Below are 72,089 nucleotides of genomic sequence, written 5' to 3' on the forward strand. Positions count from 1 at the left end.
AGCAATGTTGACTGTTGCGACACTGGGCGTGGCTTCATTATTCAGCGGATAATAGTGCTTTTTAACAAATGTTTCTTGACGAATCAGATTAATTCATCTAATATACCTGAAAGTACAATATTAATTAATTGTCATCATTTTCCTATATTAGCATTTTTACTGGTAATGGTTTTGAAATGATAGGAACATGCACTGTTCAAAAAGTCTTAAAATGTTGTTTTGGCTCAATTTCTTTGTTAGATTACTGTGTTGAACTAAGGCAGGTCAATTAAAGTAACATGATCCTATAGATTCCATGTACATTTAGTACTGTAAAGTAGACAAATTTATTGTTCTCACAAGTAGTTCTCAAACATTGATTTAAGTTGGTCTTCTGAAGGATGTAATAATGCAATTGGTCTGCTTAAGGTACAGTGTATAATATAGACATGCATATTTTATTCTGAATTTGTATTATGTCAATCATTAGAAATATATGGATCTTAATTAAAAAACATTGTTTTCATTAGAATTTAAGATATGTATAATAGGCATATATTCTTCATGCTTTTCCATAGTTAAGTCCTTTTTTACAGGGTCTCTGCTAGAATCATGTGGACCCCAGTATAACAAATCTATGGAAAGAGAGAAAATCTCAGCTCAAGGGTCAACATGTCTTTATTCCAAGAAAGGTAAATTGATAATTTTTTCTGCTAAAATACTCTTTTATAAATTATAATATCAATGCAAAAGAGTGAACAAACAATGAACCTAACAACATTTTGAAAATGAAAGTGCAATAACAGTTAATAATTATGATCAATCGAATGAATGTTAATAATCCAATCAAAGTCCTTGTTGTATATCATTTTTGCTAGGGCTGTGTATTGAGCAAAAAAAAAAAAAAGAAAGACATTTTTTAATGCGATATGCAATATATTGAATTCTTTAACAATTCTGTCAAAAAAGTCTTATAAATCATTATGCATGAATTTTATAAAAATATGATTGTTTTTTACTCATTTTTTATTTTTTGTCTCACCGTCTTTAAAAATTACACTTCAAATTCAAACTTTTCTTGACTGTAAAATCAACATGTTTAGTAAAGTTGTCTGTATTTTTATGATTTTGTAATAATCATTTAAGATGTGCTACCTCCTTAATGATTATATCATTTTTATCAGTTTTAATTCAAAACAGTTACCGGTAAATATAATCTTTGGTGATTGAAATTCCCAAGTTTTTCACAGAATTACATAAAAAAACTGCCTGCCCAAAATGTATTGGAATTAAGTTATTTTTAGCTCACCTGAGCCAAAGGCTCAAGTGAGCTTTTCTGATCAAAATTTGTCCGTTGTCTGTCGTCGTTGTCGTCTTTGTCGTTGTTGTTGTTGTAAACTTTTCACATTTTCATCTTCTTCTCAAGAACCACTGGGCCAATTTCAACCAAACTTGCCACAAAGCATCCTTGGGTAAAGGGGATTCAAGTTTGTTCAAATGAAGGGCCACACTCTCTTTCAAGAGGAGATAATTAAGAATTAGTGAAAATTTAGTGGTATCTTTTAAAAATCTTCTTCTCAAGAACCACTGGGCTGTAAAAGTTGAAACTTGAGTGAGACCTTCATTACATAGTGTAGATTCAAGTTTGTTCAAATCATGACCCCCTGGGGTAGGGTGGAGCCACAATGGGGGATCAAAGTTTTACATAGGAATATATACATTTGTAGGAATAAATCTTTAAAAATCTTCTCCTCAAGAACAACAAAGCCATGATTAGTCATATTGATATGGAATCATCCTCAGGTAGTGTAGATTCAAGTTTGTTCAAATCATGACCCCCAGGGGTAGGATGGGGCCACAAGGGGGGATCAAAGTTTTACATAGGAATATATAGAAAAAATCTTTAAAAATCTTTTTCTCAGGAATAGCAAAGCCACATATGGAATTATCCTCAGGTAGTGCAGATTCAAGTTTGTTCAAATCATGACCCCCAGGGTAGGGTGGGGCCACAATGGAGGATCAAAGTTTTACATAGAAATATGTAGGACAAATCTTGAAATTGTTTTTCTTAAAAACAACAAAGCCACAATTAGTCATAATTTATATGGAAGCATCCTCAGGTAGTGTAGATTCAAGTTTGTACAAAATCATGACCCCTGGGGGGGGGGGAAGGGGCACAATGGGGGATCAAAATTTTACATAGGAATTTATAGAAAAAAAATCTTTAAAAACCTTTCTCTCAAGAACAACAAAGCCACAATTAGTCATATTGATATGGAATCATTCTCAGGTAGTGTAGATAAAATTTTGTACAAATCATGACCCCCAGGGGTAGGGTGGGGCCACAATGGGGGATCAAAATTTTACATAGAAATATGTAGAAAAAAATCTTGAAAAATCTTCTTCTCAAGAACAACAAAGTCACAATTAGTCATATTGATGTGGATTCATCTTCAGGTAGTGAAGATTCAAGTTTGTATCAAATCATGACCCCTCGGGGTAGGGTGGGGCCACAAGGGGCGATCAAAGTTTTACATAGGAATATACAGGAAAAAAAAATTGAAAAATCTTCTTCTCAAGAAAAGCAAAGCCTTGTTAAGTCATATTGATATGGAAGCATTCTCAGATAATGTAGATTTAAATTTGTTCAAATCATGACCCCCAGGGTTAGGGTGGTGCCACAATTGAGGATCAAAGTTTTACATAGGAATACATAGGAAAAAACTTGAAAAATCTTCTTCTCAAGAGCAGCAAAGTCATGTTTTGTCATACTGATATGGAAGCTTCCTCAGGTAGTGTAGATTCAAGTTTTTTCAAATCATGACCCCTGGGGGTAGGGTGGGGCCACAATGGGGGATCACAGTTTTACATAAGAATATATAGGGAAAAAAAACTTGAAAAATCTTCTTCTCAGGAACAGCAAAGCCATGTTTTGTCATATTGATATGGAAGCTTGCTCAGGTAGTGTAGATTCAAGTTTGTTCAAATCATGACCCGTGGGGGTAGGGTGGGACCACAATGGGGGATCACAGTTTTACATAAGAATATATAGGGGAAAAAACTTGAAAAATCTTCTTCTCAGGAACAGCAAAGCCATGTTTTGTCATATTGATATGGAAGCTTGCTCAGGTAGTGTAGATTCAAGTTTGTTCAAATCATGACCCATGGGGGTAGGGTGGGGCCACAATGGGGGATCATAGTTTTCCATAGGAATATATAGGGGAAAAAACTTGAAAAATCTTCTTCTCAGGAATAGCAAAGCCATGTTTTGTCATATTGATATGGAAGCATCTTCAGGTAGTGTAGATTCAAGTTTGTTCAAATCATAAACCACAGGGGTAGGGTGGGGCCACAATGTGGGATCAAATTTTTACATAGGAATATATAGGAAAAAATCTTTTCATCAACAGAAAAGCCATGTTTAGTCATATTGATATGGAAGCATCCTCAGGTAGTGTAGATTCAAGTTTGTTCAAATGATGGGGGGGGGGGGGGGTAGGGAGGGTCCACAATGGGGGATCAAATTTTTAACAAGGGAATATATAGGAAAAAAATCTTTAAAAATCTTCTGCTCAAGAACAGTAAAGCCATTTGTTATATTGATATGGAAGCATCCTCAGGTAGTTCAAAATCCAAGCCCCCTCCCCTTTAAACTTTTCAATACTGAAGTGATTTATGCTTTTTCCTAGCCAATGTGCTCAGGTGAGCGTTGTGGCCCATGGGCCTCTTGTTTTTGATATGATATATTCATTAATCTAGATATGTATCGATATACAGGTAAACTTCAGTATCTCGAACACCGGTATGTCGAATACCACGGATATCTCGAAGTGAATCAACGGTCCCGGCCGTTTTTATTATATTTATGATTTTAAAAAACCCCGGTATCTCGAACACGGAAATCTCAAATACCTCACTTATCTCGAAGTAGATTTACGGTCCCAAGTGCTATAAACACATGCGTTATCTCGAAGTCCAACAAATTCTCGCTCCGCTGAATTCACACCTTAGTACACAATAATCCCATTATGCTAATTTTACGGTCTGTTGAACGTATCCATTAGGTCTAGCACAGGCTTCATGGGACCATTGCTGATAATCACACCTTATTAGTCCCAAGCTGTTGTTTTTGGTAGTTAAATTTAATTACGCAGGCCAGGTGATTTGGAGGTGTTAATAAAATGCACTCTCAGAGATACTTTGACACGATAATGAAACAGCGGCTTGGGGACGATTACTGTACTAGAAATTTAAATTATCGAAAATACACACTTATACACATCATTACATATCAAAGTATACACTGAACACATCAAAGTGATATTGAACTCAAGAAATTAAACAATTAAAGACATTATTTTGAGTATAAAAGTCAGTACCAAAAATCAAATCTTCAGTAAATATCATGTCCGATAAGGCAGTCTAACGAAGGACCCGGTAGCCAACCAGGGGGGATAGTTAGATTATCTGACCGTGGTGTAAAAAGAAAACTTAAAGTTCATACAATCGAAACAAAGTTTGCTTTTGTTTATTCATATTGGCAATTTCAATAAATTATTGTAGAACGATAATTCCTGTTGTTACATTTAGGCATGTGGGTATATGTACATATCCTGTTAAAGTCTTTGTGTATCACATTATATCATGATATACTTCAGACAAATTAGTACACCCATAGTTTTGAATATAATTCATACATTGATTTCATTTGCCACAATGGTCTCTTTAATATTGCAATAATGCATTTGGTCTTCCTAATGCATGTATAATGCAGGTACTGTATATACTCTATGTCCAGCTTATAGGTGAGTCATAAAAAGATTAGTATTTTGAAACCAGGTTAAAACATCAGAGCATTGATTTGAAATTGTCAATTGATTCTGGCAAAAAGTTGTACCGATTTATAAGCGGGTTAATAGCAAATCCCTCCAAAATAACCTCAAAAAATACAACTGACTTATAGGTGGACCACCTTATAGGCAAGTATATATACGGTATAGTTTTTGTTGAATTTTGCTAACAGCAAAACACTATATGAATAATGAATTTTGGAAAAAAAAGATTATTAAGTTTAATGATGCATGTATGTAGTATAGAAATATTGTTCATATGCCTGTACATGGTACAAATATGCATTTTACAGAGTGTACATATGCCAGAATCATATGGACTGCAGACTGGCCCTGGTGATTCCGTTAAGAAAAAAGAGGAAAAATCAGTGCTTGTGCTCATTGGTCATTGGACAAAGGTAAATAGATTTATTTCATGAAACTAAACATGTAAATTACTAGGATATTAAAATATCACAATTAAAATACATGTACTGATTTATATATATATGGATATCAGTTGGTCTCCTTGATGGAGTTAAATGCATTTGTTATCCCTTTTAAGTGGATCATATAAATATTATGCAGTTTATTTAGAAGCTCTTTATTATCTGCACTGTTTACTTTTACAGGGTGTATGCCAGAATTTTTTCAAGAACAGTCTGAATCTGACATGGAAAAAATGAAGAAAAACAGCCTTCCTGTTTATAAATCTACATTCTGACAAAGGGTAATTTTGTTTAGTTCAATTAGAAGTGCACATTTAATTTCAGTTGCTTTCCTTAATGATATATTATAGCATTTTTATTCCCTTATGAACAATATGTATACTTGTAAAGCATGTATCACAAAATCTTCTGCAAACAAAGTTTTGGGTGTATAGTGTTTGTTGTTTAACATCCCTCTTGAGAATTTTTCACTCATATGGAGATGCCACCACTTGTCGGTGGAGAGCTGCAAATTTTTATCCTATACTCAGCACTTACGGCCATTGAGCATTGAGAGATCTTTATCGAGCCAGCACCTACTGTGACATGGGACCTTGGTTAATACCTCTGTCTCATCTGAAGAACGGGTCTCCACGTCCCACAGTGGGATTCAAACTCGCGATGTAAGGATCAGCTTCTTTCTCGGCGACTCTAGAGTAGACGCTCTAACCACTGCATCTGCTCTACTTTGGCAACTTTGGGTGTATGTAAGCATAGGAATCATCATGTCCATCTGTCTGTTCATGTGTTTGGCCACTTTTATGATTAGTTTTTTTGTTCCAATTCTGGCTGAGATAAATTGATTTAAGTCATCTAAATACAAACAAATTAAGGGAAATTACTATGGTATTGGAATGAACATTTTGGAATACTGTCTAATTGTTCCATTGTAGTTGGTTTCTTTAATGTTGAAATAATGCATCTGGTCTTCCTAATGCATGGCATACACTGTATGCATGTGTAATGTTAAAGTTGGCTGAATGTAAAACAGTTCTTGCGTTATGACAAAAGTAAATAGATTTAGTTCATGTAACTAAACATGTAAATTATTAGGGTATTAAAATCTCAAGTTTTGAATACTGATTTACATGTGGAGAGTAGTTGGTCTCCTTAATGCAGTAATAATACATTTGGTCTCCCTTATGCATACTGTATATTATATAAATTTAATGACTGACATGTACGAGGGTTGATCCAAAAGTTCATGGAATTTCTTCATATTTTATTTTTTTATTAGTGAAAGTGGTTGAATACTGATTTACATGTGGATAGTAGTTGGTCTCCTTAATGCAGTAATAATACGTTTGGTCTTCCTTATGCATACTGTATATTACATAAATTTAATGACTGACATGTACGAGGGTTAATCCAAATACTCATGGAATTTCTTCATATTTTATTTTTTTATTGGTGAAAGTGGTTGAATACTGATTTACATATGGATAGTGGTTGGTCTCCTTAATGCAGTAATAATACATTTGGTCTCCCTTATGCATACTGTATATTATATAAATTTAATGACTGACATGTACGAGGATTGATCTGAAAGTTCATGGAATTTCTTATTTTATTTATTTATTAGTGAAAGTGGTTGAAAATTATAAGAATATAGACACTTGTTGAATTTTTTTAATAAAAAAATATTTTAAATATTAATGATAGTAACTCTATCATGGCAGTTGCCATAGCAAAGGATATGTTTTAAAATGCAGGGGAGACATTTACTCGTTCATTATCATTTTAATTCTTAATACGTGATATAAGAAAAAAACCTGCACTAAGTGGCAAATAAAATGAGAATTTTGTCATTATTACGATTGCTTGACCACTAATATACCTGTCTGTGAGAGTTTTACTGATTTAACTTGATATTTAGATTATTAGTTGATGATTTCTTGTTCATCTTTTAATTGTTAGAAAACGTCGCATTTCAGTCAAGTTATAAGTTTTGTTAAAATCTTAGGAACACTCTGACTTAAAGGGGTATACTACTGATACAGGCTGGAGAAAAATGCATTTAGCAACTGATTTTCCAGTGGCGTGAGAAATTTAAGAACAATAGAACTTCCATGGAGGTTAATTAAGGTGTGGCTGCTTTTGGAGGGTCTGTTTTTCTCGTAGACAAATTAAGCGTTGATGGATGTTGACCGCTGACGTACTGTGCTTGACTTTGCTACTGAAATTGACACATCATATGGAAAGATGGGGAGTATTTTTGAAATATGAGTGTAATATAAAGATAAGTCGATTGGTGGATACCCAGGCTTTTCTTGAGAGAAAAAAGGAGAAAAAGGCAGAATATTCTGTAGAATTACTTAGTTGAATTGAACATGAGGGTGAGATGCTCCTATAACATGACATGACATACTTAACTTGACGTTACATCGAAGTCTCCCCCGGATTTTACAACTATCAGTGTTCAGAAAGCTCATGTGACCTTATTGGTAATTAGAACGTGGTGAAATTTTCCAGTATTGTTGCATAATGACTCTATATTATAAATATGCCTATTGTTTGCTTTCATCAAATCACAATAAAATTTTAGAAATAATTAAATTCCATGAACTTTTGGATCAACCCTCGTATTAGAAAAAAGATGGATCTAAGATTGAACAGGTTATAATTCACCTGAGTCATTTAAATTACTTATTGCTATCTGTTCTTGTTCAGTCATCATGTGTCAAGTATTGTCTGTAAACTATTGAACATTTTCAGCTTCTTTTCTGGAACCAGTTTCAACTAATTTCTCGGTTGAAGTACTGTATAGGGGATTAATTTCAGGGGTTGTAATGTTCATGTTTTTCTCTCCTCTGACACGAGCGAGGTTTGTTGAATTCGCGGAATCGGTATATAACTAAGGTTACATGTACCTCCCTTCAATGTCTATATCCATTTAATCAAGTGCATAGCTAGAAGGCATTAATCAGCGTTATGTATTCACTTCACGAACAACAGGGTAGATTTATATATACATCAGCAAGTTCAATAGTTATTTGAATGATTTTTTAAAACCAAAATGTCGATAAAAACATGATAATGCAGGTAACAAATACACGTCGTAACATAGTTAGGTACGGGTATTCAAAACCCATGACCCTAGTGTTTTGATTGATGAAACATGTAGCGTTGGCTATTAAAACAGTTTTTTTTTTTTTTTTACAAATACAGGTTATTATCTGCTGGGTGATCTAAATTAATGTCAAGCGTGATAATAAAAATAATTGAATGACAAGTACGATTCGTAATTACTAAAATGACCATGCACTGCACGTATATTTACCTATCGTAGTCTATTCTCAAATTTCCAAATATAACATGTAGGTTATTGAAAACTTATTCACTGTTTCTTGAATTCACGGATTTATTCACACCGTGAATATAGCGAATATTAACACCACGAGTTATTTTCCCCCTATACAGTATACAGACTTAATATAGAAATGATTTTTTCAACTTTCTCAATCTATTATGAATTTAAAAATGTAAATATAAGCATTTAATTGTAAATATTAAACATTTAGCATCTCATAACCAGAGTTGGAAATTACTGACTGCCCGAGGCAGTCTGTTTTTCAGGTAGGCAGGGACAAACTTTAGATTAACCTCGGTGGTCGGGGTCATTTAAACAGGTAGTTCCTGTTTTCCTTTTTTTTTCAGGGTATAGTAAGTCTATAGAAATTAAGTAAAATATAGTATATCAAAGGAACACTTCTAGCTAAAAATATGAGATGACTTATAGGACCAATATTGGTTTCAGTCTTTAGAGAAAGCTTACCGATATATGTTCCGGTCACTGACTTTAGGTCACATGTGTGTAGTTTCTTGTTTCTCATGTATTGCTTTAGTTCTACATTAATGGTAATCTAACAACCAAGCTTTATGATAAACGTGATGACTTTAACTTTTCAATCGTCAACTTCCCTTACTTATTCAGCAATATACCTTCATCACCTGCATACGGGGCTTATATCTCTCAGTTGATTCGATACGCAAGAGCATCCTCTATGTATGAACAATTTTTAAAAGGAGGTAAGTTATTGACAAACAAATTGCTGAAACAAGAATATCAGCAGTCTTGTTTAAAGTCATCATTTTGTAAGTTCTATGGTCGATACAATGACCTTGTCAGAAATACAATTTATCATTAAGTAAAATGCTGACTGATGTTTTTCGTACTCATTGTTAGGCCATTATTTACACACTGAATTGTGTATGGATTTTTCTATTGTTTCCCAGTCGTGACAAGGAGCACACAGCGGGTGTGACTGGTCTACAGGGGATGCTCACTCCTCCATGGCACCTGATCCCACCTCTGATGTTTTGGAGGTCCGTATTTGCTCTCCTCCTATTTTGTATTTTTTGATGGGCTTTTGAGCTTGAATACTGATTGTTATCTCGATATATTTCATTCTACTCAACTGTGTGTTCATGTGATCCTACCTCAGTATTTACAGAATGATACATCCTTTGTTTGAGGGTCATTCTTGATGTCTGACTGAGTAATGGCAATGGGACATAAAACCTTAACTGACCTTACCACATTCTTTTCTGATCTGAAAACCCTCATGCATTTTTAGCATAACATATCGCCAATGCTCACATTTTTCCCGAGGAATGAACTGCATCTACTCTGCATAGAACAGTATCTCTCCCACTGGCACAACAGTACTATTATACGTCATTATGTTCTTGAAAGGCAAACACAGCAATTATTGCTCGGCATGATTTTTTTTCATGACACCTGCAGTATCGAGTAACACAAAGTGAATGATTCATGTCCTCGAACAAAGTGTGCTTACAATGAGGTTTAGTTCCGGTTGATTGCGTTTAGTTAAAGAGAATTTATGACCTGCATTTCCATAGATGTCTTTTATATCAACACCAAACATGCATTTAAGGAAGAAAATATATTAAGTAAAATGCAAAAGCCTGTATTAAAAAATCAAAAGACAAGTGCACTTAAGCAATGCTTAAAGCTGAACACGACTCGTAAATAGGTATACGCCATTTTCGATATTATATCTACGATATCAACACCAAGGTATACTCTTCGCATTCGTTACACCTGACTGCTTTATTGTCACGGGTATCAGCGTGGAATGGCGACCCGTGTTCATGCTAGTAATCTTGCAATACCTTGTTTACATTTTATTGCAGTTACATGTATCTTTGTTTGTTTGTATACTGCACTGACCTGTACAACTATTGTAAGTTTCTTTGGTATCTTACTTTCCTGCATTAGACGAAGTATTAGTTATTTTTGTCGCTACCGAGTGCTGTATGGTATACGTCCGTCTACACCTGTGTCAACCGATTACACTGAACAGTGACTAAGTCAGGCCCTTTATATAGGGGTCCTGAGATATAGCGAGAGTCCGATCGAAAATGGCAGACACATTCTTTTTACGAAGCGTGTTCAGCTTTAATGGGCCCTTTTTCAGTGCCATATTACTTTAGAATGTATTACCAAATTGTTCTCTTTTGGTAATAGTTAAACACAAGTGGACATTTCTAATTAAAATCACATTAAAACATCACCTAAATCAGCATGGATTTGAAACAAATGAAGTTTTTTAAATGCCTATAGATACCCCAAATCCGGAAAAGTCATACCGAACCTATTTTGAGTTTCGTTTATTTAAATCAAGGGGAGGAGACATTTAATTCAGACACTTGAACAATCTGATGGTGGATCATTGACAGGCGCGTTTGCCGAATGATACTTCTTGTGCTATTTTACCCGAGAAAAAAATCGAATGAAGTTGTATAGATACCTGTATCTGTATCCATAGTGATCAAACTAAAAAATTTGCATGCTTGCATTTGAAATAATACAATAAGTATTAACATTAGTTCCTTTAAATTTTAAAATGAAAAAAAAGTGTATTTAGGTGGCTTTCAATACCGGTACCATTGTCTTGCATGAATGTTAAAAATGTTTGACACTTTTATTTATGATGACATTTTAACGACACTTAACTCTCCTAACCATCCCGTGTTCCTAAAACCAAATACATACAAACTTCTCTATGCGGCTTGACTTCGATATAATGATACAGAACGTGGTTATGTTTTACAGTGAGCATCTTTGAGGAATGTTTACCTGGGTAGAACTCACGTGACTACCAGTATTTTAAATAATTTATTCCACGGGTGGGTTCAACATAGGTCATACAGGTAAATAGCTCTTGCTTGTTATAGGAAAAACATTGAACATTTCATACATTTTTAATATTTTAAGTACAAGCCTAATCATGTACAAATTTCCTACTTTCACACAAGTTTTATATTAAATGTATAATGCATTTTTTTTCAATCGCACAAGTTTGTACAATGTTAGGTTGACAATAAACAAAAGCTTTGAAATGATTGACCGTCCTTGATTTACTATAGAAAATCACGAATGTCGACTGACCCCTACCACATTGTATGGCTTTGCTCTTTGTATATTCATGAATTTCAGCGATAAAATTTGTTGAATCTTATGGTTTAGATATCAATTAATGATCTGAGATGGAAAATTATGCTTAATTTAATTCTTCATTTTTTCACATTTTACCGGGGCCCATAAGTGCACTCGTTCTTTAGTGTTTATACAGGTAAAAAGTTTGAAAAAATAAAAATGTGCCAACAAATGGTTTCGAACCAGAACACTAAAAATGTTCATGGTAAGAGTCTGCGGTCTATTGTTCTGGGCTATGCTGACTATGAGGAAATTTGTAATAAATATAAACCAGTATGATAGAAATAGGTTTTCACGTTTTTTGTAGTTTTTTTTCTATGAATTTCTACCCTAGGCACCTCTAAAAGAACCTTGTTTTAAATAATTGCTTACTAGATCAAAATCTATCAAAATTTCATAATTTAATTTAGGGGCAGGCAAAGGGTGATTTTATTGCATCTATTGGGTATAATTTTCTTATCAGAAAATTGTAGAGATATGCAAGGTTAATTAATGACAACATTTATTTTTCCTTTTTGCCTAATACTTTTATGATTTTCACTAATAAATTGATTATTGAAAAAAGCCTTTAATATGACTGCTGATTTTATCTCCATCTGTTAATTTTCAACACCTTTTCTCATGATTATAGTAGATAGAGAACAGATTATGATTTCTAACATTTACTTTTACAGATCATTTTCTTGAGATAGGTGGAACCAACAGTCAAATACAGACACTTTTAAGAAAAGTAAAAATCTGGCTCAGCTAAAAAAAAAAAAAAAAAAAAAAAATCATTTACAGTTTTAACAATTAGTAATTTTACCTTAATTAACTGGAAAAATCTTATTTGACGAAATACAGGTCAAGAATGAAGAGTTTAAAGCCTAGTTGGGATTTTTGTCAATCATTACAGGTAATCTGCAGTCCCTCTCGAGAATTTTACACTCATATGGAGATGCCACCACTTGCCAGTGGAAAGCTGCAAATTCTGTCCTATACTCTGCACTCATGGCCATTGAGCAGTGAGGGGTCTTTTTCATGCCAGCACCTACTGTGACACGGGACCTTGGTTTATAAGGTCTCATCCGAAGGACTGGTCTCCATGTTCCACAGTGGGATTCAAACCTGCGACATAAGGATCAACTCCTTACTTCGCGACTCTAGAGCAGACGCTCTAACCATGGCGCCACGCTTGTGACTAGCTCAGTTTTAAAGAAATCATTCAAGATATTTTTTATCAAACTTAATATGCTGATACATATATAATTTATTTAGTAAGACCTATTCAACTATTTCAAAAACTTTTTACCTTTCCTGTGACCTTGACCTCACTTTCCTTCAATTTGCATTTTGCATGGTTTTAAAACCATTTAAAATATTGATATTTAAGGCTATGCATCTATACATAATTTGGTGAGAATTTATCATCTATATCCATTTTTTTTAGATTTCAATTTCGATTTTAAAGAAACTTTTCAAGATATTCTCATCAAACTTCATACACTAACACAAAATTTCATGTTGCATTACTATACACTTGGCGGGCATACATGTCTTATGGACATATTTCTAGTGTATTGCTATTTCTGTTGTTTGTTTACTTCTGGTCAGTAAGTGCCCACTAGGGGCAAGCCCCAGTCCTGTTTTCTTTTCCAGGGTTGCAACAGTGCCCCCTAGAAAAACAAGTTGCACCATCCAATCAAATGGTGTTTTGTGCTGCTTTATGCCAATGAAATTAAGGCTGGACAGCATATGTATCATATTCTGACCAATGGGGTTGCCGTATTTTCAAAAAATTAGGATAGACTTACCACTTCAGCATTCCTTTCATCACTGAAGTGATATACATGGTCAAAAATTAAATAACTTTCATTTTTGTGTCAACTGCAGAGCAGAACGACACTTAGAGATCACTTTACCTGGTGTCTGTCTGTCCGTCTGTCACACCTTATATCTCAAAATTTTGAGAGGCAGGGTTTTGATAATTAGCATTTATATATGTTTTTGAGCTCATGATACTATACTTTGAAACTGTATGAAATTCAGTTACCACACAAACTTATATTTAAATACATGAAAATGCATTGGGATCAGTATTCCACAATGAATCGTGTTGACTGACAAAGTGACAATTAAAGTAAAGACAGTCTGAAATTCCTTTCCTCCGAGGATTGTTGGAAGCACCTACATGTGTATTAATAAAATGATAAATAGTTATTCCTCATAATTTCAATTAAATTATTCATTTGAGGACTGGGGAACCATATTTTCTTTGATTGCCAGATTCTCTTTTAAATACTTTTGGATCCTTTTTTTCCTTGCAGGCAAATGCATGAACCTCCATGCTAATATTAAATTAATAGCTGACCACTCTTAGATTTATTTACCTCTTTAATGACGATACCTAGCAGGTGACATATACATTCCTTGAAACACTCTAGTTCCTATTTGATTTTCACTAATATAAAGATTATTGAAAAAAAGACTAAGGTGCTCTATAGTGATCAGTCTATTCATTCATCTGTCTGTCAAATACACATATCCCTTGTTCAGAATACAGGTGACTCTAAATACTTCAAACTTTATATTTTTTAATTAGATACATGTAGCTGCTTTGGAACATCTGAAAGGTCTATTACATTATCACTAGTTTTACTAGTTTTCTTCATGTAAGTTGAATATATTTTAAATTTTTAAATTTTTATTTTTTCCAGGTAAGAAAGAAATTCAGGATTTCTTAAATTGCCCTTGGAGTTCTTGGATTGCATCAAACTGCTAAAAGACCTCAACAAAAACAGCGTCTTGAAAATAAAAATGAAAATATTCAGTGAAAAAAAAATGATGAAAGAGCCACTAAAAATCTTCAAGCCTTTGAGCTGAAATCTGGAAGTCAATCTGTGGACTTTACTAGTAAGTCATAATTACTAAGTCATCATTTGTGTATAATAAATACACTAAACTGTAAACACTTGTTAAAATGTGTATAATTTTTAGATATAATTTGTATCTCATAGACTTCAATAGTTTCATGTAATTTAAGTAATAATGAAAATTTCCTGTTGTCTAGCTAGATTAGAAACTATTATTGTCCAATTTTGGATATTGTGAAATAATTCATCTAGTATGCATACATGTGTGTACACTTTAAGTGATTTTTCTACACCAAATTTAGGTCCGAATATCGGCCCTTTCCCCTGTCAAAAGTTACCAAGTTTTTCCCAATTTAAATTGCTTTTTTCCCAAAATAAAACCATGATGAAGAATAAAGACAATCATTGACAAATTTCAAAGATTTAAAAAAAATAAGAAAGTTATAAAATTTAATGTACATGTAGAACTGTGTCTAATTTGTTATTTTATCAGCAATAAATTGAATAAATGATTTTAAAATTACTTATATATGTCATTTTACCTGTAAATTAAAGTTAACTACAATCTTATTGATTTTTCCCAAGTTGGCACAGATATCGATGATTTTTCCCAATTGTAAAGGCCCAGGCCCCTTTTAAAAAATGTAAAAAAATCACTGACTTACGTGTTAATTAATTGTTATAGCAAATTCAATCGATCATTAAGTTGAATGTTGACTAATGTTTTTCATCAAAATTGTTTACACTGAATTGTTTGTGGATTTTTCCATTTGCCCAATCATGTCAAGGAGCACATGGCAGGAAATGCTTTCTCCTCCATTGCACCTGGTGTTTTTAGAGGTCTGTGTTTGCTCTGCTCTAATTATGTATTGTTTCAATGGACTTTAAAGCTTGATCACTGTTGGTAATCTTCATATTTCATATACTATTAGAGTACTTGAAGAAAACTGTAAAGATTTAACATACAGTATAATGCATGTATATTGCACTTTAAGTACAGTGTATGTGGTTAAGAAATGTTAAATCGTCTCATAGTGCATTGAATTTGTTGAAAATTAGAAAATGTGTTGAATTTTTTTTTGAAATAATGTTAGATTGCAGATTTTTTTAAATCATGCAAGTAAGAAATTGCTAAATATTTTTTAGCTTTTCTGGACAGTCTAGATGAGTTCTTACTATATACCTAGCATTGTCATCCCAGTTAAAATTTAAGGAACAAGGTTCATTCCTAAGCTCTACCTGGACAAACTTGCATGGATTAAAGCACATTAACAGATTTACTTCAAATGCTTGACCTGATCTACATTTTCCTCATGTGTTTTTTTGTTTTTGTTTGTTTGTTGTTTAACATCCCTCTCAAGAATTTTTCATCCATATGGAGATGCCACTACTTGCTGGTGGAGAGCTGCAAAATTTGACCTATACTTTGCACTCAGGGCCTTGAGCAGTAAGGGATCTTTTTTGTGCCCACATCAACTGCTAGGCGGGACCTCGGTTTATATGGTCTAATCTGAAGGACTGGTCCCCACATCCCCAGTGGATTTGAACCTGAGACTTAAGGATTAAATCCTTACTCGCGACTTTAGATTACAAACTCTATCCTTTGCGCCACATGGGGGACTCCACAAGATTAAGTGTTTTGAGCAGTCCTATTCTCATGTAATTATAAACTCTATGTTGAGCAAACCTGCAAAGATGATGTATGTACATGTAAATGTTTCAGGGTACCAATCCATGATTTGACTTAGATTTTCTGGATTAATGACCAGTTTTTTAGAGAAGGTTCATTCAAAGTAACAATATACTCTTTGGTGATCAGTAAACATAGATGATGTATCCTGCTTCTGATGCTGGATGTAACATACATTTTCAGGGTTATTGAGCAGTTAAATCTAACCCAGACCAACTTGCATAGATTTTGGATCCAGGTGATATACATTACCAGAGTGTTTGTTGAGTGAGACTTTGCCTTACTAGTAGATAACATTTATAGAAGTGAGCTTTGTATTCTTTGATTAGGTATGTTTTTTCTTTGCTCGGAATATATATGTACCATCAGTGCCAACTACCATACATTTTATATAATAGATGTAGCTGTTGTTCAACTGAATATGATAAAACTGTGGATGAAAATAATTTGATTTTTGTACCTTTGAATGTATTGAATTAATTTGTAAAAGCTGTTATGATACAATGTTTGATATTTTATAAAAGTTTTTAGCATATGCAATCAATAAATGTATCAACATTTTTATTTTATTATACTTTTTACCCTGCAAACTTCTTAAAAACAGAATAGTAATGATCCATTTAACTGATACTAGGTTAGTGTCACATTGTACTGGTATATCATGTATACTGAACTGTAAATAAGAAACATCTAAATAGGTAAAATCACAGCATGAATCATTGGATTATGTAAGAAGTGCACTATCTTGTGCTTTGGTATGGTATTAATAATAAATGTTAAACTATCATTTTTTTTTTCAAATTAACAAAGGATATGCTTGAGTGACTGTATTTTGACTAGCAGTAAAAATAAAATGATTTTTAAGCATTTGAATTATTTTGATTCATGGTCTCTGCAAGTTTAATGATAGCAAATATGTATATTGAACATGGCATCCACATACTGCTATACGGGATGGGGCATAACTTTTACTGAATCTTAATCACAACCTTGAAATTTTATGTAGTACATGTACTCTTGGTTTCAACTGGTCAAATGTATTCTTAAATCAGAAAGAATTTAAACAAATATAGGCATAGGTCAGAACTTTATCAATTAGTTGGAAAGCGAATGCACTCAGTGACTATGGTTTAAAAGAAGCTGGGTATAAATAGCAGGAAAAACTACTTGATGTCCACTGTGAACTTTGTGTCCTCAACAAAACAATATGTAGTATACTATACTTGGTCTAAAGAATAATCTGTGTCTGCATTCACTTTTAGGTTAAACTGTTTTGGGCATTGATAGTTTGTTTAACGTCCCTCTGGAGAATTTTTCACTCATATGGAGATGCCAACACTTGCTGATGGAGAGCTGCAAATGACCTATGCTCGGCACTCAGGGCCAATGGGCAGTGAGGGATCTTTTTCATGCCAGCATCTACTGCGACACTGGACCTCTGTTTGTACGAAGGACAGGTCTCTACGTCCCACAGTGGGATTCAAACATGTGACAAAAGGATCAACTAACTCCACGACTCTAGAGCATAGGCTCTTTCCACTGCACCACGTGGGCGACAGCATTGAGAGTTAAATGTGGATATCAGAACAAGCTACTCTGGGCTTATACTCTCTATATATTGATTGATTGTATGTTGTTTTACATTCCTCTCAAGATTTTTTCACTCATATGGAGACACCACCACATGCCGGTGGAGATCTGCAAATTTTGTCCTATACTCGGCACCTACGGCCATTGAGCATCGAGGGATTTTTTTCGTGCCAGCACCTACTGCGACACAGGACCTCGATTTATTCGGTCTCATCTGAAGGACAGGTCTCCCCATCCCACAGTGGGATTTGAACCTGCGACGTAAGGATCAACTCCTTACTTCGCTACTCTAGAGCAGATGCTCTAACCACTGCGCCAATGGGGCAACTACTCTCTATTTAAGTCACTTGTGCAATGACTTTAGTTTAATTCAAAGTTTTGTACTGATCATGTTGAGTCACATTAGTCACATTTCTGCTGACCTTGACTAATGACCATCTGCAACTATTCTGGTTGGAAACAATATTTTAATTAATGCATAATAAGTGAAATTACTATGAAAGAAAAATGGTCTACTTAAACCACAAGTTATATTTATAAAAAATATACACTGGTCTCCTTAAGTCATATGAGAGAAACATAAAATATTAAGGAGACCATTTTTTTCATATATTTTTAGGAGGCATTTATTATGAAAAAATAAAGCAAGAGTCGACTAAATGGTGTTCTATAGATCTTTGATCTGGTATTTCTTTTTAGAAAAAAGCAAATTTAAAAAATCTGTATATTGTCTCCTTAAGCCATATATAATGGTCTGGTCTCCCTAGTCCTTAAATCAGAGTTATATATATATATATATATATATATTTATATATAAATATATATATAAAATATGTATATGGGTGTGCGTTTGTATATTTATGTTCTTAAGTGTTTTCTTCAAAACGTTACATTAATTAAATTGTCCTTCATATACGTGGTCGTTTTTGAATATGTATTGGGAAGAGCACGTTGTAAACGCCTTTGTTTTTATATTGAAGCCTTGCAATCCTAAAATAAATTTAACTAATGCGAACATTTCACGACTTAAATTTTGGAAGCACGTTTTAAGTCTTATACCTATTATGTGAAATACGTGACAATCGTCCGTTTTAGTTGTAATTTTCTTCACTTAGAATTTATAGCAAAAGAAGATAAGTGTATTTGGCGTGTGATCTGTAGGAATAAAATGTAGGAAATATTTATAGTTTAAGTATCATAATTTGGTCGGTTGACCACATCTTGACAGACTTTACAAAGTTACACACATAGAAAAATGTTTCATTGGCATTAAAATACCTTTTAGAATTGTGATATTTAAATCAGCTTATATTAAAATAGGCTTATCGTTTCTGAGAGTAGAGGGGCAGCCCGAAAAATATTGACACCTTACTTAAATAAAATTTAACAAGCAAAACCCCAAGCAACAAAGGATGTTTGTGAAACCCTTATGCCCCCCCCCCCCCCATAATTTGAATTTTTCTACGTCCAAAGGGCAAAACTCCGTCAAGAATTCATCGAACGTACCAAAAACAGAACTTGACCTAGATATTCCTATGAGAAAGCTGTATACCAAATATTTCATTATGTGCAACCTATGCAAAGAAAATGAACGGAAACTGTTGGTGGACAGACCGACTGACAGACAGCAGCAAAGCAATATGCCCTCCCTTCTTCGATTGATTGATTGTATGTAGTTTGACGTCCCATTCGAGAATTTTTCACTCATATAGAGACGTCACCATATACCGGTGAAGGGCTTCAAATTTTGACCTTTACTCGGCACTGAGGGCCATTGAGCAGTGAGGGTTCTTTATCGTGCCAACGTCTGCCGTGACACGGGCCTCGGTTTTTAATGTCTTATCCGAATGATCCGCAATATTCACTTCAAAGTGCCGAGCGCATGGCGAAGGAACTTGCTACCCATTTTTTATCGACTTAGGTCAGTCGCGGCCGAGATTCGAACTCACGACCTCCCAATCACGGAGCGAGCGCTCTACCGACTGAGCTACCGTGAACGTAACGGTTTCTCCTTTCTTCGAAGGGGGGCATAAAAAAGGAAAATTGTCCAAACTCGAACCAAAAACCTTAATTCCCAAGTGCTTTGGACTAGTGACGCATATACTAGTGAGCTATCGTCGAGACACAAACGATATGGATTTTATAACAAGGCAGCACCGCATCTACACGGTGGGAATTTTTTGCAAAAAAGTTAATTTGTCTGGGTTTTCTCTCCATGCTTTACAAATGGTTGCTCGTTTCTTTGAATTAAAATATACACAAATAGCGTTTTAAAATTATGGAGAGATGCCCCAGAAATAGAAAAACTTTAGGAAAACGTTCTTAAAAATATAACATTTTGTCCCAAATGATTCATATAGCCGATTTTCAAGTTCTTTTTGTAGCAATCAAAACACGATAACGAGAAAATAGTAACCTTTTCTATTTCACTGGAACCCGATACATCTAAGGAATGCTAAAATTTCATGTGACATCAATGAAATTTTCACTTTTCAAATGCAACCAGATTCCTGCTGAATGCCAGTCAAATGCACCCTCTTTGTTTGAGACGAGTTTGCATTTGAAAATTTAAACGCATTTTAAATTGAATACAATACAATAAAGTGCTACCTATTTTTTATCGACTTCGGTTAGTCGCAGCAGTGATTCGAACACACGACCTTCTGATCTATCGACTGAGCTACAATTTGTCTGTGAAGATGTGATACTGTATCTGTTAAGTAAAATATTCAATCATGAAATTTTACCTGTGAATTAAATTGAGAATATACACAAGTTAAACAAACAGAAATTACAAAAGCAAAAGAAAGAAAAAAAAAAAAGAAAATTCAAAGGGGAGGGGTGCCGGTGCTTTCTCCGCTTTTGGTTCTTGAGAAGATTTTTCAAAATTTTCTTTATATATTCCTATGTAAAACTGCATATTTGGACTTGTACTTAGCACCTATGGCCTTTCCTTTTTCCAGGCCGCACCTACTGCGACACGGGACCTCGGTTTATACAGTCTTACCCAAATGACCTGTCTACACGTCCCGCAGTGGGATTCGAACCCACGACGTAAGGATCAATTCCTTACTCTGCAAGTATAGAACAAACTCTCCAACCTCTGCGCAACGCCGGCGACTATGTCAAATTGAATTCGCAGATTACTCAGTGGGAATTTTCCTGTTAATACTCGTCTCTTACGAAATCTCCCAGTACGACAGAACTAGACTGAAGCTAGCAGCCAATAACAGCAGCCATTAAGCCCGTAGAAGCTAGCAGCCAACAAGTTTGGCTTTCCAGAAAGCCTGAAATGTCATCTCTTTGGCTTCATTAATGTCACAGAATAAACAGTGGAATGTTATATTATTTTCTCAGCTATTACAGGCAGTAGTATCGCTTTTGAAAAAATGGGGGGGGGGGGTGAAGGACAAAAAAAAAAAAAAAAAAAAAAATCGACGATTTATCTGAACAATCTTTGACAAGGGAAAAAAGGGGCTATCCAAACTCAACATTTTCATTTCTTGGAAGGGAAGGAGGGATAACAACTTTTCCGACAAACGTATTTTAAATTATAATACATTCTCATTTGATGATTTGACGTACCATACTGCAACAAAAGGTGGAAGAGGGGTCAAGGGTGCGCCTCTTCAATGTTTGGTGCTATGTGCCTGTATTATTTTACCTGTTGTAAATATGCTTTATTCAGTTTAAATATATTTTGTATAATGTCTGAAAAAAATTCTAACCACTGAATCAAGCACGTTTCAAGGCTATTAGAAATTTAAAACAAAAACCGATTTATTTGCCGATTCAGATTTTAATTAACAGACACAGGTTTGTTTGTTTTTTTTAATCAGTCGAACTATGGAAACATGAGGTTATTCAAGTTCAAAATCGGTGAAAAATTTAATTAATAACATATATCATGTTTAGTTACACCCAATCTCGTATTTTTATTTTTTAGCTCAGATACGCCATATATAGCTTTAACAATTATTCCGAAAGAGAAGATGGATAAAAACTTAGCGTTCCTTTTGACTTTAGATCTTAGCCGCCTACTACGGCAGCAAAGAAGTTTTAAAGCGCCAACTTAAATTAATCTGAATCTGAATTAATTCTCAAGACTTTCCTTATTTTCCTCAATCGTATCCTCTGAAGTGACTTGGCCATCGAGCCACTGGGATTTGATTGATTATCGAGCCACTTTGAATATCAAGGGAAAAATTGAGACACTCATCATGCCCCTCTGCTGCCCATGCAGATTCATGTTCTATCGCTATATTATGTATAATATAAGTACATGTACATGTATACGCTCCTGGGAAAAAATCATGCATAGAAAGCATAGAAAGGTAATAAAATTAAAACGTTACCATTTAAAATTAAGTATTAACACACCGAAAAGAACCCTAATCTACCAACATTGATTTTATATGCTGTTCCATGAGACACACATTTAAAATTTAAAGTTTTGGCTTTATTTCAAGAATACGAGGAATGATTTTTTTTTTTTACCTTTTCTCGTTGACAAAAAAAGCAAATTAGAATTGCATAAAGAAAATTATAACAGTTGCTTTCTTTATTAATTCTTAAATTCTGGGCCAGGTAAAGAAAACTATTTATACTTTTCTTATACTTTTTTACAGGGGTAAATTTAAATAAAAAAGAATAAAGTGCACACATCCGAGAATTAAAATACTCATATAATGATTCTTTATGATCTTTATTCCAATGCCTGCAGCACTGAGTTACTTAAACCAGAGACATTTATGTTTCTGCCTAAATTGTGCTTTTAGGTAAAATTTCTTTTCTTCGAAATTTATTTATTTATTTTGAATAAGTTCTGTTTTATTTTTCATATATATATATATAGGGCATTAATTATCGATTGACTAAAGTGCACATAAAAGTAAAGTTTTTGCCATTGTATATATGCATTTAATGTGAGTTGTTATTTATATGTTTTCACTGTTTTCTTTCGTCAGTAAATCTTGGATCCACGCCTTGGCTTATACATTCAATATGCCATGTTTTGTGTATATTGATCCCTGCGCGCTGACCATCGTTTTACGCAATAGCCTAGATACAATGTTTATGTGTATAAACCGTTAATGAAGACCCACCACCACCCAAGTGATCCTACCTCTATTACTCTTAATGAACTCTGGTGTAGTTTTACTTTAAGATGGACCATTTTGTTTAATAATAATAAGACAGACTTTGGTCAATTTTGTTTACATCTCTATATTTAGAAATCGTGTCATCGTCAGTTCCTTTGCCAGACCACCAGCTTATCAATGGCAGCTTACACTAGGGCTTCACTTCCGGTGATTCAAACTTAATGTGTCATCTCCCGAGGGAGATGACAATAAGGAAATTCATCAAAGGACTGAGAGTACTCTGACGCAATACTGTTTAATGACTCATGTTCGACAATTTATAATTAATAATTAGATAATTAATGCAACACTTAATTATTTAATAATTCAAACACTTGTAGGCAGTTAAGCTCACCTGCATAAGGAAAATTATGCGGTTTCAAAACAAATAAACAAACAAACAAAATGTCACCATCTTTGACCGCTTAAGAACAAATCAACATTGGAAATAGGTTAAGTACTTCCGGGAGAATCCCTTTTAAGCTCTTTTACGGGTCTCAGGAACATGATGGTGCCAAAAGGCTAACCTGAAATTTGCTTACTCCTAATATTTATCTTGATAAAGGTTTGAAGGTTATTTAACTATTTTAAGTTATTATCCTTGAAGTGTGCTTCGAACAATTATTATCAAGGCTATTATATACGGCCATACAAATTAGAGTGAAGTGGTACCACCAAGTGGTGCCAAGGGCGGGTTACATATTTCAAGCAGCTATTATACCTCTTATCTTATAAGTGTGCTTAAAATCATTACTGTGGCAAGATAGAAGATTTCTAAGACTATCATTTCCCGCAATCGGTGTGAGGCTGTAACGGCACCACCAAGTGGTACCAACGGTGGGGAACATATTCCAAGCTTTCATTTTTCAACCATCAATGACCACTAGACCAAACTAACACTAAACTTGAAAAAAAATTAAGGGCCTTAGGGAGTATCCCTTGTCAACTTTTTGACAGGTTCCAATGAATAGAAAAGGCCAATTAGGCAACCTGAACTTTGTTGTTTTTCACTTTGTCAGCTGTTATACCCTTTATCTTTGAAGTGTGCTTCAAATCATTACTGGGGCAAGGTAGTGGGCCCCGAGGACTATCATTTCCCGTTATCAGAATGGGGCTGTAGTGGTACCACCAAGTGGTGCCATGGGTGGCGGACGTATTTTAAGCATTCATTTGGAAAGCATCTTTGGCAACTAGAACAAAGTAACACTAGTGATAGGTTCAGGAGCTTAGGGAGAACCACTTGCAAGGTTTTTGAAGGGTCCCGGGGAAGAAAAAGGGCCAGTTAGGTAACCTGAACTTTGTTATTTTTCACTTTTTTTTAATATACGGGTCAAGGTCAGCTATAATACCCCTTATCTTTGAAGTGTGCTTCAAATCATTACTGGGGCAAGGTAGAGGGCCCCTAGGACTATCATTTCCCGCTATCAGAATGGGGCTGTAGTGGTACCACCAAGTGGTGCCATGGGTGGGGGACGTATTTCAAGCATTCATTTTGAAAGTGTCTTTGGCAACTAGAACAAAGTAACACTAGCAAAAGGTTAAGGACCTTAAGGAGAACCAGTTGCCTGGTTTATGAAGTGTCCCGGGGAAGAAAAAGGACCAGAAAGCTAACCTGAACTTTGTTGTTTTTAACTTTGTGTTTTAATATACGGGTTAAGGGTCAGCTATAATACCCCTTATCTTTGAAGTGTGCTTCAAATCATTACTGGGACAAGGTAGAGGGCCCCTATCACTATCATTTCCCGCTATAAGAATAGGGCTGTAGTGGTACCACCAAGTGGTGCCACTGGTGGGGGACGTATTTCAAGCATTCATTTTGAAAGCATCTTTGGCTAATACAACAAAGTAACACTAGTGAAAGGTTAAGGACCTTACGTAGAACTACTTTCCTGGTTTTTGAAGAGTCCCTGGAAAAGGAAGGGGCCACTTAGCTAACCTGAACTTTGTTATTTTTCACTTTGTGTTTTAATATACGGGTCAAGGTCAGCTATAATACCCCTTATCTTTGAAGTGTGCTTCAAATCATTACTGGGGCAAGGTAGAGGGCCCCTAGGACTATCATTTCCCGCTATCAGAATGGGGCTGTAGTGGTACCACCAGGTGTTGCCATGGGTGGGGGAACGTATTTCAAGCATTCATTTTAAAAGGATCTTTGGCAACTAGAACAAAGTAACACTAGTGAAAGGTTAAGGACCTTAAGGAGAACCAGTTGCCTGGTTTATGAAGGGTCCTGGGGGAAGAAAAAGGGCCAGTAAGCTAACCTGAACTTTGTTATTTTTCACTTTGTGTTTTAATAAACTGGTCAAGGTCAGCTATTATACCCCTTATGTTTGAAGTGTGCTTCAAATCATTACTGGGGCAAGGTAGAGGGCCCCTAGAACCATCATTTCCCGCTATCAGAATGGGGCTGTAGTGGTACCACCAGGTGTTGCCATGGGTGGGGGAACGTATTTCAAGTAGGGATGTCAAAATAGTCAATAATTAATATTCGAATATTCGATAACAGTATTCGAATATATTCGAATATTCGATAAAAATTGATGTCATTTAACAATAAATAAGTTCTGATATACGCATTGCCCTGCCCATAGTACACACTTTGCTTCAGTGTTTGAAAGTTAAATCTAGACTTGTTTAGGGAGACACTGTACATTATATATATTTAATATCTGATGTTAATATGTTGACTGTTAAAACAGTCAAAGCACAAAAAATGGAAGTTTGATTGAAGCTCAAATACACTTGATGAACCGATCGTCTAAGCAAGCAACAAGAAAGATAACTCTTAGAGACGTAACACCTGTTTGAAACGGCGTATTGATCATAATTAGGCCTAGGCCATTCTCTTAACTAGTTTTCCAATCTAATGACTGTAATTATATTAGAATGCAAACGACAATTACGAGATAAACAAATAAACTATAGATCTATTATGAAATTGAACCCTTTAATCACAACAATACGGACTTGCTATATATACACACTTGAGTAATTAAATTGTCAAGTAAATTTATTCTTGTGTAGAAAGATTATTTTGTCAACAAGTTCACTGGAGAGTCTATTTCTAAGTTTTGTAATTATAAGTCCTGCCGAAGAAAAAAATCTTTCGGGTGGAACTGACGTCGCGGGTACACCAAGAAATTTCTTGGCGAGTTTAGAAAGAACGGGATATTTTTCTTCATTTTTGCGCCACCATAACAGGGGATCTTCATTTGGTTGGATACGATCGCTTAAGTAATTTTCTAGCTCATTCTCCCTCGTTGATTTTTCCTTTTCGGGCGAGAACTGAGTTAGATAGTCAATTCCGCTGGGCTTTCGAGCCCGCTTTGCCGGTGGTTGGGAATCATCGTTAGAAGAAGGAATCGAGTCTCTAAGAGGAATATCATCCATACGGGACTCTATTTCGCCCATGCAAACTTTCTTTTGTTCCTTAGATAGAAAGTTTAAAGCTTTGTACTTTGGATCCAGGAATGAAGCCAAAATAAGAATACTCTTCCCGATGTCCTCATCTGTTGGAGAATAGCGACGCTGTAGCTCACTGATTACACTCTCTCGCGCTTTGCGAATAATGGGGTTGTCTGAGTTGACAATAGAGTTTTTCCTAATAAGACCACAAACAATTGGGTAGATGTGTGAAAGAGATACGTGAGATTCGGTAGACATAAATGTTGTTACTTCTGAGAAATCTTTAAAGAATACGGATAATTGATCTAGAAGATCCCACTCGTGGTCCTTTAGTAGGAGACTGGCATGATCTTTTTTAGTGATTTTTTCGTCTAACATTATGTCATTAAGAACCCGGCGTTGTTCACAGAGACGTTCGATCATGGAATGTGAAGAGTTCCACCTAGTAGGCACATCTTGGATTAAATCATGCTTTGGGACTCCAAGAAGACTTTGCCTCTTCTGTAGTTCTGCTGTCATGGAAGTAGAATGCTTAAAATGACCTACAAGTTTCCGACACTTTGAAAGAATTTTGGCCACATTCTGTATTTCAAGGGCGGGTTTTATACATAGCTGTAAAGTATGACCAAAACAAGAAATGTCCTCCCATTCCGGGCTTAAAATACCTGCCTTTTCCATATTTCGGGCATTGTCATGCACACAAACGTCAATTTTGCTTAACAATCCAAAATCTTTTAAAATTTCTTTAATTTTAGATGCTATGTTAACGGCCGTGTGGCTCTCTGGCATCGAGCATGTACTTAGCACACTGGTTTCAATTTCCCAGTCTTTTGTTATATGGTGTTCGGTGATAGTAAGATAGCTTTCTGTGGCTCTAGATGTCCAAGTATCCGTCGTAATAGATACAGATTTAACATCTTTCAAATATTCTAGAAAGGATTTCATTTTGTTGTTATACATATTTTCAATTCTAGATTTTATTGTATTCCGAGACGGGATTTTATACCCTGGAAGGGCTAAAGTCATAAGTTCGGAAAACCCTTCTCCAGATACTATACTTAGTGGCAAATAATCCTGAACAATCATATTGGAAATCGCAGCTGTAATTTTTTCCGATTGTCCTGAACCCATTTTCTTCGGCGAGCACATGAAAGTTCCCATGGTAGTCTGAGAAAATGAGCTGGAAGAGCTGTTATGTAATTCCTGATTTTGACAACTTGGGTGTTTATTTTTTAGATGATTTAACATGTTCGAAGTAGTTCCACAATAATTCAAAGTTGTTTCGCACAACGAACACTGAACTGAATCTCCATTATTTTCCTTCTTGAAAAACCGCCAGACATTTGACTTGGGAGGCATGACTGATCTTATAAAACACCGAACTCAAAATGAAAAGATTCACTCTACTAAGAACGTAGTGAATAATACTTATGAAACAATTTAAACCGGCGGATCTAAATTAATAGCAAGTAAATAAGAGAGATAACCCCTGTACCTTTACCTTGAAATTCTCCAGAGTTACCTCTCTTTTTGATTCATATTGTGATATAGCCGAATATTCGAATCTTAATTTCATATTCGAATATCAACTCATCGAATGAATATTCGAATATTCGTTGACATCCCTAATTTCAAGCATTCATTTTGAAAGCATCTTTGACTACTAGAACAAAGTAACACTCGTGAAAGGTTAAGGACCTTAAGGAGAACCAGTTGCCTGGTTTATGAAGGGTCCCGGGGAAGAAAAAAGGACCAGAAAGCTAACCTGAACTTTGTTGTTTTTAACTTTGTGTTTTGATATACTGGTCAAGGTCAGCTATAATACCCTTAATCTTTGAAGTGTGCTTCAAATCATTACTGGGGCAAGGTAGAGGGTCCCTATCACTATCATATCCCGCTATCAGAATGGGGCTGTAGTGGTACCACCAAGTGGTGCCACTGGTGGTGGACATATTTCAAGCATTCATTTTGAAAGCATCTTTGGCAACTTGAACAAAGTAACACTAGTAAAAGGTTAAGGACCTTAAGGAGAAGCAATCGCCTTGTTTTCAAAAGGTCCCTGCGAAAGGAAGGGGCCAGTTAGGTAACCTGAACTTTGTTATTTTTCACTTTTTTTTTAATATACTGGTCAAGGTCAGCTATTATACACCTTATCTTTGAAGTGTGCTTCAAATCATTACTGGGGCAAGGTAGAGGGCCCCTAGGACTATCATTTCCCGCTATCAGAATGGGGCTGTAGTGGTACCACCAAGTGGTGGGTGGGGGGACGTATTTCAAGCATTCATTTTGAAAGCGTCTTTGGCAACTAGAAAAAAGTAACACTAGCAAAAGGTTAAGGACCTTAAGGAGAACCAGTTGCCTGGTTTATGAAGTGTCCCGGGGAAGAAAAAGGACCAGAAAGCTAACCTGAACTTTGTTGTTTTTAACTTTGTGTTTTAATATACAGGTTAAGGGTCAGCTATAATACCCCTTATCGTTGAAGTGTGCTTTAAATCATTACTGGGGCAAGGTAGAGGGCCCCTAGGACTATCATTTCCCGCTATCAGAATGGGGCTTTAATGGTACCACCAAGTGGTGCCACAGGTGGCGGACTTATTTCAATGATTCATTTTGAAAGCATCTTTGGGTACTAGAACAAATTAAAGTAACACTAGTGAAAGGTTAAGGACCTTAAGCAGAACCCTTTGCTCGGTTTATGAAGGGTCCCGGAGAAGAAAAAGGGCCAGTAAGGTAACCTGAACTTTGTTGGTTTTCTCTCTGTGTTTTAATCTACGGGTTAAAGGTCAGCTATTATACCCCTTATCTTTGAAGTGTGCTTCAAATCATTACTGGGGCAAGGTAAGGGGTCCCTAGGATTATCATTTCCCGTTTACAGAATGGGGCTTTAGTGATACCACAAAGTGGTGCCATGGGTGGGGGGCGTATTTCAAACTTTCATTTTCAAATCTCCATTGGTCCATAGAAGAAACTAATACTGTTGAGGATCGTTGAAAAATTTTATCGGGTTCTCTTGGACTTGATGGGGGCCAGTTCAACTTTGTCGTTTATTTACACTGAATATTGAAACACGGATAAAGATCAGTTATTATAAGCCTTTTTTTAGAAGTGGATATGCATCATACCGTTAGTAGGGCATAGTAGGTTGCGTATCGGGCTATCATATGCCGATCTCAGATTAAGACTTTAGGGGAACCACCTAGTTGTTCTTTGGTTGAAATCCCTTTTTGAAGTATTTATTTTTTGCAATATTTGAACACCATAACAAATCAACACAAGGGAAGGATAAGGGATCATAGGGAGTATTCCTTTCCAGTTTTTGGAGGGTCTTTAAGACTGGACATTGCCAATATTCTGATAGAAACTTTATTTTTTTTCTTGTTCATTTTTTAAAGAAAATTTAAGATTCGTCTATTACCCCCTTATCTTTGAAGCGTGCATGAAAGCACTTTTGTGGCAGAATTGGGGGGAGGGGGGCTTATCATTTTCGCTTTTAAGTTGGAAATGTAGGGGTTCCACCAAGTGGGTTGTTTCAAGCGTTTCTCCCCCCCCCCCCTCCATCTTTAAATAATGTAACAAACCAACACTAGGCAAGGGAAAGGGATCATTGAAAGTGCGCCTTATTATGTTTTAAGAGAGTCTTTGAGGCAATTATCTCGTCCGAACATTGTCACATTTTAACATTACATTTGGAGATGAGATTGTTCATTTACTCAGGTGATTTATTGCTATATGTTTTCGTCTGTTGTCGTTTGTCGTCCGTCGTATGTTATATTTAATCATATTCAGCTTTTTCTATGTGACCTTTATATCAATTTTAATCAATTTTGATATATAGCATCTGTGAGTAAAAGGAGAGGAAAGTTGTGAATTTCATGTTCCTGGCTCTTTGGAGTTATGTCCAAGAAAAGATGTAGTTACGATATCGACAGATTATTTTTTCATAGTTTGCTACAATATTTCTTTTTTCTTGTTCGTATGTTACAATACTCAATATTTACAAAGCTTTTCTTACCGTACGTATCCACGATATCGCATTGATATTGAATCATGATTATTCAATGGATGTTGGTTACCTCCCTCAATGTTATGTTACCTGAATGCTATCATTTTCTGAAGTTCCTCCTGTAGTGTCGATATCGTCGATATCATTTCGATGTCGATTCATGTTTTCTCAAGCATTTCAAACTGCTGTCCTTGCCATAGTGTATGTATGTCTTTGTTTAAATACTTTAAATTTAGGAAGATTGTACTTGCTATCGATATTGTCAATATCGACGATATCGTATGGATATCAAATCATTTTTGACATCATTCTTGTGGCTGTATTTCTTAATGCAACAGTTCTGAGTACGTTCTTTCTGATTATTAAGTTTGCCCTAATGTCGAAATCGTACCGATATTGAATTATGATTCTGCAAACCATAATATTTTTACCAACGCTCACCCTTACCCAAAACCTTACCCTAACCCCAACCTCCTGAAAAAAAAAACCCTTGCCCTTTATTTGTCATCCTTATTTATTTATATATTTATGCCAAATAATGAATGCACATCGACATCATACTTGCGACCTTCTATAAATATGTTTCTTCCTCAATTTGGAAATAAACTGATATCAACGGTGTCGAAATAAAGTAAGTTTAATATTTATCCAGTATTTCCAATTCCATAGTAATGATCAGGATCGATAGCATTACAATATCGATGTTATATTGTCGATATCGACATCAAATTTGTTGGAACCTGAGGGGTGGGGTTCAAACTATCAAATTTAATGTAACTTTTAAAAGTCATATTTACTCCTAGACATCAAGCAGTCAGACTTAAAGCATTTATAAGATATGAGAATTACGAACAGTCAAAGCAAACAATACAAAATTGTTAGCATAGCCACAAGAACCTCTGAAAACAGAGGAGGGACCAGGTACCTTAAATGAGTGAGCATTCCCTGTCGTCCGGTCACATCCGTTGTTTGCTCTTTGTCATTATCGGGAAACTGGAGAATTCAGTAGACAATTCAGTGTAAAAGTAATGGACTTAACGAGAGATTGTAGTTGCAATCATAGCCATTGTTTCAACCATAGAATTTGCAAAATATTGTCTATAAACGAGATTCTTTATATCCTTGTATAATCAACTTATTCGTTAAATGTTTGCTTATTTTATGAATTCCAATAAGCAATGATACCTCAAAAGTAAACTGTTAAATTCATTGTCCTTAGATTTGGAGTTTTGATGTAAGAGTTTGGCTTTATAGATCATATAGGTAAAGTAATATTCTGTAAAGTCTTCTTCTCTCAGCTGTATATTTAGGAGACAAACTAAATGCACAGAAATGATAATCAAGTGTGGCTCTTCCAAAATTTTGAATTAAGGCCTCTTGGTCATGGTCATTTTGTTAGGGTGGGGCTTTATTGGTCATACATGTATAGTGAAATTGCTTCAATTCTTTGAAAATCTTCTTCTCTGTTCCTGTGTATTAAGCTGACAAACTAAGTGCATGGTTAAGAAAAGAAACAAGGAAGGGTGACCTTTCCAAAATTCTGAAACTGGTCCAATGGATCAAGTGTTCTGGTTCTGAGCAGGGTACCATTGATCTTATGAGTATACAGAGAGAAGTTAGTTTCTTTTGTTTATTCAGTTATGATAATTAATCACTGTAAATACTGTAATTGATAGATCAATAAAAATAAAACAAAAATTATGTATACTCAACAAAAAAGCAAAGGGTCATGGAATTGAGTCCACATTTATTTTTTAGTACAAGAGTTTTGTTTTAAGAATAATATTTATGTGGCTGTCGTACATTCTGCTTTTTATTTGCACAAGTTCGATTACCGAGTAACCGAAAACACGTGCACATTTACAATATCCCCCTCCCAAAATGAGAAACAGCTGCCAAATTAAGTTCAAGGTACAGAAATTTTGTGTAAGACTATAATTTTCAACAAGAGGCCCATGGTCCACAACGCTCACCTGAGTAACTTTGGCCTTTCTGTTTTTTACCTGATCCCCTACCCCCTGTAGTACTTATTGTGGCCCCGCCTACCACCAGGGGTCATGATTTGAACAATTAGAATCTACACTACCCCAGGATGCTTCCACATAAGTTTCAGCCTTTCTGGCCCAGTGGTTCTTGAGAAGAAGATTTTTTAATCATCCCAACCAATTTTAGTCTTTACTTGATTATCTCCCCTTTGAAGGGGACTTGGACCTTCATTTTGGCAATTTAAACTCCCCCTCACCCAAGAATGCTTTGTACTAAGTTTGGCTAAATTTGGCCCACTGGTTCTTGAGAAGAAGTTGAAAATGTGAAAAGTTTACAGACGGACGGACGGACAACGGACAACGGGTGATCCGAAAAGCTCACTTGAGCTTTCTCTGTTCAGGTAAGCTAAAAATTACTTTTAGACTTTGAAATTTGACAATTGCTGACCTTAATTAATGACAACATACCGCAGAGGCAACATATGGATGTACAGCACAACGGTTGTGCCAAAGGCATGTTGCAATTGGGTATGCTCAACGTCAACTTGGTTCGACAGTTAAATGTCAGTCAAAGCGTATCAATGAGGTAAAGGGAAAGGTCCCAGAACACAGGAGAAGGGGGGGGGTTGCAACAAAGACTTTAGTGACAGGCCAAAAAGTACGACAGCCCGTCAGCAGTGTGAAATTTGCTCCTGCCAAAACGCATCGGTTTATATCTGCCGAAATCTTGAATAGAAAGTATAGGAATGTTCATAGGTTGCAAAAACCCACTCAGACGTTAAGAAATAGGATACCTGCAGCAAATTTGCATGTTTACAAGCCAGTATATCTGTCCATGTTTGACTGTAATACCTCGCAATGCTTGTCTTGAGTTAGCAATAACCATGAACATTGGCAATTACGAGACCGATTCTGTTCACAGATGAATCCAAGTTTTGTGTTGACTTCCATGATGGTCGTCTCTGTGTGCGGCGCCAAAAGAATTAACAGTACCATAAATATTGTGTTGCTAAGCATATCCGCTTTCTGTCATGGTTTGGAGTGGGTTATTTTCCGATAGATTACGGAACAGTATTTCATTCGGAATGGTCCGTTAACTGGTCTAATATACAGAATGAGATTTTTCACAACATTGTTTGTCCTTTTACAGCTGCTACTAGTATTGGTCAAGATTTCTTGTTCTCATGGATAATAACGCAATACCAAACAGGGCTCGAGTTGTTGAACAATATATTTCTAATGAAACAATTGAACAAATGCAATGACCTTCATGTTTGCCAGACTTAAACCCAGTAGAACAAACTTGGGATGTCCTTCAGCGATGTGTACGACTGATGTGCCTCCAACAAATGTACAGGAATTGGAAAATGCTCTCTGTGAAGAACTGAGCAAGATCCCATTTCAAATGATAAGAACTCTTATTCGGAGTTCTCTGAGGCATTGTCATGCTGTTGTATCAGCGCTTGGTAGTCACACAAAATATTGAAGCATTTGCACAGCGATTTTGATCAAATCTTATGACATTTAAAATCTATTATTCATAATTTGCACTTCCATATTGGATTTATGAGACTGTACACTGGAAAACAATCGAATACTAAATAAAATTCATTTTTTATACCCGCACTTTCTAAATGAAATATATGGAGATAACGAACAGTATTCAAACTCAAAAGTCCATTAAACATTATAAAATAGAAGCAGAGCAAACACGGACCTCCAAAACATCAGAGGTGGGATCAGGTGCCATGGAGGAGTGAGCATCCCCTGCCGACCGGTCACACCCGCCGTGTGCTCCTTGTCATGATCGGGAAATAACGGAAAAATCTGTCGACAATTCAGTGTGTAAATAATGACCTAACAATTAGTATGAAAAACGTCAGTCAGCATTTGACTCAATGATAAATTGTATTTGCTGACAAGGTCATTGTACTTAGAACTTAGGAAATGATGACTTTAAACGAGACTGCTGATATTCTTGTTTCATCAACTTGTTTGTCAATAATTTACCTCGTTTTAGAAATTGTACATACGTAGATCATGCTCTTGCGTATCGAATCAACTGAGATATAAACCCCGTATGCAGGTGAAGGTATATTGCTGCAAAAGTAAGGGAAGTTGACGATTGAAAAATTAAAGTCATCACATTTATCATTAAGCTTTGTTGTTAGATTACCATTAACGTCTTTTTCAAGTAAAATATCCAAATATGAAACAGATGTGTCAGACTCTGTGGTATCTTTTATCTCAAGCTCACCGGGATATAACCATTGTTAATTGACAATACGTCGTGGATACATCAAAATGTCGAGTTGAAGGCCACAGCAAGTGTTCCCTTCTTTTCACGTATACGATTTTGGACAAATTCTGCTTCATATGAATATAAAAAAAAGGTCTGCTAATAACGGGGCGCAATTGGTACCCATGGGAATTCCATCTTGTACAACAAAATAAGACGAGCTAATAGCTGTAAGCTCGCAACATAGAGAATATTAATTCTCTTTGAAAAAATACATTGTCTCACTCACTGACTTATATTCGAAAGCATACAGCTTAATTTATCGTGGGGAATGGTTGTGTAGAAAGTTGAAAAGTCGTAAGTTTTTAAGCTGTTGGTTTTGGTAAATTCTTATGATTTCAAATCAAGTTCCTTAGAATTTTTAAGTATCCACATCTGATTTACACCACTTCTCAAATATATTGTTGCACAGTACTCTTGAAGTTTCTTCTTCACTACTGTTAATGTCTTGGTGAGGAGTAAAGAAAGAGGCTTGGTAGAACATTTACTGGAACCCGCTATGCATCTTTGTTTGTAAGGATTTTTATGATGAAGTTTCGGAATCCAGTATAGATATGGTAATTCAAATTCATTATGGTTGTTTGCATTATTAAAAATATTCAAAACTGACATATATGATTTTTATGAATTCTTCTTTAGAAAGGGAACTATGAGTATAATTTGGAATACCACTAGTAGAATTAAATCCAAGTTTCTCTAAAATACATTTAATATAATGAGCCTTACTACAAAGACAATGTTGTTACCTGAGTTGTCAGCAGGGACCAGTACGTACTGATCATGTAATCTATTTCTTTTTTCACTTCTGGATTATTGAATACAGAAGGATAGATGGTTCTCATATTGCCCCTCAATCTTTTAATGCGCGATTTTAACATACATCTGATACATTTAATCCATTCTGACAAAGTTTCAAGGTTTCTTTTTCATATCTGGCCCATCGCCTGGCGTAATCCTCTACAGAATCCATAATATTTAAGAAATTTCGACGCCAGTTGAAGGATCGGGGTTCCCTATATTTAGGACCTTTTAAAATTAATGATCTAAGGTCCTCATTATTAACTATATTTACGGCACCAGTAATAACGTGTCCAGCAGGATTATAGTTATAGAGTGAAGAAGAACATGAACACAATGGAGGATTATGTTTCAGATATTCGATATCCAAGCCCTGTAAAGTTTTCTTGTAATGTTGTTACCTTTTCCGTCCGTCTATCACATTTTCTTCTTCCTCAAACTCCTCTTATATTTTAAGCAGTAACCAATCAGTCTTTTAGAATATGATAGGCGGTGTCCTGTAGGTTTGCAATAAGGCTTTGAAATTTTCAATTTCACCCTTATCACCTGCATATGTTGTTTATGTCTCTCAGTTGATTCATTACGCAAGAGCATGCTCTACGTATGAACAATTTCTTAAACGAGGCAAGCTATTGACAAACAAGTTGACGAAACAAGGGTATCAACAGTGTCGTTTGAAGTAATCTTTTCGCAAGTTTTTCGGTCGATACAATGACCTTGTCAGCACATACAACCTATCATTGAGTCAAATGCTGACTGACGTTTCTCATACTAATTGTTATGCCATTATATATACACTGAACTGTCTACGGATTTATCTGGTTTTTGTTTCCCGATCATGACAAGGAGCACACGACGGATGTGACAGGTCGGCAGGGGATGCTTACTCCTCCATGGCACCTGATCCCACCTCTAATTTTTGAGGTCCGCGTTTGCTCTGCTTCAAATTTGTATCGTTTCTTTGGACTTTTGAGATTGAATACCGGTTAATCTTCATATTTCATTCTACAAAAACCTCGTTCCCAGAACTCCTCTTACATTTAAAATAGTATCCTAATCATCTTTTGGAACATGATTGGTGGTGTCCTGTATATGAGCATTAATGTTACTGAATTTTCATGACCCTGGGGTCAAAGGAGGTCAAAAATGCAAAAAATTTCTGGTTCCTAGAACTCCTCTTACATTTTACACAGTAGACTAATCATCTTAATATGGAAGATGGTTGATGGTGTCTCGTAGTTGTGCAATAAGGTTTTGGAATTTTCATTTTCATCCTTAGGGTAATATGGGGTCGAAAAATGACGTTTTTATGCAAAAAGCCCCTGGTTCCAAGAACCCCTCTTACATTTTTAGCTCTTCTGATCGAAATTTGTCCGTTGTCTGTCGTCGTCGTCGTTGTCGTTGGCGTTGTCATTAACTTTTCACATTTTCATCTTCTTCTCCAGAACTACTGGGCCAATTTCAATCAAACTTGGCACAAAGTATCCTTGGGTAAAGGGAATTCAAATTTGTTCATATGAAGGGCCACGCCCTCCTCCAAGGGGAGATAATTACAAAATAGCAAAAAAGTTAATGGCATTATTGAAAAATCTTCTTCTCAAGAACCAATGGGCCAGGAAAGATGAAACTCATGTGGAATTATTGTCAAATAGTTTAGATTCAAGTTTGTTCAAATCATGACCCCCAGGGGTAGGGTGGGGCCACAATGGACGATCAAAGTTAAACATAGGTGTATATAGGGAAAATCTTTAAAAATCTTCTTTTCAAGAACAGGAAAGCAATAATTAGTAATATTATACTGAAGCATCCTCAGGTGGTGTGGGTTCAAGTTTGTTCAAATCATGACCCCCGGGGGTAGGGTGGGGCCACTATGGACGATCACAGTTTCACATAGGAGTATATAGGAAAAATCTTCAAAAATCTTCTTCTCAAGAACAGCAAAGCTATGATCGGTCATATTTATGTGGAAGCATCCTCAGGTGGTGTAGATTAAAGTTTATTCAAATCATAACCCCCGGGGTAAGGGTTGAGCCACAATGAACGATCAAAGTTTTACATAGGAATATACAGGAAAAATCTTTAAAAATCTTCTCAAGAACAGCAAAGCCACGGTTTGTCATATTTATATGGAAGCATCCTCAGATAGTGTGGATTCAAGTTTATTCAAATTATAACCTCTCGGGGTAGGTCGGGGCCACAATAACAGTTCAAACTTGTAGAGAAAAAAGTCACAGTTAGTCAAAAAATTATGTAAGCATCCTTAGTTAGTGTAGATCTTATTTTGATCAAATCATACCCCCACTCTCCTTTAGGGGTAGGTTGGGGCCACTTATGCATTTAAGCTTTTCAATATTAAACTGATTTTTGCTTTTTTCCTAGCCAAATGGCTCAGGTGAGCGTTGTGGCCCCTGGGCCTCTTGTACACAGTAGCCTAATCATCTTATGGAAGATGGTGGGTGGTGTCCTGTAGATGTGCAATAATGTTTCGGAATTTTCATTTTCACCCTAGGGGTCAAATAGGGATTCATGAATCCACCTAGAACATGTATAAATTAAAGGTTATCTCGAATCGTCGGACATCTCAAACTTTAAGAGTGGTCCCATCTAGTCTGAGATAATGAGGTTTGACTGTATCTACCTTACTAACCATGACCACACTGTTCAACTAAATCTCTTTAAAGATTAATCTATCCCTGGGGGTCATGTGTGGACAAATTAAATCTACACTATGTTATGAAGCTTTCAAATAAATTAAACTTTTCTGACTCAGTGGTTCTTGAGAATAAGACTTTTGAAATTTTCAGTCATCTTATATCTCCTTAAAATGAGCTTTACCCTTATTTGAACAAACTTAAATCCCCTTACCCAAGGAAACTTTTAGGCAATTTTGTTTAAAGTGGTCCAGCAGTTCTTGAGAAGAGAATATTGTAAAAATTTTACGCCAAAGACAACAACAACAACAACAGAGATTTTAATCAGAATTGAAAGCTTATTTGATCCGTCAGATCAAATTAAAGGAACTAAAAATAAAGGCTGGTGGGGGAGGGGGGTGGGGGTGGGGTGGGGTGGAACACTTGCTTAACAAAATACTCAATATAAAGCTGTTCCCAAAATTTTGCATTCATAGGAAAAGTTTATGTGTGCAAACTTTTTCAAAGTGCCATGAGATTTGGTTCTTGTCGAAGAGAGGGACCAAATTGACGCAAGGGAATGGTTTAACACCATACAAAATATAACGTTTTACATTAGAAATTAACTCTTTGTTTCTCTATATATTTATCACACCTCTAGTGTGTTTCTTATTATTTTGATTAGAATAATGATGATTAATTGCTGCCTAGTCCAATTTTGTACAGGCCCATATGGTAATTATACCCTGTTTACCCGTTTACCCGTCTGCAACAAGTCTGGTGAGGGTCTATGTGAGTAATTTTCGAACATAATTTGGTTCATTTTTGCATGCTCAAAATATGAAAACAGGCATGTATTTTGTAATGGATTTAAGCCTTTAACTCAGCTGTAGTTTTCTTTGTGACCTGGATGGAAAGAAAAATGATCAAGTAATTTATTTGCAGAGGTTTTCTATAAACTTGACCACCATCCTAGAAAATAAATGTTTGATCCAGGAAGGGCAAACGGGAAAAAAATTAACCCTGGACAAGGACTGTACACAAAGAGTTTACTTTGACCTTTCTTCTATAAAAAATTAGAAAGAACGTTTGCTTTAGACAAGTATATGATTATGCAAAGAGATTTTCTGACCTTCACCTTTCATCTAGAAAATTGGTTCAATGTCACCGCAAACTCTCAACCCAAGAGGACTCTATGTATAAAGTATGAGCTCAAAAGAGCCAAGCGGGGAGAAAATATGCTCTGAACAAGGATTTTACACAAGGAGGTTTTCTTTACCTTGACCTTTGTTTGAAAAAATGGCTCAAGTCCTTGAAAACCCTCCGCCCATGGGTACTCTATGAGTAAAGTTTGAGCCAGGTAAGGCCAAGGGGGGAGAAGACATACTCTGAATAAATTTTTCTTATGCAAAGCTATTTTCTGACGTTCATCTTTCATCTAGGAAATTGATTCAAGGTCACTGCATACCCTCTACCCAAGGACACACCCTATTGTTTGAAAGAGTTAAATATCAGCTATTATCAACCTTGCCTTTGAATAGTGCATTCAAACATGACTGAGGCAAAATAGGGCTATCGTTTCCCACTGTCACATTTGGGATGAAGGGGTACCATTAAGTAGTGTTAAGGTTTGGAACCATATTGTTAGCATTTTTTTCTTTGTCATATTTGGAAAACATTTAAAATAGCACTGCTTTGGGTAGGTATTCTTATTTAGTATATCTTGTCAACTTTTTGAGGGATCTCCGGCTCTCTGGCCTTGGAAGGGATCAGTAGACAAAACCAAACTTTTTTTACATTGCATTGTGAGATGAAGTTAAAGAAAGACTACTACCTCCCTTACCTTTCAAGTGTTAAAACAACAAAGTTCAGGTTAGCTAACTGGTCCTTTTTCTACCCTGGAACCTTTCAAAAGCTGGAAAAGTGATTCTCCCTAAGGCCCTTAACCTTTCACTAGTGTTACATTGTTCTAGTAGCCAAAGATGCTTTCAAAATGAATGCTTGAAATACGTCCACCACCCATGGCACCACTTGGTGGTACCACTACAGCCCCATTCTGATATGATAGTCCTAGGGAGCCCCTACCTTGCCCCAGTAATGATTTGAAGCACACTTCAAAGATAAGGTGTATAATAGCTGACCTTTAACCCGTATATTAAAACACAAAAGGAAAAACAACAAAGTTCAGGTTAGCTAACTGGACCCTTCCTTTCCCATGGACCCTTCAAGAGCAAGGCGAGTGCTTCTCCTTAAGGTCCATAACCTTTCAATAGTGTTAATTTGTTCAAGTAGCCAAAGATGCTTTCCTAATGAATGCTTGAAATACGTCCCCCACCCATGGCACCACTTGGTGGTACCACTACAGCCCCATTCTGATAGCGGGAAATGATAGTCCTAGGGACCCTCTACCTTCCCCTAGTAATGATTTGAAGCACACTTTAAAGATAAGGGGTATAATAGCTGACCTTTAACCCGTTTATTAAAACACAAAGTGAAAAACAACAAAGTTCAGGTTAACTTAATGGTTCTTTCTCTTCCCCGGGACCCTTCAAAAACCTTGCAAGTGGTTTTCCACAAGGTCCTTAACCTAACATTAGTGTTACTTTGTTCTAGTATCCAAAGATGCATTCAAAATGAATGCTTGAAATACGTCCGCCACCCATGGCACCACTTGGTGGTACCACTACAGACCCATTCTGATAACGGGAAATGATAGTCCTAGGGGCCCTCTAACTTGCCCCAGTAATGATTTGAAGCACACTTCAAAGATAAGGGGTATAATAGCTGACCTTTGACCCGTATATTAAAACACAAAGTGAAAAGTAACAGAGTTCATGTTAGCTAAGTGGCCCCTTCCTTTTCCAGGGACTCTTCAAAAACTAGGAAAGTAGTTCTACGTAAGGTCCTTAACCTTTCAGTAGTGATACTTTGTTGTATTAGCCAAAGATGCTTTCAAAATGAATGCTTGAAATACGTCCCCCACCAGTGGCACCACTTGGTGGTACCACTACAGCCCCATTCTGATAGCGGGATATGATAGTGATAGGGGCCCTCTACCTTGCCCCAGTAATGATTTGAAGCACACTTCAAAGATAAGGGGTATAATAGATGACCTTGACCAGTAAATCAAAACACAAAGTGAAAAACAAGAAATTTCAGGTTAGCTTTCTGGTCCTTTTTTCTTCCCCGGGACCCTTCATAAACCAGGCAACTGGTTCTCCTTAAGGTCCTTAACCTTTCACTAGTGTTACTTTGTTCTAGTAGCTAAAGATGCTTTCAAAATGAATGCTTGAAATACGTTCCCCCACCCATGGCACCACTTGGTGGTACCACTACAGCCCCATTCTGATAGCGGGAAATGATAGTCCTAGGGGCCCTCTACCTTGCCCCAGTAATGATTTGAAGCACACTTCAAAGATAAGGGGTATAATACCTGACCTTGACCAGTATATTAAAACACAAAGTGAAAAATAACAAAGTTCAGGTTAGCTAACTGGCCCTTTTTCTTCCCCAGGACCCTTCATAAACCAGGCAACTGGTTCTCCTTAAGGTCCTTAACCTTTCACTAGTGTTACTTTGTTCTAGTTGCCAAGGATCCTTTTAAAATGAATGCTTAAAATACGTCCGCCACCCATGGCACCACTTGGTGGTACCACTACAGCCCCATTCTGATAGCGGGAAATGATAGGCCTTGGGGCCCTCTACCTTGCCCCAGTAATGATTTGAAGCACACTTCAAAGATAAGGGGTATAATAGCTGACCTTTAACCCGTATATTAAAACACAAAGTGAAAAACAACAAAGTTCAGGTTAGCTAACTGGCCCCTTCCTCTCCCATGGACCCTTCAAAAGCAAGGCGAATGTTTCTCCTTAATGTCCTTAACCTTTCAGTAGTGTTAATTTGTTCTAGTTGTCAAAGATCCTTTCAAAATGAATGCTTGAAATACGTCCCCCACCCATGGCACCACTTGGTGGTACCACTAGAGCCCCACTCTGATAGCGGGAAATGATAGTTCTAGGGACCCTCTACCTTGCCCCAGTAATGATTTGAAGCACACTTCAAAGATAAGGGTATAATAGCTGACCTTTAACCCGTTTATTAAAACACAAAGTGAAAAACAACAAAGTTCAGGTTAGCTTACTGGTTCTTTCTCTTCCCCCGGACCCTTCAAAAACCCTGCAAGTGGTTTTCCTTAAGGTCCTTATCATTAGTGTTACTTTGTTCTAGTATCCAAAGATGCATTTAAAATGAATGCTTGAAATACGTCCACCACCCATGGCATTACTTGGTGGTACCACTACAGCCCCATTCTGATAACGGGAAATGATAGTCCCAGGGGCCCTCTACCTTGCCCCAGTAATGATTTGAAGCATACTTCAAAGATAAGGTGTATAATAGCTGACCTTTGACCCGTATATTAAAACACAAAGTGAAAAGTAACAAAGTTCATGTTAGCTAAGTGGCCCCTTCCTTTCCCAGGGACTCTTCAAAAACCAGGAAAGTAGTTCTACGTAAGGTCCTTAACCTTTCAGTAGTGTTACTTTGTTGTATTAGCCAAAGATGCTTTCAAAATGAATGCTTGAAATACGTCCACCACCAGTGGCGCCACTTGGTGGTACCACTACAGCCCCATTCTGATAGCGGGAAATGATAGTCCTAGGAGCCCTCTACCTTGCCCCAGTAATGATTTGAAGCACACTTCAAAGATAAGAGGTATAATAGCTGACCTTTAACCCGTATATTAAAACACAAAAGGAAAAACAAGAAATTTCAGGTTAGCTAACTGGCCCCTTCCTTTCCCATGGACCCTTCAAAAATAAGGCGAGTGCTTCTCCTTAAGGTCCTTAACCTTTCAATAGTGTTAATTTGTTCAAGTAGCCAAAGATCCTTTCAAACTGAATGCTTGAAATACGTCCCCCACCCATGGCACCACTTGGTGGTACCACTACAGTCCCATTCTGATAGCGGGAAATGATAGTCCCAGGGGCCCTCTACCTTGCCCCAGTAATGATTTGAAGCACACTTCAAAGATAAGTGGTATAATAGCTGACCTTTATCCCGTTTATTAAAACACAAAGTGAAAAACAACAAAGTTCAGGTTACCTAACTGGCCCTTTTTCTTCCCCGGGACCCTTCAAAAACCTTGCAAGTGGTTCTCCATAAGCTCCTGAACCTATCACTAGTGTTACTTTGTTCTAGTTGCCAAAGATGCTTTCCAAATGAATGCTTGAAATACGTCCGCCACCCATGGCATCACTTGGTGGTACCACTACAGCCCCATTCTGATAACGGGAAATGATAGTCCTCGGGGCCCACTACCTTGCCCCAGTAATGATTTGAAGCACACTTCAAAGATAAAGGGTATAACAGCTGACAAAGTGAAAAACAACAAAGTTCAGGTTACCTAACTTGCTTTTTCTATTCATTGGAACCTGTCAAAAAGTTGACAAGGGATACTCCCTAAGACCCTTAACTTTTTTTCAAGAATAGTGTTAGTTTGGTCTAGTGGTCATTGATGGTTGAAAAATGAAAGCTTGGAATATGTTCCCCACCGTTGGTATCACTTGGTGTTGTCGTTACAGCCTCACACCGATTGCGGGAAATGATAGTCTTAGAAATCTTCTATCTTGCCACAGTAATGATTTTAAGCACACTTATAAGATAAGAGGTATAATAGCTGCTTGAAATATGTAACCCGTCCTTGGCACCACTTGGTGGTACCACTTCACTCTAATTCGTATGGCCGTATTTAATAGCCCTGATAATAATTGTTCGAAGCACACTTCAAGGATAATAACTTAAAATAGTTAAATAACCTTCAAACCTTTATCAAGATAAATATTAGGAGTAAGCAAATTTCAGGTTAGCCTTTTGGCACCATCATGTTCCTGAGACCCGTAAAAGAGCTTAAAAGGGATTCTCCCGGAAGTACTTAACCTATTTCCAATGTTGATTTGTTCTTAAGCGGTCAAAGATGGTGACATTTTGTTTGTTTGTTTATTTGTTTTGAAACCGCATAATTTTCCTTATGCAGGTGAGCTTAACTGCCTACAAGTGTTTGAATTATTAAATAATTAAGTGTTGCATTAATTATCTAATTATTAATTATAAATTGTCGAACATGAGTCATTAAACAGTATTGCGTCAGAGTACTCTCAATCCTTTGATGAATTTCCTTATTGGCTGCTAGCTTCTACGGGCTTAATGGCCGCTGTTATTGGCTGCTAGCTTCAGTCTAGTTACGACAGACACAGATTTTGGTGCAAAACACGTTCTTATCCAACAAATGTACACAGTATTAAAACCAAAACACAATTGTCCAAAATGTAAAAAATTGTAAAAACAGATTCCGCCGTTGTATCTTTTTACTGAAGTTATATCATATAAGTACTTTGCAAATTCTGGCTTTGAAACTTCAGCCTTTATGGTAAAAAAAAAACCCACTAAATTGTCGGAGGTGGAGTAGCCATGACATATACATGTAGCTCTAACATAGCCCTCGTTATTTATCACGGCAAATTTAGTCATCTTCTGTAAAATATTTTTGGGATCTGCTTCGGCCGATCCCAGTTGATTCCATATGAGGCATTTGGCAAATTTAATTATCTGCGCACACTTTACGCACTGCACTACTTTGTTTCCTATGAACAGACAGCTTCAAATAAAACTTTCAGAACATGTTAAGTACTAACAAACATTGTTTTAATGCATTTACCTTCAGATGCAGACGTTTAATAAGTTACATGGTAAATACACGTACATTATACTTTACATGCGTAAGAATTTCATTTCGGATGTACAATTCTCTTAAGACGAAGTTTATGCCCTGTTCACACGGAGAGTTTAATTCGCAGTAAATTAATGCGAAGTAAAATAATGCGAATTAAACTAATGCGAATTAAATTGCGTTCACACGGCAGCTTATGCGAAGTAAACTAATGCGAATTAAATTTTTATTTCTGCAATAAGGCTATTCAGTGAGGCTACTATGACGTCATTTGCGAACACGTCACATTGTGCCTAGCAGATCACATCTGACCACTGATTTGACATAATGTCATAGTGCCTGTATACATTTTAGTAATTAACACAATTTTCCTTTGTTTTCCACTCAAAAATAGCGCAAGTACCTATATCTGACCACCGACATGTGGCCTGTGACTTAATTCTGCCCTTACGCATGCGTCAAAATTTAATTCGAATTAGCTTCGCTTAGCGTTCACACGGAGCTAATGCGAAGTAATTTAATGCGCAGTAAATTAATTCGAATTAAACTAATTCGCATTAAATTCTCCGTGTGAACGCTGTTCAAATTTAATTCGCAGTAACTTACGTTTAATTCGAATTAAACTCTCCGTGTGAACAAGGCATTAATCGTTCATTGGTGTTTCGGAAAGCAGGGAAAAATATTTAAGTCGAATCGAATTAAGAAAGCACGACGCGCATGTATCTTATTCTATATATAGCTGTAGACTTTAAGCATATTATCGTTTAAAACAAAATTTTAAATTTCACCGTTTTCAGTGTGGAAGTATTTTGAATTTTACCGTTATAATATGATTTTTAAAATAGTAATTGACACATCACTTAGCCATAACATTACATGAAATCACGTTGCCGCCATCCACCTACGGTGACCTATCCCTAATTATAGAATGTGTCGATTGATTTTTCACACGGATCATAATATGTTTGGAGTTTAGCGGGAAACATCTATTCAGCGAATTGCGTACGAGGTCATTCAAACCATTTTCTTAGCACAAACTTTGTTGGAGATATTCCTGAACAATATTTATGATCCTGTTAATAAGAAAAAAAATCGTTTACAAAATTGACTGGGTACATCCATGAATATTAAATTTTTATTTCCTTGCAATTTTAATTGAGAACACTGTAAAAGACTTTATGATTAATTTATCTTCAGCGTTATGTTTTTTCAAATGTTTAGCCTATTTGATTTCATATCGCTCATCCCATTTAAAAAGAAAAAAGTCCACATGGCATTTTTCATGTTTTTCTAAAGAAAAATATTTTTAAAGTTAACATAATGTGGTCATACTTTTTTGTATCACAACAATTCCCTTAATAAATTTGTTCTATTATTTAATATTTGGCATATTGAGAAAAGCATGATATGTCTATCCTTTACACGTCGTATTCAATTGAGAAATAATGTGAAATTAAAAAAAAATATATGTATATACATACTCATAGAAAAAATATCAATTTAAGTTAATTAAAAGGAAAAGTCTACAAATTTATTTCAAGACATTTCATATTGCTGACTTTATGATCCCATGCCGATCATTCTTTAAAAGGAATACTTGTTTTAAAAGATTGCTTGCGCATTAGATTAACAAATGGCATCGACTCATTTTAGGTTCATGGTTAATCTTTTAAACATAAGAGAAACTGCAATCTCTCCCATGAGATTCAGCCAGCACCTCAGTTATGTAAATTTAATACAGCCATCACCGAAAAGCTTAAAGTTACAAACAGCAAACACGATATTTTAAACCAAAACACATAAATGTCGGTCAAATTGTGATTGAAACGACATATAAAAGTCATTTCTTAACAATTTTCAGAGAGGATATTTGCATTTATTTCTGTCTTAAAACTACATTATAGGCCTCGAATAATAAAATGAAATATTCATGCAAAATTCGATTTATTTCTAAGTATCGGTATAAAAACTCATCATATTAAAAGTATCCACTTGACATTTATCATCATTCGACATTAATCTATAAATAATCAGAATACGATAAAATATACTATTTGGAAAAGCAGGATCTTTACATTTAATCAAGAATACAGAGTATTTTCTGTCTTCTAATGTATATCTCATTTATTGTCTAAAAAGCATGCGCCATGCCTCGATTTATTGGATATCCAGAACAAGAAATAATTCATACAACTCAAAGTCGCTGATTTCCCAAAGCTCCTAAACATATTTCTAGGCTGAATATTCCATAAAATTGCTTCATCGTGAAAAACAAAACTGAAATTATAAGACATTTGATGTAGAACGTTCCTTGTCAATTAGTTTTACCGCCTTACATTATCTTAGTTCCCATTTAGGCATTTAAAAGCTATGAAGATTTGCATTTCAGCTGGGAAATCATGAAGTGAAGGAAATAATGCATGAAATGATGCATTTATGGGTTCTTTTTCAGATGTTTAGTTATTAGAATGAATTCAGCTTTTGTTAGCGTATCTTAAAGAAACAAGAGGCCCAAGGGCCTTAACGGTCACCTAAGTACAATACAACAATTTAGAGGATCCATACCTGATAAATGAAGCTTTGTTGCCCAAAAGCAAGAAAAATAGTATGATCAGCATCAACAAAATAATTGGCCTAGTATCTATCTGTCCCCCATTTATCACTATTACCATGCAGACTATTTAACAAAATGTCTACTTTTTAACCCCATATTATTACTTCTTACATTGGCCTCTCTTGGCCTGACAGTCATGCTCATCATAACTATGTTCTTAGTTTATTTAATATCCAAGAGCAGAGAAGAAGATTTCCAAATAATCAATTCATTTTCACTACATAGTCAATATGTCCCTGCCCTAACACCAGAACCCCTGACCCTGGGGCCATGAAATTCACAATTTTGGAAGAGGCACTCTTGCTCATCATAACTATGTACTTAGTTACTTGATTTAATACCCAGGAGTAGAGAAGAAGATTTTAAAAGAATTTATGCATTTTCACTATATAATCAATAGAGCACTGCCCTAACACCAGAACCCCTGACCCTGGGGCCATGAATTTCACAATTTTGGAAGAAACACTCTTGCTCATCATAACTATGTACTTAGTTATTTTATTTAATACCCAGGAGCAGAGAAGAAGATTTTCAAAGAATTAATGCATTTTTCACTATATAATCAATAGAGCACTGCCCTAACACCAGAACCCCTGACCCTGGGGCCATGAATTTCACAATTTTAAAAGAAACACTCTTGCTCATCATAACTATGTACTTAGTTAGTTTATTTAATATCCTGGAGCAGAGAAGAAGATTTTCAAAGAATTAATGCATTTTCACTATATAGTCAATAGAGCCCCCGCCCTAACATCAGAACCCCTGACCCTGGGGCTATGAAATTCATAATTTTGAAAGAGGCACTCTTGTTCATCATAACTATATACTTAGTTACTTTATTTAATACCCGGGAGCAGAGAAGAAGATTTTAAAAGAATTTATGCATTTTCACTATATAGTCAATAGAGCCCCGCTCTAAAACCAGAACCCCTGACCCTTAGGCCATGAAATTCACAATTGTAGAAGAGACAGTCTTGCTCATCATAACTATGTACTTAGTTACTTTATTCAATACCCAGGAGCAGAGAAGAAGATTATCAAAGAATTAATGCATTTTCACTTTATAATCAATAGAGCCCCGCAATAACACCAGAACCCCTGACCCTGGGGCCATGAATTTCACAATTTTGGAAGAGGCACTCTTGCTTTTCATAACTATGTACTTAGTTACTAATATCCAGGAGCAGTGAAATAGATTTTCAAAAAATAATGCACTTTCACTATATGATCTATACTCTGAACCAAACTTCGAAGTGTTCACCTAACATTTTTTTAAGTTTTAAAAACAAATGCATACAATAAATAATTTCTTTAATTCATGGTTAATGATGCATATTTCAGTTCGATGTTGCGTAAATTTCGTGTAAGTATCTCGTCAGAACTTTAAGCAAAGTGTCAAGGACATGATGTACCCTCAAAATGAAAATTCACATAAAATAATCTCTAAGGAATAAGACCACCACTTGCTTAAATTACTGCAAGGCATATTCTTTTCTCATGGATACCATGTACCTCTGAATAGGAAATTGACCCATCTGCTGCCACACCTACTGCATGGATCTTTCTAAACCGTTGAAATTGTGTGGAAGGGGGGGGGGGGTGCTTTGACATTCCTTACAAAAATCCCAAATGTATTCAATAGGATTCAGATCCGGGAATTTGACAGTGCATCATCATCACAGATACCTTTTGGTCAATATTCTTGGGTGTTTCGCACGTAAGTGTACCTCTTTAAGGATGATTCAGACTGTTTGAGATGATATTAGACTGCATCCAGCACCAATTTCTTATCATTTTCTTACCATTTAAGTCGTTTGTTTTAAAGTTTCTAAAATTGTTTCAGGACAATGTAACAAACTTTTAACCTAGTTGTGATGCGAAACGTTGGCCTCAGACGAAGATCCAGATCACTTCCGGTTTGATGAAATTTTGTCCAAAACTTTCAAATTGTGACAAGTTGGCGATGAAAATGACGCAGAACCTATAGAAAAATGTGTTTAAATGGGTTTTTATACTTGCTGTTAATTTTTAAAAGTAATGTCAAGGATAAATAAACACTAAAATAAAAGAGAGAAAAACATGGTGCATGGATGATCCTGATAACAACATTCCAACGGCTCTCCCTCCTTTCTCAATGGTCATTTTGCCAATGTTTTGTGTTTTTTAGTTAAACCAGTTTTCAAAAATTGAAAATGGTCACAAAAAGATGCTGATCACACAAAACACTTGCCGCAAAGTACAGATTTATTGTTTTTACGCTTCGTCACGGTACATTGGTTTTCATCGGTGATAATTGATTTTCTTTCAACAATTGTTGAGAAGACTCGTTGGTTATAATAATTTGAAAATATCATGCCATTCTATCTTGTAGTTTTTAAATAAATACTTTTATTAGAGTGAACACTTAGAAGTTTTACCAGAACCCCTGACCCTGGGGCCATGAATTTCACAATTATGGTAGAGGACTCAATGCTTATTACAATGATGCCAACAGTTTGACTGCTTGATGTCCAGGAGTAAAGAAGAAGATTTTTAAAGATTGCATTATTTTTGGTGGTTTTAGCCCCATCCCTCAGGCCCCAGGGGGCAGGGACCATGAAATTCACAATTTTTGTTCCCCTTTACCCATACAGGCTATTTGCCAAATTTGGTTGAAATTGGTTAAGCGGTTTTAGAGAAGAAGCTAAAAATGTTCAAATGTTAACACACGACGCACGCCGACGGACGAGAACGGATAGCAGTAAGTCACCTGAGTGACATCAGGTGACCTAATAACACCTTTGGGGACTTTAAAGAGGTTTTTGGTTGTTTATCTGACTAGTCCTTGTCTTACCAAAAGGTTGTTCGCGCACATTCCTCTTCATGCTGTACACCACTTCGTCTTTGTACGATTTAAATTTCTATCAATCTCATAATAACTGCTTGTTTTCTGCCTATTTGAAATGAGACTAAGTTTTTAAGAAAGTAAAACCCAAGGTTTCTGAATCCTTTTAGGCTTTTACCGTCAATTGGAACGTGCTGGGAAAATCTGTTTGAAAACACATACAAGTCAACACTCTTTCACGTGTTTTCTGTAAACAGTCTCACGTTATGCATGCAGTCCTCTTTCTTATCTTTAATAGGTACATGTATATATTAAAAAAAAGTTATATCATTTTAAAATGTTCACAATATGAGTGAAAAATTTTCGAAGGGACGTTAAACAAGCAAACAAATAAAAAAATATGTTCACAACATCAATATATTTCACTTGATAAGTATTCAGTTTAAGGGCCATTTGATGCAGCAGAAATACGTAACAGCACAAAAAAAAAGAATCACTGATATTAGAATTAGTAAACATCACTCAAAAATGAATCAGCATAAGTAAAACGTTAGTAGCATTGCCCTTATTTAATTCGAACTCCTAATTGGGTCAGTGATTTTAAAGATACATTTATAATTACATAGCAAAGATATGAATCGAAAGTATATCGATTCACTCTCAAAACAAATTTTATATATATATATATATATATATATATATATATATATATATATATATATATATATATATATATATATATATATATATATATATATATATATATATATATATATATATATCAGAAATTCAGCTACATTACCATTCTGCAGTTGAAGATATATCTACTTCCTCTTGTACATGCATTTCTAACAAAATGCTTCTTCCAAACCACTATGATATAAATCAGCATATCATCAGTAATACTAGCGTGTATTGCATCCAGTCAACAAGCATTTAAATCAACATGTTAATTATAAAGAAAGATTATCATTAATGCTTTAACAGGAAAATGTCCTTGTATTTACTCTACAGAAGAAAAAAACTCTTGATTTTATTTATTGATCATTTTGAATGATCCTTTCCAGAACTGAAACCTTTGAATGACTGAAAATGGATTGTTTTTGGAATACCCCAATAGTTCCCAACGCCTAAATAATAATTTCATGAAGAATTCCATTAGTAATGGCATAAAATCATGGAAAATTTAAAGGTCTTCTATACGTGAAGGCGTGAAACGGGTGTTATAACGTTTGTTTCTTTTAGTAGATTCTGAATTAGTCCCTGGAGAGGAGTCAAGAAAGCAAGGTAATTATTTTTTAAATTATGTGTTCTCGTAAAGTGCACTGGGCAAAGAAGTACATTGATTTTACTTCAATGCATAATATGACTTTAAAGTAGGGATGTCAATTTTGTCAATAATTCATATTCGAATATTCAATGAAAGTATTCGAATATAGTCGAATATTCGATAAAATAAATAAAATCTGTTTTATTTTAAATATGCATCACCCTACTTTCATGAAAGGTTTAAGCATAGGTGTACTTATATTGGAAGTAAAATTGTATGAAAACGTTTGTAGGTGTACAATAAGAAATTCCATTTGATATAAAATTTTTGTCAATGCTTGAAATTAATGATTGATTTAAATGTAGAAAAGAGTCATTTTAACAAATGAAACCTGCGTATTTATAGTAGCTTCAACTGAGGAACCAGTCGTTTTACCAAAGGCAAGATAGTCGTAACGGTATACTGTTTAGAATTCAATACTTATAATAAATTACAATAATCTGCCTAATAAGAGATATCATAATAATCTTTGATACAATGTTTTTAAAATATGAACGAACATTTCCATAGACAATTTTCATAGATAATTAACTAATTTCCCGATAATGAATAAAAAAATTCCGAGATAATCAAGTAATTTACACATTTATTCTGAAATTGATCCCTTTACATTAATTACAGACTAATTCTATCGGACATTCAATCAATGATCATTTAAATTTATTTTGATAAGTATACTCTTCACGTCTTTTTGACATTCTAAGAAAGATTTCCTTTTGTTGTTCTCGATTCTAGTCTATCCGATCGTATCTAACTAATAAAACTACGAAAGTAATTTATAATACATAAAGCATTATTGTATAATTCTTTAACACCTTACTCAAAACAAAATAATTTAGTGAATCTATAAGATAAGAAAGTGGTGAAAGAAATCAGGCGAAATCGAATTGATCGCAAGTAAATTAAACAGGGATAATTCCAGCACTTTTCTAATCAAAATTTATTATTCACATCACTTCTTTTTATGAAATCTAAAAAAAAAAAAACGAATATTCGAATATTAAATTCGTATTCGAATATCTACTCATCGAATGAATATTCGAATGTTCGAATATTCGTTGCCATCCCTACTTTAAAGATCGATGAAATAACAAAGGATAAGAATTTGTACTTGTTTCTAAATATACTGATGTTGAGTACACTTGGATACACCATTATTGCAGTCCATACTCCAAGGAAAAATACATAATGTATTGATAAGTAAAATATGAGTAATCGTTTATGATTTACTAAAAAAAAAAAGATTTTTATTTTCGTTAAGGGGAAAAGGGACAGCTATTTTATTTTCGTAAAAGGTAAAAGGGATATTTAACAAGTGAATCAGAAGGTTCTGATTTACGCAAATCTGTTTTGCATTATGAGATTCGTCAAAACTGAACATCTGAATTTCAGATTGTAGACAATATAACAATCATATGAAGTGAAACGAAACGAGAAAACTTAAACCTGCTGTTTCACTGTCAATGGAAAAAAAATATTAACTGTCCGTTTAACAATCGTACGATTACGGCAATTTATACACTGAGAATGGGGCATAGATTAAAGAGAATTGCAGAAAAATGTCTCCTTGACAGAATGCTTGCAAAAATATGATGGGTAATTATAATACTGATATTACCTTGGAAATCAGCCTCAACTTCCTTTACTTATGTAGCAATATACCCTTATCTCCTGCATATCGGGTTTATATCTCCCAGTTGATTCTACACGCAAGGGCATATTCCAAGTACAAACAATTTATTAAAGGAGGCAAGCTTTTGACAAACAAGTTGATGAAACGAGAATATCAACAGTCTCGTTTAAAGTCATCATTTTGCAAGTTCTATGTTCGATACAATCACCTTGTCAGTAAATACAATTTATCATTAAGTCTAATGCTGACGGACGTTTTTCATACAAATTGTTAGGCCATTACACATTGAATTGTCTACGAATTTTTCAATTTTCCTGATCATAACAAAGAGCACATACGGGTGTGAACGGTCGGCAGGGGATGCTTATTTCTCCATGGCACATGATTCCACCTCTGGTGTTTTAGAGATCCGTGTTTGCTATACTCCCGATTTGTATTTTTATTGGAATTTGCGCTTGATTACTGTTCCTTATCTCCATATTTGATGTGTTATGAAGCTAGGTATAATATTGCTATAATGATTGAATGATTGTATGTTGTTTAAAGTCCCATTCGAGAATTTTTATTTTTCACTCATATAGAGACATCACAGTATGCAGGTAAAGTGCTTCAAATTTAGACCTATACTCGGCACTTAAGACCATTGAGCAGTAAGTTTTTTTTTTTTTTACTTTTTTGACTTTTACCTCTAATGGGAGGGGGCGCTTGGCGAGGGAACATCACGTTATGATAAGACGGATAAATCTGCATCTTTATAATGGTTTTATTCCAGGGAAGATGAATAAATTATAAGTTCATGATCAGAAATTGCATACAGAGTACTTGTAGATGATCATATTTCAACTCTATAAGCGTAGGTTTATAATGAAGAAATAAACTGTCTTGAAGTAAATCAATATTGTGTTTGCCTTCGCAATTTGACTGAAATGAATCTTTGATAAGTGAGAGACAGCAAAGAAGAAAGAGGTTTGGCCTTCTTCTGGGTTCTGCACAACACCAAGATGTGCAACTTAAAGCAAAATTAATTTTGAAGAAATAAAAACCAAAAATAAAAAATAATTCGTACCTATGAAACACTTCATCATTGCACTTTGTCTGAACTTATGTTTTATATAACACATTGATATTTAAGCAAATTATCACATAATCTAAATCTGTGTTTACTCTGCTAACTCTTGGTGACAAACTCTGACATGTGCTCATTTATTTATTGTTATGGTAATTTGAATTATATAAATATACATGTATATCCTACTTTGTAGTAGAAATACATGACAGAAAGTAATAAAAGTAATCAAAAATATTTTGTCTTATTCTTTCTTGTTTGGGACATAACTCGAAAGTATGTTGTTTAGTTTTCAGGCACAGTCAAACGTAGAGACAAATGGAAGTGCCTCATCATAGTTGTTGATTACGCGATGTTTGTCACCTACGTTTCCTTTAATGTGTTTTGAATCCAGTCTCTTCATCAATTATTCATGTAGCAGGATCAAAGTTATCATATTTCTCATAAAGGTAAATCGAATTTGAAATTAATCCTGAGCACTAGGTGGTTAAGTTACAATCACTCTCTATTACACGTTATCGTGATCTGCATAGACGAACGTCGCTACTGCAACTTTAAAGGGTATGATGATATTGTTGTATGTTAAGGATTCCTACTCAACATCAATTTTTATTGCAGTTACCAAAAGAAGTGCAAATTGCATTAGCTCGCCTCTGTAGAATATTTTTTCATTAGGGTTTCGATCGGTGTGTCGTGACATCGGTTTATTTACGTGTCTCTTGGGATGTGTCTTACTCTCTCAATTTTTCTTCCATAAAAACAAATGCAAATAATGGAAAAATTATACTGAAAGCAAATTTCAAGAAAACATGTTTATTTCCTTTAAAGAAACCTAAAGGATTTACCTGATTCATCTTAAGGTAATGTATTTAATATTTTGTAATACAATATCACTTTATTGGTTCATATAAAATCTTAATGTCATGCATTGAACATAAAAAAAAAACACAGTTTTCTTTCTGTAACAAGGAAATGTAAAAATAACGGCAATAATCATGCTCAAAAGTCCAATAAAGCAATATTAATTGTGAACAGAATAAAGATTGAACTCTGAAAACAGAGGTTAGATCAGGTGCCATGAAGGAGTGAACATCCACCTCAACCGATCGCTCCCGCCGTGTCTCTTTCTCATGATCGGGTAAATGGAAAAAAAATCTGTAGACAATTCGACGTGAAATTAATGGCTTAACAATTCGTTTGAAGGACTTCAGTTAGCATTCGACTTAACGATAGACTGTATTTGCAAACAAGGTCATTGCATCAATCATAGAAATTTTAAAAATGTTGAATTTAAACGAGATTTTTTATATCCTTGTATCACCAACTGATTTGTCAGTAGCATACCTCGCTTTAAAAATCGATTGTACATAGAACACGCTCTTGCACAGATAATTTACTGGAAGATATAAACCTCCATATGCAGGTGATAATTGTACATTGCTACATAAATAAGGGAAGCTGCAATGCGATAGAAAAGTTGAGGTTATCACGTTTACGGTACAGTTTAGATCTTACTTTTTAATCAGTGTAAAACACCCAAATATGAAACAGATGTGTCGGACTCTGTGGTGCTTTTCATTTTGAGTTCAATGAGATATGTCGTATCAACGTAGGAATGAAAATAAATATCATAAATTGATAAAACGTCTTTGATATATCTAAAAATTGAGTTGAAGGCCACAGCAACATACTTTTTTATGTGGAAGTGTTTCTGCTTCCTTAAAAATTGATTCCATAGTTTTTAATAAATTTCATTAGGTATAACAAAATTTATCAAGGTTAATGTATTTAGGGATATATTGCGTGATGCAGTAGGAGACAAAGTGAAACAATTGTTTCGCAAAATGAATCTTTTATCATGAGAGTTCTAAGCTACCACTTATCACAACAGTTTTCTCGGGTTGTAATATCTAATTTAACTTATTCTTTCAGTCCCCCCTCAGGGTTATATATATATATATATATATATATATATATATATATATATATATATATATATATATATATATATATATATATATATATATATATATATATATATATATATATATATATATACCCATTTTTCTTTCTTCTAGCACTAAAACTGATTAATCTGTCGAAAAGTAAATACATGTATTTAAGTCCAAAAAGTCCCCCCTTTAGAAATAAATCCATTTGTAGTACATTTGCCTCTGATCTGTCTTGATATTTTGAACAATATTTGTTCTTCTCCCTTACCTGCTTTGTGCTTGTTTGCAAACAAGAAAAAAATGAGTTTGCATATACATGTATGTTTTACATAAGCAATATCAAAATTACTTCAAACTACTGCCAATAAAATGCAGGACGATTTTCGTAATTGAGTTCTGTGATTATAATATCAAAAGCACTTGATTCAATTGTATGTTGCATGTAACAATATCCGATTTATTGTCTCTTTATTACAAAGGTTTATTTCAATCGATAGCGGTGGAATGTTATTCCTGTGATGACACCTTTACCCTGCTTAAAAACGTTGGTCCTGTGTCACATTAAGCTTTGGCACGATAAAGAATTAACCTTCACTACTCAATGGACCTGAGTTCCGAGTATCGGTTAAAATTTGAAGCCCTTCACCGGTATTTGGAGACGTCTCATATGAGTGAACAATCTTCCCAAAGGACGTAAAATAATAAACAATCAATCCTACAAACGTACTTGATGTTGCGAAGATTACTACTGCTATCTGTTTTCGTCCGTCGACGTCCATCGGACGTAAATGTTTGAACATTTTCAACTTCTATGGAACGGACGAAACCAATACAATTGTTTTTGACATATGACATCTATTGGGAAAGTAAATCCAAACAAAGGAAAAGTTATTAATTTCATAACCTATCAGCTTCCTTTTGGCCTGAGGGTTTTGGCTAAGACCATCAACATTATTGCAATCTTTAAAATCCCCTTTACCCCTGGCTATCAAGCAATCAAATGTAGGCATAATTTTCATAAGCAATAAACCCTTTAACAAATAAAAAAAAGTTATGTCCCTTGACCCCAAGACAATAAACTGAGAACAGTCAAAATTTGGATTTTAAATATATTGATTTTACGAATATGTTTAAAAAGTGGCAGGTTTGTATACTTATCCGGTACATGCATGTTGAAATTTTTTCTCTATTTTAAAAATGATTTCAAGTTATAATTATTTGAAATTTTGAAATTTATGGTCTTGGAGCCAGGTTGCAGTTTTCAGGTTCCAAGTTGGGATAAGTTGGTCACCTATAAAAAACGCATTATATCATAAAATCTCTTTTACTCATGGACATGTACGAGTCAAAACGCTTTGTATGACTATAACAAACACTTAGACTCACCAAAATTTTTCAAATCATCTACCCAAGTCTGATTGTTCCTGGCCCAGAGAATGGCTAAATTGATCACATATTGAAAGAAACATTTCACCTTTCAAAATCTACTTAATTTATGGACATTGTTAGGCAAACTGATAGCATGATTACAATACGTACTCAAATCTTTACCAAAATTGTACAATTGTAATTTTTAAAAATTTTCATTACTCATGTAAATCGATCAAGCAAATTGTTTGTATGATAATGATGAGCAAATTCACTTCTTAAGAAATCATGAATTCACGTTCCCGGGTCCGGGGATTAGGACCAAGGAAGGGCCAAATTGGTCTTAAAATGAAATTTATTATTTAGTGATTTTAATTATCTACAGAATTATGATATTAAATAAAGAGTCTTTGCAAATCTGTGAGTTCCAGTTCTATGAAGAGCTAAAGCAGACCTGAGATATTTGTGATACTCAGGTGACCGTTGGGGTCCAAGTTTAAATAGAATAAATTGAGAGGCAATTCTTATCTTTTATTTTTCGTGTATAAGAAGACTATCCCTTACTTTGGTGAGTTCAATTCGTGGTAACTTTTCCATTATCGAAAATCAAACTGAAAAGTTTTCAAATACGTCGTATTTAAGTCTTTTAAAGATTTTGCATTTTCACAGTTAATCAGTTGGAAATAAGTAAAAAAAATATTCTCCTTTTTTCTTGCAGGTTTACTTTCATTGTATACAAATCCTTTGAAGAATTATTCTACGGAACCGAGGCAATCTTACTGAAATTAAATGTTCCTTTATTACAATTCATTTCTTTTCAATTCATTTTATAGTGTTTTATCAAATTTTGGATGTATTTCCTTTATATAATGACTTGATCATGAGTTATCAAAAAATCTAGAATTTAAAGCACTATTACAAAACTTTAATGTGGTTTCTATAAAATGAATATAAATATTACATAGAGAAACGTTCTATCACATACAGTAATACTATGGGTTGATATTCCATGAATGAAAATGCTTAAAAAAGGCAAACCAATATTGAGATATTTTCCCTTCCCTTGGTTTGTTTTACAGAAAAAAATGTAAAGATAATATCTAAGTTATGGTTAAGTGATCCTCTGTACTGTCAAAGAGCAAATCTAGCTTTTGTCCACGAAAAGATCATTGATAATTTTATCACAAAAACTAAAACATTTTGTTATTACATTAAATCCATTATCTTTATTTTAAATGGAAATAAATCGACCAGAAGATAACCTCTTATTTTTGAGTTCTAATATCATTCATCTCATGACGTGTTAACTCGATATACAAAGAAAACAGAGGGATATATATGTTAAGATAATATTGATGCTAATCAAGTGAAAGTTTTTAGTCCCTCCAACACCTTCCGATTAATTACCATCATCGATTGTGCACATTTCTATTTACAACCTCAATGTTTTTTTTCTCTAACGTCCTATGAACGGTAATGTTAAAAAACAACATTGAACACCGGTTACCAATTTTGACTGCGAAATAATCATAAGGAGTGTCATATTGGGTGACGTAATCACTTTACACCCCCACACTGGTATACTGATACTTTATGAAGATGCTATCAAAGTATTGATATTAGAGGGATTCTCTTATATTCCAGTTCATATTCATTTTGTGACCTGCCTTACAATTGGTATGTAATTTTTAAGGTAGTTTAACACATTATCTTCAGGCTTGACTGAAAATATATATTACTTTTAAGAAATAAAATCATACAGGAAAGATGTTTGTTTAAAAAATACAAATGACCGCTGTGTGGAAAAAATGTACATTTTGATAAATTGCCTTTTTTTCTTTCTTACAAGGATATTTCTATTGGCAAATATTGGTACGAAGTTAGTTGTGATGTCATCTAGCATACATGTAGCTCAATGTACTAAAAGACAGTAGAATACCATACTTTTTCTTCTCAAAATGTCAGAATAGAATTGAAAATATAAATTAATATGCAATAACTTGAAAGATGTATGCCAGAAGTGCATTAGCTCTTAATAAGGACAATACGATATTTAAAATCAGTATCGCACACTACTCATTGCAAAGATTTAGAAGCATATTAGGTTAGATTGCACCTGATCCCACCTCTGATGTTTAGAGGTCCGTGTTTGCTCTGCTCCTATTTTGTATTGTTTAATGGACTTTTGAGCTTGAATACTGTTCGTTATCTCCATATATTTCATTTAAACGAAATTGAGTATCTTAAAAATATTTATTAATTTCCAATAACCATAACCATATAACTATAAGAAAGTTCAATGAGAACTAAAATCTACAATTTTTGCTTCAAAATGTGGTACAGATAGAGAGGGACTCAACAAGCTTTTCTTCAAAAGCAAACTAATTTTTTTAGGGCCTTTTAGCAACTCAGCTTTCTTAATATTATTTTTTCATCAAATAAAATAAAGGAAATATCAAATAACATTTTTCCAATTTCTTGATATGTTATAAGAATTTTATTTACAATTGAACTTCTAATCATCAAATGTGAAAATACTATACAGCAACACTTTCAATTAGCAGATATTATAAAATTAAGATATATGGATATGAATACATAGGTAGTTTTGTCACGTATCAGATGTTTAATGAGTGTTTCTCCTTTGTCGCTTTGTTTGCTGCCAATTCATCATGGGTACATTTGTATTAAAAGGCTACTTCAGCTTCTCTGAATAGCATTGCATTAGTTTCACATGAGGGACAAAGGATGTTTCTGCCAAGCATTAAATGGGTCTGTAGTCTATTGAAAAGTATCATCTTATCTTTGTATTACACAGAGCACATCCTGGTGTTTCTAAACATCTAGGTTTAAAACTGGAGTAATAATCGAGTTGGCATCGTAAACTGCCACAGGCCTAAGGTTCGGTTGTTAAAGGGTAATTGATTTATTTCCCTAGTGTATTTCGCAACCCATATGATGCGTTTTTAAAATTAATTTATTGCTTTGGCAAACTCAAATGACAGTTTTTACAAAGAAATTTCTTATTCCCTTTGAAATATTCAAACGGACGCATCCAAACATACCCCCGTAAGTGTTCATTAATTTGATAGCATGTATATAAATGATTTGATGCTAGTGATACTGGAATGTATAACGAGTCCAAGGTCACATACAGTTGAATCCTATTTACTCCAATCTGCAACTTTATTATTCGATACATGACATGAGAAATCAAGCTTGTATATTTTGTAATGAATGTCACATATTAATCGACACAAAGCTGTAAATTGATCAATTATTCATTGCTTTTACTTTCTGTCTTTACAAATTACTCTTTCATTTCAGATTCGTCATGAACTACAACATGCTAGGCAGTCTGCAATTTGTCCTCGCCTTATCTGTCCTAACGGTGCTTATACATTGGACAAGTGCAATATTTTCAGGTGAGCTAGCGCGAAAATAATTTCTGCATTAGATAAATCTATCGTTATAAAGTATTCACGGTGCAAGATTATGAACGATATGAATAATTATACATAGTGAGGTGATTATAACATTAAAAATAAACGTAATGTACATGTGTTTCAGATTGAATTCTCAATCTTTTCTTTATGATTTCAAACATGCTTTGACATCCACTCATTCAGGATAAACTACTAAGTGCAAATTACTCATTTTTTCAAATTACGAGAGCTATTGTTTAAATGGGGTTATTTCTTTATAGATGAGTTTCCACCTTATCGTTCACCGTCATCGGAAATTGTTACAAAAAACGAGATGTTGCCTACAAATAAGCGGTATTTATGCATATTTATCTCTCATTTTTACAAAAACAGCGTGTATTATTAGTCACATAGTCATTTAGTGACCGGGTACGGGATGATACCTGGTTAGTATATTTCATACCTGGCAAGGCGAAGCCGATACCTGGTTAGTATATTTCATACCTGGCGAGGCGAAGCCGAGCCAGGTATGAAATATACTAACCAGGTATCATCCCGTACCCGGTCACTAAATGACTATGTAACGAATTTACCCCACCGATGACTAAATAGCTTTGCTTTATAAAGTTTAAGTTGCTGTCATGCAAGCTAACAACCTGGGTATATCAATGTCTATATAACTCAGATTTAAGTTTATAATTTTATTGAACATTTAACAATAACAAATAAACATTTGTATATTAAATAACAACAGTAAAAATAATGCATTCGATAATTTCTGATTATAAATATTAACAATTCAAAAGTAGAAGTCTCAACAATTTGTCAGATACATGTATAACAGAGTACATAGTATGTATATGAGTATAACAAATTATCACTTTAAATCAGAGACAAAATATATTAATTCTAAACACATTAAAAAAAATAATTTTACAACAAATTGACATTTATAACAAAAAGAAAATGTAATTTATAACAAGACTTCAACTAACATATTTCAACACATTTAAAGTGAAAAATACAAACATTTTAAAAGTTAAAATTATTGATAATTGACCACAAAATAACAGAATTTAATGTAGATATACTGATGACACACACAGATGATTTTCAATTGGACATGAATGCAAGATTAAGTTATTTTGTGAAATTTACATTGATGTTTATGGAGCCAATGGTGCATCCATGGAATGCCGGGAGAATTTGTCTGGTGTGTACAGAGGAGGATATCCTACTTTCGGATACTGTGGCAAGTGTGGTTGGGGTCGTGAATTCACTGAAAAGGTCAGATATGTTAATTCCTTGTAATTCAGCTATGGTAGAACTGTTCTCCTGCGGAAATGGTATCATACTGAGAGTATTCCCAGTTTCCTGAAAGGATGGTAATGCCAGCTTTGAGGTACTAGAAGGCAAAGCTAGGTTGTTTTTAACTGGATTATTTGTAAGGTTTTGGCCCATTGCTTGTCCCATTGCAATCTTCTCATCCATATCTGTCCTTTGATACACTGTAAGTGACTGTACTGACTTGTGTCCTGTAACTGCCATAATCTGTGATGGACTAAACATACATTTGGTGAGAATTGTGGCTCCTGTTGCCCGTATGGAATGATTGGTGTAAATCTGGGACAGACCAACACTTTCACTCAGTTTAGACATGAATTTTGCTAATGTTTTTTCACCAAGTCGTGAATTACAGTACCAAGAGTTGTCCTCATCAAGGAATGCTTCTTTTGGTCTCTGCCATAAACTTTCACACTGAGGATGTAGTTTCTTCAGATATTTTTCAAACGATTTCACAGGACAAAAAGGAGATCCAGGATATTCAGGCATGACACCAGATGTTGACTCCCTGTCGTTAGCTCTGTGGATTTTTGTTAATTCATCACTAGATTTAGCTACATATTTAAGGCCTGATTTGGGATCCTCCTTCACCTGGAATGTTGACTTGGACATTGAATGCATGTTTTCCACGGAACGTCGACAAAAATACAATCTTATATCAAACTGTACTTTATTTTGTAAACCACAAGGCGTATCAGGACTCATGTGTGTAGAATCATACAACTTCTGTCGATCGCTTTCATTAATAACAGAGTGATGTTCCACATTACCTTTACCGATCCTTTTCAGCTCAGCAAGCGCAGCCTTAAACGAGACATTAGCATCCCGAAATTCATCATCCTTTATAATGTCAATTTTTCTGTTAAAGGGGGGGGGGGCTTTGTAAGTACCTGTTTAAGGCATGTCTCATATTCTCAAAGGACGTTGCCTTGTAATGTTCCCCGTCTTGTTTTCGAGCACTGAGGTAGAAATGAATTAAAACTTCATTAAGACGAACTACATCAAACTGTTCAAAATTTTCATCTTGCCTCTTTTCTTTCAAATAAGCTCTCAACACCCGTGCCGCCTTCGCGTTACTTTTAATTGTTTCTCTCGAATTGATAAGTTGCTTTTTTTTCTCTAGTTCGTCTGCGTCCAAGAGCGCAAACTTCGTCGCCATGTTTGTTTATCGAAGAACAATAACTCGTGCTACGGTGTATTGATTTACTAATGACAGGGTATAAGTATTACCTCCCTTTCACGTGACAGACTTCAACCAATCTGAAGCCAGGATTTCATCGAAAAATCAACAGAGGTGGGGTAAATGGTTATATTAACGTTGATATCCTGTATTGGAAAATGAAATTCAATATAAATCTTTTTTTAAATTAGATATGCCATGCTGTCGTATAATTTTGGAAATAACAGACGATATTCACCAAGTTATTCGCAACGAAGAAATACCTACTTCCCTAAAAGAAGAAGGTTTGTATATACATATTTATTACATATTTGGTAATAAGAAGGCCAACAGGTTCTTTGCGTATGCAATATGCTTGAAGTCACAATAGCCGTATCAGCTTCTAGGGATTATACGGATCCTACAGGGCTGATATGGATATTTATTATATACCCAACTGTGTATCACTCAGTTTTAGTTTTTTGAATCCATATCACTCCTCTGTGAAACTGATGACGTAGTACACAGTATGCATGACTTTTTTCTTGTGTATCAAATAGTTTCTTTTAAAATTGTTTTGTTTTATGGATAAAAATTGTATAATTGATCCCAAAAGTTTATTTTTACAACATTTTGCTTATTGTAGAGGGGTATATAATAAGTTTCTCATTTTAACAGTAACCTGATCCGAAAAGCCGTATCACGTCTCGTTGACAGGCGCGGATCATCAGATCAAACGAAACGCGAAGCGTTACTGTTTTAATTGTATATATTTATAAATCACATCCCATATAGATTAAAATTGTAAAAAGTACCTTTGATAATACATTAATTTTTTCGTTCAGATTCTCTGTAATAAAAATTGTATCTAATTTTAACTAACAGATATTTGATATAAGCTTGAATGTTATCATTAATTTGTACAATATGCTCATTCTTATTAAAAAGTACATATGTGATGTATATTATAAGAAAGTTCGTAATATACCCCTTACCATATCCCATCCTGTATCAGACCGCGACACCAATATCACCAGGACCGAAAATACGAGGGCTGTTATTGGTCTCTCGAGCTGATACAGGATGTGATATGGAAAAGGATATGTATTTTTCTCTATATATCAAATATAATTTAGACCAAGACCACATACAGTATTATGTTGACGGTGCGACCGTTAGAGCGAGCGCAGATATCTAAATTCAGTTTTAATTTAGATCGGGCTCTTCAACTGCACGTGACATTTGGTACGTCTAGACTCTGACGTCACATGACGTCGCTTGTTAGTTGCAATATAACAAAACTAAGTCTGAATTAATATTGATAATTTTAATAAAACGGGTTTTTAAAATCTACTATTTATTTGTTATATATATCCAACAAATTAAGGTGAGTATATATTTTTCTTGGAACTTCTTGTTAACGCGAGAACGTTGTTTGCGGCGAGATGCAATTCGCAAAGCATTAAAGGACCACAAGTTACTGCGGGAAAAAATTCGTTTGGATCAATATGCAAAGTTCGAATTTTCTCTTCGCCCAGGTGTTGCTTTAAGAGCTCGCAGTGACGAGCGGCGCTCGCTCGCAGCGCTAACTATAATGTTTATCTTTTTAACCAGATTCTATCAAATATTATAGGTTTAATTCCTATTGGCGACCATGGGAAAGTCTTCCAAACATCAACTGCTATCGTCAGAGGTGCTCTACATCCTCGGACTGTTGTCGACGTCATAATATTTGCGATCCCTACGTAAAAGTGTGTCATGATTGTTGGCATGGTTATAAATGTCAAACGTCTAATGACTGTTGTAGTCGATATCCATACTGTCACCCCCATAAAAAAGAATGTTATAAGTGATGAATACCGGCTTCCCTCTGTCCACCGCTGCGACGTATCGATAATCATCAGAATTATGATCAATTTATTTTTTTGTGCTGCTATCATTTTCATAATAAAGCTTTAAATGGCAACATCAATTGCGTTCAGTTATCATAAAAGAATTAATGGATTGGTGGTTTCTACATTGCATACTTTGATAAATTAACAGCAGCATACAAAATAATGTGAATAATGCACATTTTGTTTGAAATATTCCCCAAAATATTATTGTAAGAAAGATAATGATATACATTACCCTAAGAGATTTTCTGTACAATTATACTGTAAAGCTATCCCTTAGAATTGTTTTACTTCAATATTGTTACAACAAGCAGAGAAATAGTCGAGGGCTCCTCCTTGGAGCAAAACCTAGTATATGACATAAAGAAACATTAGAGGCATTACTAACCATATATGTATTTTAATCTTTGGTAAACATGTTTTACCAAATTTTGCTTTTGTAAAGAATGCTAAAATTGTATGAATTATTGAAGTAATGAAATATAAAGTTAACGACCAGTAATCAAACTCAAAAGTCCATTGAAACAATACAAATTGTGAGCAGAACGAACACGGACCTCTAAAAAACATCAGAGCTGGTATCAGCTGCCATGGAGGATTTAGCATATCGCCTCATTGCTACCAATTTCAAAGTGATCATCTCTTTCGATCGACTAATCGAAGCCGAGTCATCCAACAAAGGAAAAAAAATAAGACAGTGGAAAAGCATACATGTACTAAAGTGTTCCAAGTAATGCATGTGAAGCCTGCTTTATAGCATCATTAAAGATGTTATGAAATACCAAAGTATTTATTTGAAACTAGCTTCATATACCTGCAAAGATTAAAACATCCACGAATAGGAAAACTGCAATTGAATCTGACAATCAAATAGAAAATTTATACGATTCCCAAACCCTAAAATGAATAATGAATGCAAAAATGAAATTGTTAGAAATAATTATTTATCACTGTACTAATATATAAAATATGGAGATCACGAACAGAAAGTCCATTCAAATAATACAAATCAGGAGCAGAGCAAACACGGACCTTTAAAACCTCAAAAGTTGGATCAGGTTCCATGGAGGAGTAAGCATCCCCTACCGACCGGTCACATCCGCCGTGTGCTCCATGTCATGAATGGGAAAAAGGGAAAAATCCTTAGACAATTCAGTGTATAAATAATGGCCTGACAATTCGTCTGAAAAAAATCAGCATTAGACATAATGGTAGATTGTATTTGCTGACAAGGTCATTGTACCGACCATAGAACTTGCAAAACGATGACTTTAAACGAAACTGTTAATATACTTCTTTCATCAACTTGTTTGTCAATAGCTTGCCTTGTTTTAGAAATTGTTAGCACGTAGAGCATGCTCTTGCGTACCGAATTAACTGAGAGACAAAAAACCCCCATATGCAGGTGATAAGGGTATATTATTACATAAATAAAGGAAGATGACGATTGAAAAGTTGAAGTCGTCACGTTTATCATTAAGCTTGGTTGTTCGGTTACCATTAACATCTTTTACTAGTTAAATATCCAGATATGAAACAGATGTGTCAAGCTCTGTGGTATCCTTTATTTTGGGCTCACTGGGATATATCGAGTCGACATATGAATGGATGTAAGTATTGTTAATTGATAATACGACGTCGATATATATATATATATATCTAAATATCGAGTTGAAGGCCACAACAACTGTTTTCTTCTTTTCGTGTATAAGATTTTGAATAAATCATATGAATACAAAAATAGGCCTGCTAATAACCGGGTGCAATTGGTACCCATGGGAATTTCGACAGATTGTCGGAAGACCTAGTCTCCAAAAACTAGATAGATACAGAAACTAAAACATCTTTTTAAGTCAATTTCAGAGTACTTATGTGTACAATCAGAATGATTTTCTAACAAAGTGATGTTGCAAATGACCAATGACAAGGTACATGTAAGTGAATTTACGAGTTCCATCTATTGAAAAAGTAGTTGACAATAATGTCAGAGAGCCTGGATTTTAATCTATGAATGGTTTTATAAAATGTTGAAAAGTCGTACGTTATGATGTTGTTGATTCAGGTAAAATTTTGTGATTTCAAATTTTCTAAAACTTCTTTTTTTAAAGTATCCACATCTAAATTACATCACGTCTCGAATATACTGTTGTACTGTACGTACTTCTGAAGTATTTCCTTCACTGCCGTTAATATTTTAGTGAGGAGTAAACAAAGAACCTTGGTAGAACATTTACTGGAACCCGCTATGTATCTTTGTTTGTAAGGATTTTTATGAATTTTAGGTATCCAGTATAGGTGTGGTATATTCTAAATCAAATTCATTTTGATTGATAGGAATATTAAAAATATTTAAAACTGACAAATGATTTTGAAGAGTTGTCTCCATAGAAATGGAACTATAGTTACATGTATAAGTTGGATTACCACCTGCCGAGTTAAATCCCAGTTCCTCTAAAACAATTAAAATAATGAGCCTTAAAAACAAAGAAATGCTGTTACCTGCTTTGTCAGCTTGGACCAGTACTGATCGTGTAATCTATCTTACTAATTCTTTTTTCACTTCTGAGTTATTGAACACAGAAGGATAGAGGATTTTCATATTGCCCCTCACAACTTAGCTTTGTGAGTGTTGAAGTTATCAATTGAAACTTAAATATTGGACATATATATCTGTTTGCTTAAGAACATCACTCGACCAGATTTTGGTATATCAATTTTTCACCCCATTCATTTATTCACTGTTCATCGAGGAAAGTTGTTTCAGAAACTCAGTAACTCTGATCTTCTAACTTTCTGTCAGACCACCCATTCCTTTCATAAGAGTTAAGATATTTTCCTGATGATCCATAGCATCCTTGGCTTACAGCTCCAAGATTCTATCATCTTAATGTATTCCAATGACACTACAATTATTGACATTTTAGAAGAAAGACATACAAATTATCTGGATTGATTGTTGCTATATTTCAAACGCGCTGACCTGACAATTGGTGATGTCCCCTTTGAAAAGTCATGATTGATTTATTATTCTTAAGATCTAGTCGGATTGGAATTTATAAATGTTATCAGTTCCGTGGTTTTTCGTTTTTATCCGTTCCGTGATTTCTCGTTTAGTCTGTTAAAAATGATCGGATTGCTTGCTTTATATGAAGCAAGACGTCACTTCTAGTGTCATAATCTGAAATAATATGATTGTACACCGTCATCATCTCTAACGAAGTTTCAGCAGAAGATATCATTTAACTAATATCGAGCTATATAATTATGCATTTTGGTTTACATTTTCTCCAAAGAGTATGTCTTATAAACTTGTGCTGCATTTATTATTGTGTTTAATTCATAGTGTATATTTTAAAATCTTACAGAAAATTATCATCAAACCAATGATTACTTTTATCAATTAATTTTTGTTTGAATATCTCAACAATATTTCCTTCAAAAGAACAAAAGAAGAATGTTTGTTGCAGTCAAGGGCGTCGTAGAATCCAATACACATTAAGGGTTACTTCATATAATAAACTTATATAGAAGTAAGAAAGAGTTTAAACTGGAGATTGCTTACACGACATTTATCAAACTACTTAATAATAATAAAAATCCGAATAGAAATGATATTCAAAATGATATAGTGTACTTGAGGCACACCACAAAATTTAATTATATGGACAATTATAGTGCACAAATCTTGTTGATGTACACATTAAGTTGTGTATTTGACAGTTGATAACATTGAAAGAATAATATAATTAAATACTAGACCATTTTAATGAGCCACCTTTATGGAATCTGTACCTTTAACGTGGTAGATAGTGCAGTAATGTCTACTATTGTAATTTAAAAATGTTCATAAATCAAAGATACCACCGTCTGACAAATATGTTTCATATTTGGATATTTTACTAGAAAAAGACGTTAATGGTAATCTAACAACAACAAAGCTTTATGATAAACGTGACGACTTTAACTTTTCAATCGATATCTTCCCTTACTTATGCAGCAATATACACTTATCACCTGCATATGGGGTGTATATCTCTCAGTTGATTCGATACACAAGAGCATGCTCTACGTATGAACAATTTCTAAAACTAGGTAAGTTATTGACAAACAAGTTGATTAAACAAAAATATCAACACTTTCGTTAAAGTAATCATTTTGTAAGTTCTATGGTCGATAAGACCGCGGAACATTAACTGGCAAAATTGGAAATATGCAGCTTACGTCATTTCCATCTGTTACAATCAAAACATTAATGATAGACAATGGAAAGGGCGGGTACAATTTTGCACGGACATCCGAGAAAACATTAGATTGAAATTCTAGTTTGAAATTCATTTTCAATCCACCTAAGCTACGCTAGAATCACTGTGTTACTGATTGACCCAAAAGACAAATAATTTCAATTTCGGAATAGTTTGAAATTTAATATATAAATCAGAATTTCTGTCCAGTGTTTTAAAAGAAATATAAAGGGACAAATGGTTGATTTCTGTTAGGTATGTGCATGCGTGTGTTGGGGGGGGGGGCTGAACATTCTTGGAAATAAAAAAGAGTTTTCTTTACTTTGGACAACCCCTCCCTGTTTTTGATTTTCAAACATTTTTCAGTGAAAAAAAAAACGAAAGAAAATAGCTCTTGTCATCCTAGAAATAAATATATTTTGTCATGTGAAGGCATGATCTACTCGACAATTTTTTACCCCTCCCCCTTCTAGAATCAAATGGCGTCCCCAGAAAACTTAATCTCTGTCTTCTGTTACTTTTACGTGTCCTTAAAATTATAGGCTAAAAAACTCATACAAATATGAATTTCAAACAACATGTATTTTGGAATTGAAATTATTTGTCTTTTGGATCATACATTCACACTTTGCTTATAAAAACAGCTCAAATGGATTGAAAATGAATTCAATCCAATGTTTTTACGGATTTCCGTTTCGAATTGTACCCGCTCATCTCATTGTCTATCATTAAATGTTTTGACTGTAACAGATGGAAAAGACGTAAGCTGCATATTTCCAATTTTGTCAGTTGATGTTCCGTGGTCTTACAATGACCTTGGCACCAAATACAGTCTATCATTAGTCATATGCTGACTGACGTTTTTCATATTAATTGTTAGGTCATTATTTATACACTGAATTGTCGACGGATTTTCCCGTTATTTCCCGATCACGACAAGGAGCACACGACACGGCGGTTGTGACCGATCGACAGGGGATGCTCACTCCTTTACGGAACCTGAACCAACCTCTGATGTTTTTGGAGGTTCGTGTTTGCTCTACTACAGATTTGTATTGTTTAATAGACTTTGAGCATGAATACTGTTCATTATCTCCATATTTCATTGCAGTAAGTCGGATTGAGATGTATTCATTCGGCCTAATATGGCTAGAGTATTCCAAGGAATGCATGAGTCACCTGCTACGGAATATATATAGATCTAAGAGTAGTCAGCTATATTTGTGCAATTACATGTAAAAAAAAAAAAAAAAAAAATGAATCAACAGATGATAAAATAAAACTTAGACAAAATAGCATTTATCATCAAGTGTGAAAATCAAATAAAAATAACAAATAGCTAGAAATGTGATTCCTCAACTCTCATAGCTAAACTGAATAATGAAAATGAAATTACTTGTATTATAAATAATTATTCATGCCCTTTATTCAAACGTGTTTGTTTCAATAATCCAACAAGAAAGAGATTTCAGTCTGTCTTTACTGCAATTGTCAGTCTACAAATTTATTTAAAGTACCGATCCCGATGTATTTTCATACGTATTTGAATTCAGTGTGATAACTGCATATCATACAGTTTGAAAGTACGGTGACATGAGCTCAAAAACATGTATCATTATGCTATTTATCGATGCCCTGAGTCTCTAAATGCAAAAGGGATAAGACGAATTAGCTGTTCGGAGTATTTTAGAAAAGTAAGTCCAAGGTCAAGTGAACTGTAAAGCTGGTATTTTTTTATAATGTTGTAATGAAAAACAGTACTCTTGCTAATAACACACTTAACTTTCGTCAAAAAATAAGCTGTATGTAGGCATTATAAACTATCTTGAAAAGTAGGTGAAAGATCAAGTCGAAAGGTCAAAGGGTAGACCCCATTATGATGGTATCTTAGAAAAGCCTTAGCCCCAAGCAATACATAACCAAAATATCAAATTCATAGTTAATAAAGTTCTCAAGAGAAAAGGAGTCACAGATGGACAGACATACAGACGACGGGTAAAGTGATCCCTAAACATTGCTCTGCTTTGCAGGCGACACAGATAGAATACGCTGTCATAGAATACGCATATCGCTGTAAGATATAATTGTACGAAGCCTTGTTATACCTTAACAATAGTCAAAAGTGAGAAAATTTGGTAGAAGTCGTGCAAGCAATTGGTGTAAATACAAACAGCTTCCCTTAATAAAATCCTTTATACATTTCTATTTTGGTTTAATACATCTAAATTTCCCATGAAAAATAAATTTTTATTTCTGAGCCGTCATTTTCACTATAAACAATGTTCTAAAGAGTCTGATATTTTACATAATTAATGGACTAAATATGGACATTTCATTCACTATATTAAAGGTTCTCTAT

At 34.8% G+C, this 72,089-nt stretch overlaps 2 protein-coding genes and 1 long non-coding RNA gene across 4 annotated transcripts; 2 read left to right on the forward strand and 1 right to left on the reverse strand.

The window, feature by feature from the left end:
* The first annotated feature begins 584 nt into the window (after nt 1-584).
* On the forward strand, nt 585-15,070 carry LOC133179452 (uncharacterized). Its single transcript, XR_009720124.1, has 4 exons — nt 585-671; nt 5,123-5,227; nt 5,441-5,538; nt 14,456-15,070. It is a non-coding gene; the product is annotated as an uncharacterized LOC133179452 (long non-coding RNA).
* Nucleotides 15,071-26,032: 10,962 nt separating this feature from the next.
* Nucleotides 26,033-26,956, reverse strand: LOC133179293 (E3 SUMO-protein ligase ZBED1-like). The gene has a single exon (XM_061314078.1). The coding sequence runs from the start codon at nt 26,954-26,956 to the stop codon at nt 26,033-26,035; it is 924 nt and encodes a 307-aa protein (XP_061170062.1).
* Nucleotides 26,957-54,918: 27,962 nt separating this feature from the next.
* LOC133179096 (uncharacterized) lies at nt 54,919-65,566 on the forward strand. 2 transcript variants are annotated; one of them, XM_061313834.1, is made up of 5 exons: nt 54,919-55,206; nt 60,994-61,091; nt 61,373-61,445; nt 63,807-63,899; nt 65,228-65,566. In XM_061313834.1, the coding sequence occupies exons 2-5, from the start codon at nt 61,001-61,003 to the stop codon at nt 65,445-65,447; spliced, it is 477 nt and encodes a 158-aa protein (XP_061169818.1). In that variant the 5' UTR covers nt 54,919-55,206; nt 60,994-61,000; the 3' UTR covers nt 65,448-65,566. The 2 variants fall into 2 exon arrangements, with proteins under 2 accessions (XP_061169818.1, XP_061169819.1); XM_061313835.1 differs by lacking the exon at nt 54,919-55,206 and adding an exon at nt 59,294-59,343.
* Nucleotides 65,567-72,089: the final 6,523 nt, after the last annotated feature.

This window comes from Saccostrea echinata, unplaced genomic scaffold (genome assembly GCF_033153115.1).
Source record: "Saccostrea echinata isolate AGI-Se365-2 ecotype Australia unplaced genomic scaffold, CSIRO_AGI_Sech_v1 ptg000004l, whole genome shotgun sequence".
NCBI lineage: Eukaryota > Metazoa > Mollusca > Bivalvia > Ostreida > Ostreidae > Saccostrea > Saccostrea echinata.

What these genes read in the sequence shown, in the direction of transcription:
- LOC133179096 (XM_061313834.1), top strand. Translation starts at nt 61,001, where the DNA reads ATGAACTACAACATGCTAGGCAGTCTGCAATTTGTCCTCGCCTTATCT. An exon ending in ATGTTGCCTACAAATAAGCG is followed by an intron (nt 61,446 to 63,806) that starts GTATTTATGCAT and finishes TTTTTAAATTAG; the next exon opens with ATATGCCATGCTGTCGTATA. An exon ending in TACTTCCCTAAAAGAAGAAG is followed by an intron (nt 63,900 to 65,227) that starts GTTTGTATATAC and finishes CAAATATTATAG; the next exon opens with GTTTAATTCCTATTGGCGAC.
- LOC133179293 (XM_061314078.1), bottom strand. Translation starts at nt 26,956, where the DNA reads ATGACAGCAGAACTACAGAAGAGGCAAAGTCTTCTTGGAGTCCCAAAG.